Source organism: Triticum aestivum, chromosome 4A (assembly GCF_018294505.1).
Source record: "Triticum aestivum cultivar Chinese Spring chromosome 4A, IWGSC CS RefSeq v2.1, whole genome shotgun sequence".
In the NCBI taxonomy this organism is placed as follows: Eukaryota; Viridiplantae; Streptophyta; class Magnoliopsida; order Poales; family Poaceae; genus Triticum; species Triticum aestivum.
In genome coordinates, this window is record NC_057803.1 from 135114020 (window position 1) to 135185773 (window position 71754).

The window sequence follows — 71754 nt, forward strand, 5'->3', positions numbered from 1 at the left end:
CTCTCCGGACTATTTATGTGTGTTGCTCGTGCTACAACAAGAGATCACAAAAGGTGGACCACAATATGGTCATCCAGGACACACCTTCACTTGAGAGATTACTTGTAGTTGATCAACAAGGTCCAACAAGAATCAATGTCATTTCTGCGCCGAAATTGAAAGTGGTAGGCTACTCATCTGTCAAATACTACAACTTTCAGGTACAACAGTCACCTTATATACCTCTCCTTCTTGATATCAACGTTATTTCTAGTTTTGAAGATGTATGTTCGTCTGTCATCCAGCGAAGCTTCACCCAGACTCTGGGCACAGTGAAGGTCTTGGCACTAGAATCTGTCATCCCCGACCTGGGCCAAGTTTTCAGTTGCCTGAGATGCTTTCTGTGCCTGAAGAAGTTGTATATCAAGGTGTTGTTCCTTTCCTGTTAAATGTTAACCATAAGGTTACAATCATCCATAAGCATTTCTCCTTTGGATTCATCTGTACTAGTTTTCTTAGGGAATTTTTCATCCAATCCAACCTCTTGTGAAGAAGGCTACATGTTTCTAGATTGTAATCAAATGCCCATGTAAATCATGCCAGATCGAAGATGGCATGTTGGTGCATTTTACAAATCCTGCAAACCAAATGGGTGTGTAGCAGTGTTCAAAACTGCATGTAGGAACTAACACGTTCTCTTCTTTTACAGTGCATATTAGGCCCCGTGGAAGATGTTTATAACAACAATCACATCGAATGCCTGGATCTGCATCTCTCAAATATTACTTTGAACTCCTACCAAGGGACCCCACCGGAGATTACACTCGCCAGGTTCATTCTTGCCAGAGCAAAGGTGCTGAGGGTACTGAGGTTGAACACGCATTTAATTAAGAAGGGTCAATGGTATGATTATCAAAGCCAGCAGATACTGCGGAATGGAAGTGCCTCCAAAAATGCCAAACTTCGTATTGGAAGAGCATATGGCAAAGAAATTGGAAGTTATTGTGTCAAACCCATACATGACTTGTCAGCGGCTGATCCCTTTTCAGAAATGACGCAGCTTGCAATGTTTCAATTTGGGCGATGTAATCTTTGAATTTGAACCTTCCAATATTTATGGTATTTGTTATATTGAACCATTTCTGTTCTCTTGTCTCAACGCAAACACTTCATCCGGGTGAACCGCATGTCGTACATCGCACACACCTTGATCTGGCTGACCGTTTCTTTTGTGTTGCCTAATCACAAACAGTTCATCCGAGTGAACTGTATGTTGTACATCGCACACACCTTGATCTGGCTGACCGTTTCTTTTGTGTTTCCTAATCACAAACAGTTCATTCGAGTGAAGCTTATGCTGTACATCGCACACATCTTCATCTGGCTGCCCATTTCTTTTGTTCCTCCTCATCGAAAATGGTTAATTAAACTGAATCGTATGCCCTGAATCGCACATGCAACTAAAATTTGAACTGTGTTTGATGCATCCATCATCGCAAACGTTTTGCACCTTTTTGACGGTTTTTTACACCACCGTTTGCGATTATTGCATCACACACAGTTTCGTCGAAGGGTCTCCGATCGTAGTGTCGCGTTAGCAGCATCCTTGATGAGTGGTCTATTTTTACTAAATCTTGATAGTAGTGATACACATGTTCATAGTATTGAAGCCAAAAGATATAAGTTTAATAATGATAGTGCAACTTATTTGTGGCACTACCGTTTAGGTCATATTGGTGTAAAGCGCATGAAGAAACTCCATGCTGATGGACTTTTAGAATCACTTGATTATGAATCACTTGATGCTGGCGAATCATGCCTCATGGGCAAGATGACTAAGACTCCGTTCTCCGGAACAATGGAACGAGCAACAGACTTATTGGAAATAATACATACTGATCTATGCGGTCCTATGAGTGTTGATGCTCGTGGCGGGTATCGTTATTTTCTTACCTTCATAGATGATTTGAGCAGAAATGGGTATATCTACTTGATGAAACATAAGTATGAAACATTAGAAAAGTTCAAAGAATTTCAGAGTGAAGTGGAAAATCATCGTAACAAGAAAACTAAATTTCTACGATCTGATCGTGGAGGTGAATATTTGAGTTATGAGTTTGGTCCTCACTTGAAACAATGCGGAATAGTTTCGCAACTCACGCCACCTGGAACACCACAGCGTAATGGTGTGTCCGAACATCGTAACTGCACTTTATTAGATATGGTACGATCTATGATGTCTCTTACTGATTTACCGCTATCATTTTGGGGTTATGCTTTAGAGACGGCTGCATTCACGTTAAATAGAGCACCATCGAAATCCGTTGAGACGACACCTTATGAACTATGGTTTGGCAAGAAACCCAAGTTGTCGTTTCTTGAAGTTTGGGGGTGTGATGCTTATGTGAAAAAGCTTCAACCTGATAAGCTCGAACCCAAATCGGAGAAATGTGTCTTCATAGGATACCCAAAGGAGACTGTTGGGTACACCTTCTATCACAGATCCGAAGGCAATATATTCGTTGCTAAGAATTGATCCTTTCTAGAGAAGGAGTTTCTCTCGAAATAAGTGAGTGGGAGGAAAGTATAAATTGATGATGTAACTGTACCTGCTCCCTTATTGGAAAGTAGTTCATCACATAAATCAGTTTAAGTGATTCCTACACCAGTAAGTGAGGAAGCTAATGATGATGATCATGAAACTTCCGATCAAGTTACTACCGAACCTCGTAGGTCAACCAGAGTAAGATCCGCACCAGAGTGGTATGGTAATCCTGTTCTGGAGGTCATGTTACTTGATCATGATGAACCTACGAACTATGAGGAAGCGATGATGAGCCCAGATTCCGTAAAATGGCTTGAGGCCATGAAATCTGAGATGGGATCCATGTATGAGAACAAAGTGTGGACTTTGGTTGACTTGCCCGATGATCCGCAAGCCATAGAGAATAAATGGATCTTCAAGAAGAAAACTGACATTAACGGTAATGTTACTGTCTACAAATCTCGACTTGTTGCAAACGGTTTTTGACAAGTTCAAGGAGTTGACTACGATGAGACCTTCTCGCCCGTAGCGATGCTTAAGTCCATCCGAATCATGTTAGCAATTGCCGCATTTTATGATTATGAAATTTGGCAAATGGATATCAAAACTGCATTCCTTAATGGATATCTTAAAGAAGATTTGTATATGATGCAACCAGAAGGTTTTGTCGATCCAAAAGGTGCTAACAAAGTGTGCAAGCTCCAGCGATCCATTTATGGACTGGTGCAAGCCTCTCAGAGTTGGAATTTACGCTTTGATAGTGTGATCAAAGCATATAGTTTTATACAAACTTTTGGAGAAGCCTGTATTTACAAGAAAGTGAGTGAGAGCTCTGTAGCATTTTTGATATTATATGTGGATGACTTATTGCTGATCGGAAATGATATTGAATTTCTGTAGCATAAAAGGATACTTGAATAAGAATTTTTCAATGAAAGACCTCGGTGAATCTGCTTATATATTGGGCATCAAGATCTATAGAGATAGATCAAGACGCTTAATTGGACTTTCATAAAGCACATACCTTGATAAAGTTTCAAAATGGATCAAGCAAAGAAAGGGTTCTTGCATGTGTTACAAGGTGTAAAGTTGAGTCAGACTCAATGCCCGACCACTGCAGAAGATAGAAAGAAAATGAAAGTCATTCCCTATGCTTCAGCCATAGGTTCTATCATGTATGCAATGTTGTGTACCATACCTGATGTGTGCCTTGCTATTAGTTTAGCAGGGAGGTACCAAGTAATCTAGGAGTGGATCACTAGACAGCGGTCAAGAACATCCTGAAATACCTGAAAAGGACTAAGGATATGTTTCTCGTTTATGGAGGTGACAAAGAGCTCATCGTAAACGGTTACGTCGATGCAAGCTTTGACACTGATTTGAATGACTCTAAGTCACAAACCAGATATGTATTTTTATTGAATGGTGGAGCTGTCAGTTGGTGCAGTTCCAAGAAAAGCGTCATGGCGGGATCTACGTGCGAAACGGAATACATAGCTGCTTCGGAAGCAGCAAATGAAGGAGTTCATATCCAATCTAGGTGTCATACCTAGTGCATCTGGTCCAATGAAAATCTTTTGTGACAATACTGGTGCAATTGCCTTGGCAAAGGAATCCAAATTTCACAAGAGAACCAAGCACATCAAGATATGATTCAATTCCATCCGCGATCAAGTCAAGGAGGGAGACGTAGAGATTTGCAAGATACATACCGATCTGAATGTTGCAGACCCGTTGATTAAGCCTCTCTCACGAGCAAAACATGATCAGCAGTAAGACTCCATGGGTGTTAGAATCATTACAATGTAATCTAGATTATTGACTCTAGTGCAAGTGGGAGACTGAAGGAAATATGCCCTAGAGGCAATAATAAAGTTGTTATTTATATTTCCTTATATCATGATAAATGTTTATTATTCATGCTAGAATTGTATTAATCGGAAACTTAGTACATGTGTGAATACATAGACAAACCAGAGTGTCACTAGTATGCCTCTACTTGACTAGCTCGTTAATCAAAGATGGTTAAGTTTCCTAGCCATGGACAAAGAGTTGTCATTTGATGAACGGGATCACATCATTAGAGAATGATGTGATTGACTTGATCCATCCGTTAGCTTGGCACTTTGAACGTTTAGTTTACTACTATTGCTTTCTCCATAACTTATACATGTTCCTATGATTATGAGATTATGCTACTCCTGAATACCGGAGGAACACTTAGTGTGCTATCAAATGTCACAACGTAACTGGGTGACTATAAAGATGATCTACATGTGTCTCCAATGGTGTTTGTTGAGTTGGCATAGATCGAGATTAGGATTTGTCACTCCGTGTATCGAAGAGGTATCTCTGGGCCCTCTCGGTAATGCACATCACTATAAGCCTTGCAAGCAATGTGACTAATGAGTTAGTTACGGGATGTTGCATTACGGAACAAGTAAAGAGACTTTCCGGTAACGAGATTGAACTAGGTATTGAGATGCCGACGATCGAATCTCGGGCAAGTAACATACCGTTGACAAAGGGAACAACGTATGTTGTTATGCGGTTTGACCGATAAAGATCTTCATAGAATATGTAGGAACCAATATGAGCATCCAGGTTCCGCTATTGGTTATTGACCGGAGATGAGTCTCGGTCATGTTTACATAGTTCTCGAACCCGTAGGGTCCGCACGCTTAATGTTCGGTGACGATCGGTATTATGAGTTTATGGTTTTTGATGTACCGATGGTAGTTTGGAGTCCCAGATATGAACACGGACTTGACGAGGAGTCTCAGAATGGTCAAGACATGAAGATCGATATATTGGAAGGCTATGTTTGGACACCGAAATGGTTCTGGGTGAGTTCGGGCATTTACCGGAGTACCGGAGGGTTACCGGAACCCCCCGGTGAGTATATGGGCCTTAATGGGCCTTAGTGGGAGAGAAGAGAAGGCAGCCTAGGAGGGTGTGCCCCCCCCCAAGCCCAATCCGAATTGGGTGAGGGTGCCGGCCCCCCTTTACTTTCTCCTTCTCCCTCTTCCTTCTATTCCTAGTGGGACTAGGAAAGGGGGGAGTCCTACTCCTACTAGGAGGAGGACTCCTCCCCCCTTGGCGCGCCTAGAGAGGGCCGGCCGGCCTTCCCCTCCCTCCTTTATATACGTGGGAAGGGGGCACCCTAGAACACACAAGTTGATTGTTTAGCCATGTGTGGTGCCCCCCTCCACAAATTTCCACCTCGGTCATATCGTTGTAGTGCTTAGGCGAAGCCCTGTGTCGGTAACTTCATCATCACCATCATCACGCCATCGTGCTGATGAAGCTCTCCCTCGACACTCAGCTGGATCTAGAGTTTGTGGGATGTCACCGAGCTGAACGTGTGCAGATCACAGAGGTGTCGTACTTTCGGTGCTAGGATCGGTCGGATCGTGAAGACGTACGACTACAACAACCGCGTTGTCATAACGCTTCCGCTTACGGTCTATGAGGGTACGTGGACAACACTCTCCCTCTCGTTGCTATGCATCACCTAGATAGATCTTGTGTGTGCATAGGAATTTTTTGAAATTACTGTGTTCCCCAACACAGCACCCCAAGTCTCGCGCAAGAGGTGGGGTCGTGGTCGCGGTCGACCTCGACCTCATCAAGGGGATCGGGCATCTCCCCTAGAGGCGTTGGGTGCAGTTGGCAGTGCTCAGGGGGGGATCGAGATGAAGGAGCGGGGGTTAGGTATAGCGAGCGAGAGAGATGGGGGGTCGAGCGAGGGGCTCCCTGGCAGCGCTAGGAGGGATAAAGGGGAGAGAGGGGATCGGGCAGAGGGTTCACTAGGGTTAACAAGGCAGCGGCTCGGCCTTAGGTGTAGATGGGCCGGCCTAAGTTCTTGGCTGGACTCTCTCTCTCTCTTGCTCATATTCTTTAGTATAAAAGAATTAGAGAGAGGAAAAGAAAGAGAGGGTTAGGGAAAGAATTTGCGCATGCGGATAATTTTCCCGGACTCATAAAAATAAGCTTGATCCAAGAAAATAGAAAGTGAGTGTGGGTGTGGAGTTGAATGCCACCTCATTTGAATTAATTCAAATGGATTTGAACTAGGACTAGGATTTAGAAGTGCCCAAAAATGTTGAGAATTTAGAAAGAGCCACGATGGATGGGAAAGAATTATAGGCAAGGTTGGAGAGTCAAAACTTGAAGAAGGAAAGGCCAAGGGATTTAACATGCACGTGTGTTGTGGTAAATTCCAAATTAATGGAATATAATTTTATAGCTCCCTAATAATATTGGGAGGATATATGTTATAAAGAGAAATCACCATGTACATTTCCCTCGATTTAAATGGATCGGAGATCCATACATTTTATTTATGGGAAAACATTTAAGTTGGTAATGATGACATGATGCAATGCAAAAGATGCCATGATGAATGCAACAAACAAACAAAAACACATGGCAACAATGAAATAACTGGAAGGCTTCTGGAGCGTCGGTCTTGGGTCGTTACAAACGTGCTCCAGGCTAGGGATGTGTCCATGAATCCAGGGAGTCAACCAGACAATGTCCAGCCACATCTCAGGGACGTCTCAGACCAGGCAAATTTCTTCCAGTATTGCAACCAAACATGCTCTTATATTTAGAAACAGGGGTATAAATTAGGAAAATGTGTAGAATCTGGATATGATGTTATTTTACATGGTAACCATTTAAAAAAAATCTATTTAGGATGCAACCTTAATCATTATCACATGATCCATCTTTCTTTCATGACGGTGCCAATCCGGATTGGAAATGAATACCTCAGCAAAACCAGGATTGGAGATGAAAAAAATCATCTATAACCACATATGCACGCCTCGCCAAAATCTTATAGGAAAAAAGTAGTTTTCTCATCTTGTGCCAAGAGAGCGACATCTTAGGATTGACAACATTCAAACATGTTGTGTGATTGTGTCAGTATTATGGCCACCGTCAGCGAGGATGAGAAGGAAGATAAGTACTCCCTCCGTCTAGGTGAATAAGTCATCTTAGGTTGTGCACCGCAACCAAGGTGGAGAGGAAAACGAGAGAACTTAATGTTTATTTGCTAATTAATACCATTGCATGCAACGAACTGACCACTGCATGTCATGTTTGGTAGTCTCAAGTCATTAAAAACATACACACCCCACATCTCTTATTGGTTGATTCCTTTATTTATGTCAAAAAACAAGAAACAACGTGAGAGTTAATGCACCACGCCTATGTTTTTGGGGACTATTTGATTTTCGTAAGGTGACTTACACACCTAGACGGAGGGAGTAGCAACATAGATGAGATGTCATGTATTGAAAGAAAGGACGTAGACCTATTTGGTTCTTGACTCATGGTTATTAGGTTAGGGATGTATTTTTTTCTCCCCTTGCAACAAACTCTTTTACAACATATCGTCGTGGGTGGGCTGGGTACTGAGGACTATAGAGCATGGATTTTACCAAACATGGCAGGTTTACAGTGAGGTCGGCATACCATCTGGGAGTGGAAATCAAGTCCGCGAAAAGGGCTACAACCTCTAGTTCACACCCGGTTGCTGATCATAAAACTTGGCTCGAGGATACAGAAGTGCCAAACAAGGTGAAAATTCATGCATGGAGGGTCATTAGGAATGGATTAGCTGTTGGAACGGAGCTGCACAAGCGTAGAATTAAACCGGGGGTATTATGTGTTGCATGTGGAAGGGAAGAAAATATTATACACAATTTTTGGAAGTGCCCACATGCAGCCGAACTATGGTGCTCGCTCTCTGAAAAAGTGGATGCTCCCTTGCCGGTATTGCCAGTATACGTGGATGGTGTAGAGGCACTTCGTGCCTGGATTCTGAAGTGGCTAGCCAAGGCAAGTGGAGAAGAGAAGGTAATTGTGCTCAAATCCTGGTATGAGATGTGGATGGCTCGTAATGGAGCCAGGGAAAGTAACCGCATTGAGTGTCCAACAAATATTTGCGACCGGGTTATTAGACTTATGGAAGAATGGAAATCTATACACGAAGTAAAGTGCGATCACCCGGGCCCCGTTCAGAGTGAGAAGTGGAGGAGACCAGAGGAAGGATGGGTCAAGGCGAACGACGATGGTGCACTAGCTAAGAAACTACGGGCGGGAGGGGGAGGAGCTGTTCTTAGGACAACAATGGCAAATTCATCGCTGGGTCGTGTCATTTTTTCCCTTCAACTCACGACGCGGATGTAGCTGAGCTAAAGGCGTGCCGGAGGGCTCTAGCCCTTGCAAAAGAAATGCAGGTACAGAAGGTCATCCTCGAGACGGGCTCTCAAGTGTCAGTGCAGAAGATTATGGACACACAAAAGGATCTCTCTAATGGGCAACTAGTGGAGGAGATCAATGACTTACTTAACTCCTTTACGGAGTTCATGATTGCTTGGGTGCGACGCTCGACAAATAAGGTCGCACACATTTTAGCTAGGGAAGGTTGTATTAAACCTCTTTGTAAAACTTGACTTCATGTGTCTCTGGAGTGTGTGAGCTCGGAGATTGCTGTGGAAGAAGCTCTGAACATTGAATAAAGTGGCAGTGTTTTCCCCTAAAGAAATAAAAGCACTCTCTCTGTAAACTAATATAAGATGAGAGTGTTTTTTTCAAGAATGACGGGGGGGCATTTTGCCCCACCGGTTGTTATATTACCTGAAAGGATGAGGCCGTCATACAATGTTTTCCATCGAGGAGATAAAAAACAACAAGATAGAGAGAAAAGTGAAAAACAGGGAGACTAGGAAGCCGTGATGAGGACAGAGCGGAACAGGAGGAGTTGGTCGTGCACAACATCATCGAAACGTCGTGCCCAAAGCAGCGTGTCGTCGGCCGCACGCCGGAGAACATCCTTGGGCTCATAGATGATGTAGTTGAACACCACATCGTTTTGAGCCTTCCACGCATGCCATAGGAGGATGTAGAGGCCAGCCCGCCAAGCAGCAGCATCTAGCGGTACCCGGGGTTGCTCGGAAACAATATCCTCCACAGAGAGGAAGGGGCCCATGTCGCATCGCGACCAGACACGAGCCGCCTGCGAGCAAGAGGCAAAGAGGTGGTCCGCTATTTCGTCGTCATGGTATGAGGCACATTCAGGCGACGGAGCACAATTCTTGGCAAACAGATTAGCGCGCGTGCTAAGCCAGTTGCCGAGAAGAAGCCGAGCAAAGATCTTGATCTTGTTGGGGAGCCGGGAGTCCCAGAGGTCGATGGAGCCCTGATTGCGGATGTCATGCAGCGACAGGACGCGGAACGCCGCCCGAGAGCTAAACGAGAGGTCTCGCCCCTAGGCCATGACATGGCAGTCGTGCGCGTCCACCAGACTCACAGAGCGAAGGAGCTCCCGTACGGAGCCGAGTTGGGCGGCCGCCACCGCGGACAACCTCGGCTGGAGAGCAAGGCCAGACTCGACGACCCCAGCAACTGCTTCGTTGGGCCGCGTCGAGTGGGAGAAGAGCGCCTCAAAGACGAAGAAGAGTGCACCACCGGGAAGCCACCTGTCCTGCCAGAAAGAAGTGGTGCGCCCATCCCTAGATGCACCCGAGTAATGCTCCTGTAGGTAGGCAGAGCAACCTGGATAATTGCCTGAAGGAACGATGGTGTCGAGAATGTGTCGCCAATGTCATCGCGGAGGTTGCTAAGGAACCACCTCTTCCATGGCGGGCAGTCGGGGCGGTGAAGAACGTCCACAAAATGAAGAAGGAGGCACATGTTTTGTCGTCAAAGATCACGGATGCCGAAGCCACCTTCCTGCACATCAACACACACTTTGTCCCAAGCAATTAAACAGCGAGCCCCGGAGCAAGTATCCTTGCCGGTCCAAAAGAAGGAACGACGCCTACGATCAATCTGCTCAATCACTCCAGTGGGCAGCAAATAAGAACACATGAAGTATGTTGGAAGATTATTAAGGATAGCGTTGCAAAGAACAAGTCTACCACCTGACGAGAGCAGGAGAGCTCGCCAAACCGACAGATAGCGGTCGAAAGATTTGAGAAGGGAGTCGTAGGCAGAGGTGGGAAGCTTGAGTGGGGACAAGGGTAACCCTAGGTAAGGTTGGGGGAAAGAAGAGATGGGGCACCCTAAGATGGAGGCCAACTCTGCCGACAACTCGGGGGTGCAATGCATGGGAACAAACCCGGACTTGTGGAAATTTATCACTAGCCTGGTCGCACGGGCAAAAGCGTCAAGGATGCTTTTGAGGTGCGTAACAGAGGGGACGTCCGCACGACAAAGGATAAGGGTGTCGTCAGCGTACTGAAGGACGGGGCAAGGGAGGGTGGGATTGATGGGGTGTGACAGATGGCCAGCGGTACTAGCCGCTCGGGCCATGCACTACAAAACATCGGCCACTATGATAAAAAGATAGGGAGAAAGGGTGTCGCCCTGGCGAAGGCCATTTCGGCAGAGGATCCAGTCCCTCGGAGTGTTGTTGAGAAGGACAAACGTCTGGCTAGTGGACAAGATGGCCCGGATCCAACCACACCAGCGGTCTCTAAACTCCCGCGCGGACAAGATCAGGAGGAGGCTCGACCAGTTGACAGAGCCGAAAGCTCTACGGAAGTCAATTTTGAAAACCACAGTGGGGACCTTGCGCAAGTGGCAGGCCTGGAGAAGGTCGGCAGCGTAGACGATGTTCTTAGAAATGCGCCTACCGGGATGGAAGCCTGTCTGGTCCGGGTCCACCAGGGAGTGGATGTGCCGCTAAAGGCGAGTTGAGAGAGCCATGGTGATGGCCTTCATGATATAGTTTTGCAGAGAGATCGGGTGAAAATCAGAAGGGGACCGGGCCGCCTCAGACATAGGCAGGAGAACCAAAAAGGCTCTATTTATCCTGGTGAGATCGATATTGCTAGTGTAAAAGTCATGGAAAACTACCTAGACGTCGACAGAGAGAATGTCCCAAAAGGTGACACAGAAAGAAGGACCGAAGCCGTCTGGCCCAGGGCTAGTGTTGGGGATATTACTACTGGGCGTAAACCGGCCTATCTGGGCCGGGTTAACTTCATCAGTAGTTAAGTATGTTAAAGACCAAGAAGGCAGATGAGGGCTCAAGGCCCATGGTCGGTTCAAGGCCTGTAGCCGTAAACCGGTGTTAGTAGTAACTTGTATTGTAAGTTAGGAATAAGTAGAGACCAAACCGGACACATCTATGAGCCGGTATTGGGACTCTGTAAACCGACGGGAGTCACCCGTGTATATAAGGGGACGACCCGGCGGCGGTTCAGGGACAACAGACAACAACTCGAGACATAGGCGAAGCTTGTTTGCTCCCTAGTCATCGAAACCCCATCAATTCCATCACAACTAGACGTAGGCTTTTACCTTCATTGAAGGGGCCAAACTAGTATAAACTCTCTTGTGTCCCTGTGTCCGCTTTAACCCCTTCAAGCTAACCCGTCGCGATGGCTCCACGACTAAGTCCTTTCTCTAGGACATCTGCCGTGACAAAACCACGACAGTTGGCGCCCACCGTGGGGCTATCGCACGATGGTTTCCGGTTCTTGGAGGGCCGCTTTGAAGGACTCGAGGGCTACGCTGTAGGCCGGATGACTAAGAGTCGTCGCGGCAAGTTCTACATCGACGACGCAGGCTGGGGCCCCGAGGCCGGCTCAATTGAGTACGGATACCGGGTCCCCTTTGGTGGCATTCGCGTTTTCATTGGCAAGATCGGTGAACCGGGCCCTGAGCCGGACATCTGCACCGACCTCGTCGAGACGGCTCAGCGTGCGCAATCCGCCCGGGTTAAACCGGCCATGAAGCGTGCCTTCGTGGGAGTCATCCATGGAGGAAGTTATGAGGATGGATTGGAATCTCGCGGTGATACCGTCGTTTGTTCCGATGACGAGTCATCGACCGAAGAAACCAAATCTCTTTATCAGCTACAAGATGGCCGGATTGGGGACTGTTCTGATGGCGACAGTATTCCGGACCCCTCTAATCTGCCCAACTGGGTTGGAATATTCATGACTGGCACACAAGCAGCGCTTCATTCTTCGACTGCTGCGGCAACAACCTCCGGTTCAGCAGCGGCGACGGCTGCCGGGGCAGGAGGCCCTGTGCGCCCGCCGGCTCAAGTTCTATCAGAGCTATTTGATGCATTGGTTGTGCTTATGGCGGAGGCTAATCCGGCGGATCAGGGCGTTCACAACGCCGAGATTGCAAAAGTGAAGGAACAGATCACCCAGGCCAAGGCAGATCTGGCAGCTGAGGACACCAGGATGGCCACGAAGCGGGCCGCTTTAGACGCACAAGCCTACAGGCTCATGTTGGACCAGAGTGCGTCACAGGAAGTCATGATCAGGAAGTATCGATCCCGTTTGCCTCCGGTTTTGAGGCCAGAGACCTTTTCAACACTCCAGGAGTAGGAACCGGCAATCCGCTGGAGGGAAACCGGGCGGACGCTCCCGGGACCGGTGCACCGGTTCAGCCTCGTCAGGTGGACCTGCCTCGTCAAAACACTGTTATACCTCAGGCTGTTTTAACACCTCCGGGTCACTACTCCAACCCAATGCACAATCTCGTTGCCGCTGCTGCACGGCTGGAGGCCATTCCAATTGAAGGTGATTCGCCGCAGGCAGTAGAGACGCGACGGGTCAAGGGGCTTCTAAGGACAGCTTTGGTCCAACAGGAAGCATACTCGTACAGCCGCGACCGGATCCACTCGACCCCCCGTCCAAGCCGGAGCTATAGCAGACATATGGATGAACCGACAGTGTCGAGTAACGAACGACGTGGAGCACCCCGTGGCAACAACCCGACGGGTGGTGCTGATAATGCTCAGGAAGTGGTGAACCGGGCCCGAGCATGCAAGGAGGCCGAGTTAGCCACACAGCATCAGGCTCGGCAGCTCACGCCGGTTCGTCCAACCATCTCGATCAAACCTGGTGTTACTTCTAGTTCTTTGGGGGTGCCTTGCCTTATCCCCGCTTTACGCAATGTGCGCCTGCCCAAGGATTTCAAGGGCCCGCGCAAGGTACCAAATTACACGGTGGATCAGCCTCCAGAGACATGGGTGGAGAGCTATGAGATGGCCATGGAGATTCTTGATGTGGATGACGCAGCGTGTGCGAAATACTTCACCATGATGCTTGAAGGAACGGCCCGTACTTGGTTAAAAAGCTTGCCGGCTAATTCTATCAGTTCATGGGCCCAATTACGAGCCCGGTTTATCAGCAATTTCAAGGATACATGTAATCAGCCTATGTCGATAGTGGACTTAGCTGCATGCGTCCAGGAGGAAGGAGAATCAACGACTCATTGGGTGCGCCGGGTTTCACAAGTATTGCACTCATCAGACCGCATCAACGCTGACACCGCAGTATTAACCCTAGAAGGCAACTGTCGGTTTGGGCCCCTGAAGCTGAAGTTGGGACAGATGAAGCGTCATTGCACTAACATGGGGACCCTCATGGCCGCTTTGGTAAAATATGCTGATTCTGATAGTACCAAGGATCCCGAATCTGATGATGACAGGACAGGAAAGGGAAAGAGGAACATCAACTCCAAAGGTCAACAGCATCACTGGGCAGGCAATGGTGGTGGAGGCAAGTGTAAAGCGGATGGTAACATGGACTTTGTGGCTAATACCAACGCACAGGACAATGGCCAGCGACGCAAGGGTAAACCGAAAAATCGTAATGGGGCACCCAACCCTAACCCAGACCGCCTAAACTATCTGCTAAGCCAGCCTTGTCCAAGACATGGGACGAAGGAGGCGCCAGCAAACCACCTTTGGAAGGATTGCTTTATTATGCAGGAGTTCAAGAATTCTAATAATTTCCGGTATGATCATGAATCTGGCGGTAGCTCAGGATCCGGGCCGGGTTACGGTGGAGGAAGTTCCGGTTCAGGATTTAATGGTAATCCGGGCGGACATAATGGTCAAAATAGTCAGAACAACCAGGGTGGTTACAACCAACAGCAGCAACAGTTAGGTTACCAAAGCAACCCAAAGCAGTTGAGTAGTGGGCAGTACCATGTCTTCACCATAGCTTGGACAAGCGAGACCGGAAGGTTCAGAGGCGGGCGGTCAACTCTATTGAACCGGCCATACCCAGTTATCTACGTTGGTCTGAACAGCCAATCATATGGAGCAGAGAGGATCACCCTCCCCAGGTCAATAATCCAGGTCAGTTGGCTCTGATGGTGGCGCATCAGGTGGGAGGTTACAAGTTCACCAAGGTGCTCATGGATGGAGGTAGCAGCATTAATATTTTGTACTATGAGACCTTCCGTCGTATGGGTCTGACAGACAAAAATCTTAAACCATCTAATAGGGTGTTCCACGGTGTAGTACCTGGCAGATCAGCATATCCTGTTGGTAAGATAGCTCTGGAAGTGGCCTTCGGGGATGATCATGATTCCAGGTCGGAGACATTGATGTTTGAAGTGGTGAAAATCCAAAGTCCATATCATGCCCTATTTGGGCGACCGGCCTACGCCAAGTTTATGGCACGTCCCTATTATGTGTATTTGCAGCTTAAGATGCCGGGTCACAAGGGGACAATAACGGTTCACGGAAGCCGCAAAATCGCTTTGGAGTGCGAGGAAGGTGATGCGGCCTATGCAGAGTCGGTTTGTGCCACCAAGGAGCAGAAGTATTATAAGGACAATGTTGATCCGGCGGACATGACTCCATTAAAGAAGCCAACTACGGAGTATGATCCGGCCCTGAAGTTCAAATCGGCAGCAGAAACTAAGCTTGTTGACTTTGTACCTGGCGATTCGTCCAAGCAGTTCAGCATCAGTGCTAATTTGGATCCGAAATAGGAAAGCGCGCTCATCGAGTTCATCCGTGAGAATCGGGACATTTTTGCATGGAAGCCCTCTGACATGCCAGGTGTACCAAGGCAACTCGCTGAGCACACCCTTAATGTGGATCCTAAATACAAACCGGTGAAACAGTTCCTCCGCCGGTTTAACAAAGAAAGACGCAAGGCAATTGGAGAAGAGGTAGCCAGGCTCTTAGCAGCTGGTTTTATTGTTGAAGTTTTTCACCCTGAGTGGCTTGCTAATCCGGTGCTAGTCCTTAAGAAAAACGGCACCTGGCATATGTGTGTGGATTACACAGATCTTAATAAAGCTTGTCCAGCAGATCCTTTTGCCCTCCCCCGTATTGATCAAATTATTGATGCTACATCGGGTTGTGAGCGTTTAAGTTTTTTGGATGCATATTCTGGCTATCATCAGATCAAAATGGCAGTTAAGGACCAGGAGAAAACGGCATTCATAACTCCCTTTGGAGCCTTCTGCTATGTGTCTATGCCCTTTGGGCTCAAGAGTGCCCAGGCAACTTATCAACGTTGTGTGCAAAAATGTCTACACAAACAGATTGGCCGTAATGTACACGCCTACGTGGATGATATCGTGGTTAAATCCAGGGAGAAGGAGACTCTGATTGATGATTTAAAGGAAACTTTTGATAACCTGAGGACATACAAGATGATGCTTAATCCGGACAAATGCATCTTTGGTGTACTGGCGGGCAAGTTATTAGGCTTCCTGGTGTCCAATAGGGGAATTGAGGCTAATCCGGAGAAGATCACCGCCATCACCTCCCTCACTAAACCGAAGTGTATCAATGATGTTCAACGCCTGGCAGGCCGGATTGCCGCGTTAAGCCAGTTTATCAGTCGTCTTGGTGAGAAGGCAATCCCTTTGTATCAGATGTTGAAGAAGACGGATCAGTTTGTCTGGAGTTCTGCTGCTGATGAAGCATTTGAGGACTTAAAGCGGCAATTGGCCAATCCGCCTGTGCTCACCACTCCCATTGACAAGGAGCCGTTACTGCTATATGTTGCTGCTAATGCTCGGGCAGTCAGCGTGGCTATTGTGGTGGAGCGAAAGGAGGCAGGTAAGGAGCATCCGGTTCAACGTCCGGTCTATTATATCAGTGAGGTGCTCATTGAGTCCAAGCAAAGGTATCCGCATTGGCAGAAGCTAGTGTATGGAGTTTTTATGGCAAGCCGGAAGCTTAAACAATACTTCCAAGGGCATCCAATTACGATGGTCAGTTCTGCTCCTTTGGGGGATATCATCAAGAACCGGGAAGCAACTGGCCGGATTGCCAAGTGGGCTATAGAGCTTGGGCCGCACGATTTGAAGTATGTGCCTCGAACGGCGATGAAGTCTCAAGCACTGGTTGATTTTATCAATGATTGGACGGAAATGCAAGCACCTGAAGAAAAGTCGGATCACACATATTGGACCATCCATTTTGACGGATCCAGGCAACTGGAAGGCTCGGGGGCTGGGGTTGTATTAACTTCCCCACGAGGTGATAAGTTTTGTTATGTTCTCCGCTTAATGTTCCCTTGTACTAACAATGCAGCTGAGTATGAAGCCTTGCTCCATGGTCTCCGGATGGCTAAGGAGATGAATCTAAGTCGAGTTAAGTGCTTCGGTGACTCGGACCTCGTGGCTCAGCAAGTGTCTGGCACATGGGACTCCAAGGACCCACTCATGGTGGCATATCGTCGTGAGGTGGATATTGTTGCAGGTCATTTCAAAGGCTATCAGGTGGACCACGTGGACCGGCGGAAAAATGGAGCGGCGGACGCCTTAAGCCGGCTGGGCTCTCAGCGCAAACCGGTTCCGCCCAATGTTTTTCTGGATGTGCTGCACAACCCGTCAGTCAAGATCCCTGGTGAAGCGGATTTGGCTATTCCTGATCCGGAGGCTCAATTGGTGGCAGCTCTTCATGTTATTCCAGATTGGATGCTTCCTTACCTGGCGTACAAGAACCGGGGCGAGTTACCAGAGGATGAGACTCTGGCCCGATAGATAATCTGGTGATCCAAGTCCATGACTATTATCAACGGCAAGTTGCATCATTGCAGTGTGACAGGAGCATTTCAACGCTGTGTGTCTCCTGAAGAAGGTCGTGAAATTTTGCGTGAGATCCACGAAGGAGATTGTGGTCACCACGCCGGTTCAAAATCTCTGGTGGCTAAAGCGTTTCGCCATGGCTTCTATTGGTTAACTGCTCATGCTGATGCGGAGGATCTGGTCAGACGATGTGATGGTTGCCAAAAGTTCTCAAGACATGCTCATGTACCGGCTCAAGAATTGAGAATAATTCCAATTACTTGGCCATTTGCGACTTGGGGGCTGGATATGGTTGGGCCTTTCAAAAGGTCCAAAGATAAGAAGACCCACCTTCTGGTGGCGGTTGACAAGTTTACAAAGTGGGTGGAGGCAGAACCTGTTAGCAAGTGTGATGCGGCCACAGCGGTTCAGTTCATTAAAAAAGTGATTTTCCGGTTTGGCTTTCCACACAGTATCATCACAGATAATGGTACCAATTTGTCCAAAGGTGCCATGAAGGAGTTCTGCGAACGGGAGCACATCCGGCTCGACGTTTCATCAGTGGCACACCCACAGTCCAATGGTCAAGCAGAAAGAGCTAATCAAGAGATCTTGAGAGGCATCAAGCCCCGGCTCATGGTTCCTTTGCAGAAAACGCCGGGTTGTTGGGTAGAAGAATTACCATCTGTGTTATGGAGCATCAATACAACACCCAACAGGTCAACAGGATACACACCGTTCTTCATGGTTTATGGAGCGGAGGCGGTTCTCCCCAGTGATATCCGTCATGATTCACCTCGTGTGACGGCTTATATCGAAGCGGACAACAAGACAACACGGCAAGATGCTTTGGACCGGTTGGATGAAGAGCGTGACATAGCAGCCGCCCGATTGGCGATTTATCAACAAGATCTTCGTCGTTATCACAGTCACCGAGTCAGAACCAGAACCTTCCAGGAAGGAGATTTGGTGCTTCGGATCATCCAAGATCAGACTGATATGCATAAGTTATCCCCACCTTGGGAGGGGCCTTTCATGATCAGCAAGAATCTGCATAACGGGTCGTACTATCTGATCGATATTCGAGAGCATAAGGACTCATGTACATCAGAGGAGGAGACCAACAGGCCGTGGAACATAGCTCATCTTTGGCCTTATTATACCTGAGCCATTGGTTCTACTTATGTACATATTACAACGATGTATATATTATGATTAAATATAATAAACCGGAACCTCAGCTAAAGTGGGGTATCTGTTCTTTTACATCATGTGTGGTTACACGGAGTTGTTCTAAAGCGGCCTCCGGTTTACCCCTTGAGTTCGCTTTTTAAAAGCATCATGTTATATCACTTGGAGGTTTGGTCGTGTCCGAACCAATACCATACCTCTTGATAGGCGAGAGCCACCAGATCACTTGGGGACTTGGTCATGTCTGAACCAGTCATGCCTCTTGATCGGCCTAAGGCCACAGAATCGCTTGGGGGCTTGGCCGAACCCGAACCATCGCCATGCCACTTGGTCGGCATAAGTGCCACGGTTTCATTTGGGGACCTGGCTGACTAGATCCATAGTTACACCTAACGGGAGCTTGGTCGTGTTCGGCCATGGTAACGCCATTTGATCAGCTCAAATAAACCTTTTTTTGCAAACGGTTTTGTCATTGCTTTTGCTTTGCACTTTTCTTTGCAAATTACTTATTTCTTTTTTATTGCGTTTTTTAAACCGACAAAGTTTTCAACCAATCAATTGAATGAACACAGCTCACGTCAATCCGAAGACTATTGGCCCGGTTTGATCCTTGTTGTTAACATCCTTTATTGGAGCAACATGGTGTTTATTATAACCCGGCACGGTTTACATGGTAAACCAGCGTCATATATATACAGGAGCTGTTATCTCCTCCAACAGTGTGGGTTTGCAAAACTCCGCTTCAAGATTGGCCAAGCCAACTTCACGCTCAACGATGGCAGGTATTATGTATCTCAAAAATTTGGTCATATACTTAAATTTTTTTGGATGTTTTGACTTCATATATGCAGACATCATATTCCGCCTGACGGTACAACCGCGGTGGCACTTGAAGAGTTTCTTATTGCAGAAAGTGCTTTGAAAAGTTCATCACCACAGGAAGAACAAATTATGCACGAAGGCATATCAACATCAAAAGTATCAGCTAGCCTATTACAAGGCAACACGGTGCCCATAATAATATCATTGTTTTTCGCAAAGGAGAGGCAGTTTTAAAACCGGCTTCCGATTCAAGCTTGGTCACCAACCTGGCCTGATGGTTGTGGGTCATCCTGCGCCGCTTCAGCCTCCGTTTCTCTACCCAGTGGCTGGAAATCAATAGTTGTCCAGTCGATTCCCATTAATGCTTGAAAAATAGCTTCATCATGGATCAGCAATGACGGGTCAATATCGGGAGCATAAGTATGCTTACGGATTGGAGGGATCAGATTTTCTGATTCATGGATTGGTGTTGCTATTCGCTTGTTCTGATTGTCATATTGGGCTTGATAATGAGACAAGTCTGCTTCTTTAGCCAATTGACAAGCTAGCGGACGTACCTCCCGGTTTATTGCTCGCAGATCCGCTTCACCAAACTCTGACCCGTCTTCCTTCAAGCTGGGATAGCCCTGAGCCGCTTCAATAAGATCAAAATCCGGCACCCAGGCTTTTGCCCGGATTAAGGCATTGATCGCACCAGTTCGAGAAGCAGATTTCTTCAGCTCTTCAACCCGGGCAGGAAGCACCGACAGTTTCATCAGAGTGTCTTGAATCAAAGTGGGCGCCAGTTTGTTATGGGATGCGGTACAGATGATCCGCTGGGCACCAGTATACAATTGTTCAACCAATGTATAGGCGGCTTTCAGTTTCTTCCGCACATCTGACCCCAAGTGACCAATGCGTGTCCCTGAAATACCATAAAGGGTTAATAAACCAGCAATTCTGTAAGAAGGCAGAGCCAATTCAGAAGTCAAACTGACTTACCAAAGATAGCAGTAGTCATGGCATGCACATGCCGCTTTATGCTGGTCAGTTCATCCACCACTGGTTTTAGTGCAGCCTCGGCTTCCTTTGCTCGTTTGATTAAAGCGGACTTTTCAGTGCCCCAATCCGCCCGCTTCTTCTTGAAGCTCTCCTTAAGCTGTTCCATGGCGCTTAAAGCGGTGGCTAATTCCTCTTTTGCTTTGGAGGTTTCAGCTTGTTGGGTTTTCAGGTTTTCTTGGAGATCGGCGACTTGGCTTCTTTCGTCTTCAGCTCCGCCTGCATGCAGACAGTTATATGCTTCAACAAAATAGTACAAGGATTGAAGTACCAACCACATAACAAGTTATGCACTTAGCACTTGGGGGATAATGCATATTCGATCTTCATCTTTCAATTGCTTACAAAGTCCCAAGATCAATACAAGTATTCAACTTGGCACTTGGGGGCTAATGGCTATTTGCTCGTATATATATTCTGATGCGGCAATCTCAATTACTTAAAGTACCGGTTTAACTACGCTAAGTTGAACCGGCCCTTGGGGGCTACATCGGCGAATTTCAAAATATTAAGATTTATATTAGTAAGTCCCGGTTTGAAAGAAGATTACAAACCGGCCCTTGGGGGCTAGGAGAGTCAGCAAGTATTTGAAGCATACAAGCAGGAAAGAGCATATGGAAGTTACCTCGTATTTATCCTTCATCATATTAACCAGACTGGCTTCATAGTCACGACTGGTATACAGCCGATTCAGGTAGCCGGAATGGATATCTTGGGTGTTCAGAGCAGCGTAAGTTGCCAGATCAGCATTCCACTTGCCTTTACCAAAGGCAGCAAATTCTTCCTTGGCAGAATGTTTGGACAAAGCAACATGATTGCTTGGCTCAGTATGGCCAGTGCCAGTAATGACAACCTCATCCTCCTGAGTATCGCCGGTTTGCACCGGGGCTGTTGGCTTGTCAGTAGGTTTTGCTGGACCGGTGGATCTCTTAATCCGGATGGAGCCTGTGGGCTGATTGATAGGACCTGAGGCATCAGTAGGTCTCTCTTCAGCAATAAGATCGTCGTCTTGCTGCGGTGGATCGTTGGGTATATCCTCAGGAATAGCCGCTTCAAGATCGGGTGTCTTGCCTGGCTCAAGAACGACATCTTCTTCGGCCACTTTGTCCAGGCGGGCCTTCTTGCTTGGCCTAGGTTTGGCCCTGAAAAGAATAACAAAATCAAATACAGCATATGTTCTAAGGCGATGTGCTGCAAATATCATAATAAGTATAGCTTACCCAAGCACCATTTTGAGCGGTGGCAGCTGAGTAGCCGATGACTCGCCAGAAGATGAGTGGGAAGTAACCTGGTAATCGGAGTCAGATGGATTAAGAGGTTGACGAAAGCAGCCCGCTTTAGGACAATCACTGACAAGCAAATTAGAGACCTCTGAACAGTGTTTCCGAACCGGACTGTTCGGTAAACCGGCGGAGGTAACTACCTGGCCGCTGTGCCGGGTTGTGCGACGAGCTTCGTGCTGTTGGGTCTTCATAAGAAATTTGGGATCCAAATAAGCAAGAGGATGAGAAAATTTAACTTTCCGGTTTGCCTGACGAATTTTTAGTGAAGGCAAATGTTCTGAATCGGAAGAGAGAATAATTACCTCTGCAGCATCAGCGTGGCTGGCCTCGGCATCATCCTGACAAATATCATCATCAATAAGACGCATGAAAAATAAGCCAAGTGAGTCAAGCTCTACCTCAAGGTCCGGATTATCCACATCATCATCAGGGGCCGGATTAGAAGATGCAATAGTTCTTTTCCTGTGGGCAGTCTTCTTTACAACTTTAGTCTTTTGCCGGGTTGCTCGTTCCGGTTTGTCTGGTTTCTCTGGTTTCTCCTACGGCAATTTCTTGCTCCAAAATGGATCATTGCCCTGATTACAGACACTGATATTAAACAATGACCAGATATGTCAATAACAGATTCAGCAAAAGGAAAAATCAAGGTCTTACAGCTGGCGGTTTGTTGGTGGCACAGAAGGGAAGCAGGCCGTTTTTAGCACAGATATGTTCCGGTTCATTCAGCATCTTATTCACAGCCTCTGTGATTTCTTCATCGGTGAGCTGGATTTTGGAATGTCGCAGTGGGTCATCGACACTGCCGGTATACTCGCACATCAAACCAGAGCGCTGACTAAGGGGCAGTATGCTCCATGATATCCAACAGCGAGCGAGATCAACCCCTGTTAAACCGTTGGCCATAAAGGCTCTGAGCTTCGATAGTTGAGGAGCATATTTGCTTCTCTCCTGGGCAGTCAATCTTTGCGGAAAAGGGTGTGTATTGCTGAGCCGCTCCAGACGAAAGCCAGGCAAGGGATTCTCACCAGCAGGGGAGGTGTCTTTGTAATAGAACCATGTCTGGTTCCACTCTTTGGGGTGGCTGTGCAGTTTGGCATGAGGGTATGTGACCTCTTTCCTTTTCTGGATCGCCACGCCACCCAACTCCGTATTGGAGCCATCAGTAAACTCAGTACGGCGGTTTAGATGGAAAAGGTCTTTGAACAATTCCACTGTGGGCTCCTCTTGAAAGAACGCCTCACAGAGCACTTGGAAGTGACACATATTTGTAACAGAATTGGGGCCAGTGTCTTGTGGATGGAGTTGGAAATCGGCCAAAACATCCCGGTAAAATTTAGAACTGGGCGGCTTAAAGCCCCGAGCTAAGTGGTCTACGAAAACAACAACCTCTCCTTCTTGAGGAGTGGGAGGGCATTCTTTGCCAGGAGCCCTCCAATGGATGGTATCTTTGCTGCCTAAAGCGCCGATCAGGACTAGATCGTCCAGCTGAGCCTCTGTGACATGAGAAGGAACCCAATTGCACTCATATACTTGTTTGGCCATGATGGAATCTACAAGGTAGAAGATCCCAGTTCAAAAATGCATTTGATCAAGGTACATTGGTATGTGCAATGTTAAACCGGAGACAGAACTATCTGAACCGGAGTTTTATGAAGCAACAATGTCTGGCGGTTCAACAAGGGGACTAATGGTATATACCGGTTTGGCAATTTTTTTCTACAAGGTTAAACCGCCTGGTTTAAACATTGAAGCAGATGAGTAAGTTTATAGAAACAGATTTTGTAAGATTTCTCTACAGCGATGGATCTAAAGCAAGTTCAGAAAAAAGATAAATATTCAGAGGTCCAAAAGGAGCAGTACCGAATCAGTGAGCAAGACGTACATACAGATCTATGGTTTTGAGATGTGTAAGTGAAGGCGAAGGGTAACAGCTACCATGTCACAGAATAAAGATTTGCGGAGCCATCTAAAGATCTATCGTATGAGCCAGAGGCAGACCATGAACACTGAAGAACTGTGAAACCCTAGGTCAGATCTGCGGGGGAAAGGATGGAAGATTTACCGGAGCTGAGGAAGATGCGGAAGGTTGCCGCGATGCTCTAGTGTGCTCAGGTTGATGCAGCGGCCAAGGTTGAGGCAGAGGTCGACGGCGGCGGCGGAGCTCCGAGGCTGGTGACGCGAGGAAGACGAAGAAGGCACGAAGGGGAGAAAAGAAATGACCCTTCGGTCCTATTTATAAGGCGAAAGAACATGTGTCAGGCGCGACAATCAAGGGGCCATGAAACGGAGCTGTCGCCTCGATTTCCGCAGATCTATTAAACAAAGAAGCATAATGGATAGCTTCGTTATGACAGGTGACGTCACTCCGGTTTACAGCAATCAGAGAAGATGACATCATGGCGGTTTACCAATTTATGAGAAGATGTTGAAGATGAAGCTTTTGTTAAAGGATTGACATGAACCCGTTCAAATCAATCTGGGGCCTAATGTTGGGGATATTACTACTGGGCGCAAACCGGCCTATCTGGGCCGGGTTAACTTCATCAGTAGTTAAGTATGTTAAAGACCAAGAAGGCAGATGAGGGCTCAAGGCCCATGGTCGGTTCAAGGCCTGTAGCCGTAAACCGGTGTTAGTAGTAACTTGTATTGTAAGTTAGGAATAAGTAGAGACCAAACCGGACACATCTATGAGCCTCAAGATGGGATCTCATGGATACAGAAATTTACGGCGGTGGAATTAGGGTTTTGGCTCCGTATCTGATCGTTTGGGGGTACGTAGGTATATATAGGAGGAAGAGGTACGTCGGTGGAGCAACAGGGGGCCCACGAGGGTGGAGGGCGCGCCTGGGGGGGGTAGGCGCGCCCCCTACCTCGTGGCCTCCCTGTTGGTTGCTTGACGTAGGGTCCAAGTCTCCTGGGTCTTGTTCATTCCGTTTGGACTCCGTTTGGTATTCCTTTTCTTCGAAACCCTAAAATAGGCAAAAAACAACAATTCTGGGCTGGGCCTCCGGTTAATAGGTTAGTCCCAAAAATAATATAAAAGTGGATAATAAAGCCCAATAATGTCCAAAACAGAAGATAATATAGCATGGAGCAATAAAAAATTATAGATACATTGGAGACGCATCAAGCATTCCCAAGCTTAATTCCTGCTCGTCCTCGAGTAGGTAAATGATAAAAACAGAATTTTTGATGTGGAATGCTACTTGGCATATTTTCAATGTAATTCTTCTTAATTGTGGTATGAATATTCAGATCTGAAAGATTCAAGACAAAAGTTCAATATTGACATAAAAATAATAATACTTCAAGCATACTAACTAAGCAATTATGTCTTTTCAAAATAACATGGCCAAAGAAAGTTATCCCTACAAAATCATATAGTCTGGCTATGCTCTATCTTCACCACACAAAGTATTTAAATCATGCACAACCCCGATGACAAGCCAAGCAATTATTTCATACTTTTGGTGTTCTCAAACTTTTTCAATCTTCACGCAATACATGAGTGTGAGCCATGGACATAGCACTTAGGTGGAATAGAATGGTGGTTGTGGAGAAGACAAAAAGGGAGAAGATAGTCTCACATCAACTAGGCGTATCGAAAGGCTATGGGGATGCCCATCAATAGATATCAATGTGAGTGAGTAGGGATTGCCATGCAACGGATGCACTAGAGCTATAAGTATATGAAAGCTCAAAAAGAAGCTAAGTGGGTGTGCATCCAACTTGCTTGCTCACGAAGACCTAGGGCATTTTGAGGAAGCCCATCATTGGAATATCCAAGCCAAGTTCTATAATGAAAAATTCCCACTAGTATATGAAAGTGATAACAAAGGAGACTCTTTATCATGAAGATCATGGTGCTACTTTGAAGCACAAGTGTGGTAAAAGGATAGTAGCATTGTCCCTTCTCTCTTTTTCTCTCATTTTTTTGTTTGGGCCTTCTACTTTTTTATGGTCTCTTTTTTTATTTTTTTTATTTTTCCTCCGGAGTCTTATCCCGACTTGTGGGGGAATCATAGTCTCCATCATCATTTCCTCACTGGGACAATGCTCTAATAATGATGATCATCACACTTTTATTTTCTTACAACTCAAGAATTACAACTCGATACTTAGAACAAGATATGACTCTATATGAATGCCTCCGATGGTGTACTGGGATATGTAATGACTCATGAGTGACATGTATGAAAGAATTATGAACGGTGGTTTTCCACAAATACAATGTCAACTACATGATCATGCAAAGCAATATGACAATGATGGAGCGTGTCATAGTAAACGGAACGGTGGAAAGTTGCATGGCAATATATCTCGGAATGGCTATGGAAATGCCATGATAGGTAGGTATGGTGGCTGTTTTGAGGAAGGTATATGGTGGGTGTATGATACTGGCGAAATGTGCGCGGTATTAGAGAGGCTAGCAATGGTGGAAGGGTGAGAGTGCGTATGATCCATGGACTCAACATTAGTCATAAAGAACTCATATACTTATTGCAAAAATCTACAAGTTATCAAAGCAAAGTATTACGCGCATGCTCCTAGGGGGATAGATTGGTAGGAAAAGACCATCGCTCGTCCCCGACCGCCACTCATAAGGAAGACAATCAATAAATAAATCATGCTCCGACTTTATCACATAACGGTTCACCATACGTGCATGCTACGGGAATCACAAACTTTAACACAAGTATTTCTCAAATTCACAACTACTCAACTAGCATGACTCTAACATCACCATCTCCATGTCTCAAAACAATTATCAAGCATCAAACTTCTCATAGTATTCAACACACTCATAGGAGAATTTTATTATTAATCTTGTATACCTAGCATATTAGGATTATTTAAGAAATTTACCATGCTATTTAAGACTCTCAAAATAATCTGAGTGAAGCATGAGAGATCAATAGTTTCTATAAAACAAATCCACCACCGTGCTCTAAAAGATATAAGTGAAGTACTAGAGCAAAACTGTATAACTCAAAAGATATAAGTGAAGCACATAGAGTATTCTAATAATTTCCGAATCATGTATGTCTCTCTCAAAAGGTGTGTACAACAAAGATGATTGTGGTAAACTAAAAAATAAAGACTCAAACCATACAAGACGCTCCAAGCAAAACACATATCATGTGGTGAATAAAAATATAGCTCCAAGTAAAGTTACCGATAGAAGTAGACGGAAGAGGGGATGCCTTCCGGGGCATCCCCAAGCTTTGGCTTTTAAGTGTCCTTAGATTATCTTGGGGGATGCCATGGGCATCCCCAATCTTAGGCTCTTGCCACTCCTTGTTCCATAATCCATCAAATCCTTACCCAAAACTTGAAAACTTCACAACACAAAACTTAAAGTAGAAAATCTCGTGAGCTCCGTTAGCGAAAGAAAACAAAAGACCACTTCAAGGTACTGTAATGAACTCATTATTTATTTATATTTGTGTTAAACCTACTGTATTCCAACTTCTCTATGGTTTATAAACTATTTTACTAGCCATAGATTCATCAAAATAAGCAAACAACACACGAAAAACAGAATCTGTCAAAAACAGAATCTGTCAACACACGAGGTAGGCGCGCCCCCTACCTCGTGGCCTCCCTGTTGGTTACTTGACATAGGGTCCAAATCTCCTGGGTCTTGTTCGTTCCAAAAATCACGTTCCCGAAGGTTTCATTCCGTTTGGTATTCCTTTTCTTCGAAACCCTAAAATAGGCAAAAAAAACAGCAATTCTGGGCTGGGCCTCCGGTTAATAGGTTAGTCCCAAAAATAATATACAAGTGGATAATAAAGCCCAATAATGTCCAAAACAGAAGATAATATAGCATGGAGCAATCAAAAATTATAGATACGTTGGAGACGTATCACTGCCCTAACCTCGTCAGTGGTGAAGGGGACCGAAAGGGAAGCGGGAAGGGGACCCGTGTCGGGATACAGGGCGGAGAGAGAGAAAGTCCAATTGCAGGCGGCAGTGGTGCCGAGGAGAGCCTTGTAGTAGTCTCGGAGAGCAGACGCTTTGTCGGAGTGAGAGGGGGTCTCATGACCATCCACGCAGAGGACAGAGATGCAATTTCGACGGAAACAGGCAGAAGCAGAGGCATGAAAAAAACCCGTGTTCTCGTCGCCTTCCAAGGCATAGCGAAACTTAGCCCGGAGCTTCCAATAGGCGACACGTTATTTGACAGAGGCATGCAGAGCGTCGACCATAAGAGTGCGAAGGAGGATTTCCAACAGGGAGAGATGGCGGAGCTCCTCAATCTGATCAAGGATGTCAATAAGCACGTGGCAGTCCTGCTCTCGCTGAGCCGCCGGAGCGACCCGTCGAGTCCAACGTTTGCAGCTAAGGCGGCACTGCCGTAGACGGGCCACGAGTTGAGCAGTGGCATCAGGGCAAAACGTCGAGGTCCAAGCGGTGCACATGGTGGCACGAAAAGACGGATGAAGGGTCCAACATTTCTCAAACTAAAAAATACGAGTTCTGGGTGCCGTGGAGGAGATGGTGGCGACAGGGGGGCATGATCAGAGGTGGAACGGGTGAAAGAATCAAGCATGGAGGTGGGGAACCGAGAGTCCCAAGCAACCTTGACAAGGACTCGGTCGAGGCGCGCAAGGATGGGGGAGTTTTGGCGGTTAGACTAGGTAAATTGGCGGTCATGAAGGGGGAGGTCGATGAGTGCAAGGTCACTAATGAAGTCATTAAACCACATGGCCTCGGTCCGAGAAAAACTATCGTTACTATGATCCTCCGGAGATCGGATGAGGTTGAAATCCCCCACAATGGCCCAAGGGATAGAGCTGGGATGGGCATGCCCGGCAAGCTCAAGGAGGAATGCCTCCTTAGCGGCGCAGTCACATGGCGCATAGACATTGGTGATCCTCACCATCGAGTTGTCGTGGCAAGCCGAGAGGTCGACCGAGAGGGCATGCGAAGTGGCGAGATGGTGGATAAGAGAGAAAAGGTTGGCATTACAGGCAGAACAAATTCCTCCGGAAGTACCTGTGGAATCGATGGCGAGGAACGTACGAAGAGAGGAGGGCAAGAATGAGTCAGTTTTGGAGGGAGGCGGGTGCTCTAGTTTCGTTTCTTGGATCGCGAGGAAGGTAGGCTGCATGGCCTCGATGTTAGCGCGGACGTTGATACATTTGCGTGACTCACCCAACCCACGGACGTTCCAAGTACACACAGAGAAAAGAGCGCTCATGATGGGGCTGAAAAGCACCAAAGGAAGGGGAAAAGCAGGAAGTAATAAGCAACAGGGTTGTTTAGAGGCACTAGCGGGCCTAAGGCCATTACACACCCCACGGGAGGAAAGGAAAAAGAGAAAAAGGATAAGACGCTCCAACAACCATGCAAGGCCCACGGACAGGAGCATCGATACAACCCTGGCAAACTAACATAAGGAAGAGGGAGGGGGAACAAACAGCAGCCCCAACTAGCAACGAGACCGGCATGAGCCAGCACACACGGGGCCCCACAGGATGCATGCAACTCATTCGGAGTCATATGCCACCTCAGCGCGTGCCCCAACGGCCAGCGCATCCAAGTCGACGCCGCACGGCTCACCCAGAGCCATGAGCTGGCACAGAGAGAGGGGAGCCGGCGCACCATCGTCGATCCCAATGCCAGCAGCTCGCACCGCAGCACGGAGGTGGGGCGAACCCTTGGAGGTGTCGAAGCGCGCCGCCTTGATAGCCTTGGCCCTGTCGATCATCTTGACGTAGTTCGCCGGTTCCTTTCCGGCGAGGCGGGAGCTCCGGCGGCCGGTGTGGTCCGTGTACACCACCCTCTTGCACCTGCCACGGCGCTTGAGGGCGGCGCGCTCGTGGTCATCATCGGCAAGCTCGGAGGGTACGTAGCATCACCGGGGAGGGCAGAAGCATGGGAACGTCGTCGTCCGAGGAAGGGTTGGTGGTGGAGGAGTCCCCCTCCTCCTGAAGTAGGGGAGTCGCCGGCGAAAAGATGGCGCACCAGCGAGGGGGGAAAGGCTCGGAGAGCAGCCTGGACATGCGTAGAGCAAGGTCACGGCAAAAGGCGGCCATGGCCGCGCTCTGTCATGCACCGGGGAGGTCGTCAAGGGGAGGAGGTGCGTCTTGGCGTGGCCCGATGGAGAGGGAGTCGAAGCCACACAGGCTGAGTGTGTCGGTGTCGTCCATGCCGGTGGAGCGAGGCCCCGACGGCGAACGGGGAGGGGAGGCGCCCCCGTTCCCCTCAAAGTGGAAGGAGGAGACGGAGGAACCATCCTCCTCGATGGACCCAAAGCGGATGCGGCGGATGGTCACCTTCGTGGGGAGGTCGTCGTCGAAGTTGCGGACGAGGAAGGCATAGGAGACGTCGTCCTCATGCTCCAGGCGGATGACGAGCCGCACGGCGGAGAAGTCGATCTCGTTGAGGCAGAGGCGGTCGATGCAACAGACATTGTCGACAGAGTGTTAGGCGTTGCGGATCCCCCCTCATGCCAATGCATGAGAGTGTTTAGATAAGTGAAGCAGTGAACGCTCTTATATTAATTTATGGAGGGAGTATATCTTAAAAAAGTGTAAGATGCTCCCCATCCTACGTGGCACTTGGTTCGATCTAACATTGGGGTCGCCACGCAGACGGGATCGAAAGCTGTCACCCCATTGGTCGAATTCGCTGGAGGACGCCTCCGCGCGCCACGTGCACTCGGTCGCGAAACATCGCGAGTTCTCGACCCCCACTTCTCCATAATCGGCGGCACTCCCCGATGGCTACAACTCTCTTTCCTCCCCCGCTTCCCTCCAAATCGAACCAAAATTCAACCCGAGGAATCCCTAAAGAAGCGAGCCTGACCGATAATCCTAGCCCAGAAAGCTCAGCGCCGAGAAGCGAAACCCGAATCGAAGCAGTGCGCGATGGGGATCCCAATCCGATCTCTCCTCGTCGCCTCTCTCGTCCTCAGTTCGATCGCCCTGCATGTCGCGGCCAAAACCTTGGATCCCTACAAGGTGAGTGATTGCGTAAAATTTTCGCGTGATTTGGGGCTGTATGGCTAATGTGATTCCGGGCTGTTGATAAATTCAGTGTGAACTAAACGCACCATGAGCTGTAGCGATGTGTATGAGTGCTTTTCTAGAGCAATTCAGAGGCTAAAACCCGATAGTGTGCCATGTCGAACCTTAATTTGTTAATCAGTTGCCGTTACCAAAGGTAGAGGGACTGAAAGTGATAAAAGTGTGCTTCCATTTGAGAAGTTTTGCACTTAATAGGCGTCCAGATGCTTGTGAACTCTGACATCCCCTCTGAACATCAAGGTGTTAAGAAGGCGTTGTTAACACACTATTGGTATATCTTAACATCATCCCTTGTTTTTCTGGTTGCAGGTTCTTGGGGTTGACAAGAATGCCAGTCAAAGGGATATTAAGAAAGCTTTTCACAAGTATGTTTTCAGTTTTTCGATTTTAGGAAAACATATTGTGATTTTGTTTTAACCGTCATAGCTTAGCATCCAATTTTTATTTCTATTTTCTGTTGTCCACAGGCTTTCACTAAAATATCATCCTGACAAGAATAAAGAGAAGGGTGCACAGCAGAAATTTGAAGAGATAAATAATGGTAAGACGCCCAACTATGTCTGTAACAAAAAGTACTGGTATTAAATATTAATGCCTCGGTTCATTTGGCATTTTGGACATACTGACTGTTTATTTGAAGAGATAGTTCATTGACACCAATCAAGCTTCCACCAAATATACAATTTCGATTCTTCCTTTTCCATATTTTCATGTTGGTTAAAGACCCTGCGTTGATTTTTCTTGGGTTTGAAATGTGTTAGGTCTTACCTGTGGCAGCCTTATTTCAGTTATCTCCAGGCACACTTTGAGTGATGCATGTTTTTTTTTTTTTTTGATAAAGAGAGCTCCCTCTCCTATTTCTATTAAGAGAAACCACATTCTCTTAGTTACAGCTACTAGTAGAGCTAAACAGGAATAGAAAACGATGCCGCATGACCTAAAGGAGCAAGATGAGATACACCTATCAACCCCAAAAGATCATAAGGGGCTATATCGGCAAAACTACCGATAACCCACAAAGCCAACAGACTCCAACTCCATCATCCTGGGAGTCTACAAGCCAGATCTCCAGGAGATGGTGTAGACAGCGATGCATGTTGCCTCTTGAGCTTTTCAGGGTGTACGAAATTTTGTACCTACTCATGTTCTTGTCTGTATTTATTTTACCTTTGTTTCTCTTTGCAATTGATTTATCAGTCCACCAAGGATTCTGTAACTCCTGTTAGTGAGTTGTTTTTCTTTCCGTGGTTAAGAAGATGCGATAATCGAACTATGAGCGCGTCCTTTACTGTAACTCTGATTTTTCTAATGTGCATTGGTGTCACGTTTGCAGCACATGAGATTTTGTCAGATGAAGAGAAGAGGAAAAACTATGATCTCTACGGTGATGAGAAGGGTAACCCAGGTATGGGTGCTGGAAATTTTGGGAGCCATGACTTCACTGGTGGTGGCCCCAGGACTACCTATTTCTCATCGGGTGATGGATGGCAGACAATGGGTGGTCAGGGAAATTCAAAAACATTCTCCTTCTCGTTTGGTGGCAACCCTGGGGCTGGCGGGGGAAATCCGTTTGGCTTTGATCTTGGTGATGTTTTCTCAAACATGTTTTCTGGTGGATCAATGGGTGGTAACCAGCATGGTGGGTTTGCTGGTTCTGGTAAACCCAGTGCCAGAACTTCCAGTCAGCATAAAAACCCTGTCACTATTCAGGAGGTTACGATGCAAACATTCAACAAAGAAATAGCTGACCAAGGAATAACTTGGCTTCTGCTATTCTATACACAACAAGCAAAAGGTCAATTTGTGCTTGAAAGTGTTCTGGAGGATGTGGCTCGTTCATTGGATGGTGCAGTGAGGGTAAGCTGATTAAATTTATGTAATGCTGGTCCTTCACAGTTAACATAGAGCAAGAAAAGTTTATACAGTGATTCTGTTGATGCAGGCTGGCAAGGTAAATTGTGATATTGAAAAGGCCCTTTGCAAGAAAAACGGGGTTTCAGTAGGTAAATCGGCTCGTCTCTTCATTTATTCGTACAGCACTGCAGAGAAAGGGTCTTTGCATGAGTACTCTGGAGATAGTGATGCTAAGAGCCTGAAGACATTCTGTCAAGAACACCTGCCGAGATTCTCCAGACGGGTCGACATTAACCAATTCAATTTCCCTTCCAATGCCTTCCCAAACCTTCCTGAAGTGCTTTTGCTGTCAACAAAGAAGGACACACCAACGATGTGGCGAGCAGTCAGTGGGATGTTCCACAGTCGTTTGACATTCTATGATGCAGAGGTAAGAATTGTACCTTGTCATCACTGCTTTGTTTGAGAAAATTAGGTCAGCACTGGCGCTGGTCATCCGCTTTTCGTGTGTAGGCTTGGTACATACTGTACTGGCATCGTGCGTTATAGATAGTCTTTTTTTTTAAGCAATGGTTATAGGGATTAATTTACTTCTACATTGACGCATCACAGATATTTCTTGCACCTAAAGAGGCTAGTGATAGCTGTGTTGTATCTTTGATCTTACAGTAACATTTTCTAGATTAGCCATGTCAGCTAACAATTACTTAAATATTAAGGACCAGGAGCATTAATATATTATAAACCTTTTGTTTTCCTTGTTAAGGTTAAGGATGTTTCCCTTCCACTGCTCAAACGCCTTGGCGTGAAGAACGTTCCAGCGCTCGTTGGTCGAACAGTTAACGGTGAGGTGCAACTTCTGAAGGATGGTATTTCAGTGAAAGATCTCCGATCTGGCATCAAAGAATTGAAGACCCTGCTAGAAAGTTTTGAGAAGAAGAACAAGAAGCTAGCATCGGAACAAGCTAAGAAACATGCCAAGGCAAGTGAACCGAAGGAAAACAAAATCCCTCTCCTCAGCGCCTCCAATTTCGAGGAAACCTGTGGAGAGAAGGCTCCAGTATGCATCATTGGTGTTTTCAAGTCCAACAAAGCCAAGGAAAAGCTGGAGAGCATCCTGTCTGAGGTTTGTTTCCCCCTTAAAGCCAATTTGTCGACATGTGGAAGCATCAAACTGTTTGTTCTTCCTGCCTAGCCACATTATCTAGCTTCTAAGGCATGTCTTGTCGCCTCGTGTTTTCTGCATCCAGATATCTCAGAAGACTCTGATCAGGGGGCAGAGCTACAGCTCTGGAAACGCAATCACCTACGCCTTGTTGGACGGCAACAAACAATCTGCGTTCCTGTCCTCGTTCGACAAGTCCGGATACAAGTCGTCCGATAAGCTCCTGCTCGCGTACAAGCCTCGACGGGGGAGGTTCGCTGTGTATAAGGGTGAGGTGTCAATGGAAGAAGCTGAAAGGTTTGTGGTTTCCGTCCTGAATGGAGACGTGCAGTTGTCAGCAACCGGACAGAAGCCAGTTCTTAGGTAGAAGAAGGCTAGGGTTGCAACTCGCAAGCATTGTTTTCTCGAAATGGTTGCAAGTAATTTAGTCTTTAGGGGATGTAGTGTGTGTGATCTGGGAGGGCCTGTACATAGTTGAATCAATCAAGAGAGTAAAATGTAAAACTGTCGACTCAGATTTGTGGACTGGGATACGGGAATACATACTGACATGTTACCTTGCATACATGTACATATTTCTCTGGCTTTTCTTGTTGAGGGAAATTTCTCTGTTTTTTTTTTGAAATTCTCTGGCTTTGTTTAGTAGAACATCCTGTGGCCATAAGTACGGACCGCGTGTTCACTACAATACTAGTACTAGAAAGAGGAAAGTATTGTTTTCCCCCCGAAATCCTATCTGATGGATCAATTTCCCCCCAAAGTCTAAAACCGGATCAATCAGCCCCTAAACTCTTCAAAACCGGATCAATTCTCTCCCATGGTGGTTTTGCACCAGATTTAGGTGGTTTTGACTAGTCTCCTTGCTGACTGGACATTGCTGACTTGGCAGATGCAACTTTCCCCAATTTATAATTGCAAGCCGCTCCCTCGCCGCGAAGCACTCTGTCGCCCCCTCGCCGTCCCATCGCCGTCCCCTCGCCGCCCCATCGTCGTCCCCTCGCCGCCCCATCGCCGTCCCCTCGCCGTCCCCTCGCCGCCCCCTCGCCGTCCCCTCGCCGCCCCCTCGCCGCCCCATCGCCGTCCCCTCGTCGTCCCCTCACTCGCCACAGTCCATGGCGTCTGCTAGCTCGTCAAGCAGTCATCGGTCGCCGCGGTCCATGGCCTTCTCAGGGCAGTCGCCGGTGCCATATCGGGAGCCACCGATGGCGTACTCGCCTGAGAAGGTGTGCCACTGCAAAGTCAAGGCTCCGAGGTGGATTTCGTGGAGCATTGCCAACCCCGGTCGTCGATACTACAACTGCAGCCAATCTCTGGTAAGCAAAACTGCAGCCACTGCAAAGTCAAGGATCTGTGCCCGCCGTTTCTGTTTGTTGTTTCGTTGAGCAGCAAGTCTTTGCGTGATTCTTTTGACAAAATTGCACAATTTTTTGAATAGGGATATGACTGTGGGTACTTCAAGTGGCATGATGATCCCCTGGATAAGTTTGTCAGTACGCTACTAGGTGACCTGCGAGATGTTGTGAATCGGCTAAAGACAGAGGTTAGGAAGCTCAAGACCGAGAAATCACAGCTGGAGCATGCTCTCATGGATGCCAAGTGCAGCATTGGTGATGCTGATGTTTATGTGCTGGATTTGAAAGCGCAGCATGCTCAACAAATGGATGTTCTTGCCAAGGAATTTCAGAGAAGCAAAAAGATGTACAAATTTGCCATCTTTTTCTGCATTGTGTCTGCTGTTATCATGGCTTTGAAGATGTGATGTAGTATCTTAGTGAACCACCTATGTAAGCTCGAGTGAACAAATGTACTTGAGTTTAAAATTTCAAAAGTCTGAACTTGTGTCTGAAGTTAACTGAACTTTTGGTTGTCTGAATTTTTCTGAAGCGTTGTCTGAAGTTAACTGAACCCACCGCTTTGACAGCCACCCATTTAAGGCCACGCTCGCCCAGACAACACTAGCCCACCCACTCTCATCCACTCGCCGTTCCCCATTCTCATCCACTCCCTTCGCCTCTCGCCCACCCACTCCCATCGCTTCTCGACGCCGGCGATGGCGCCCAAGAAGAAGACTGCAAGAGATGTTCGCCGTGCTCAAGATCGGTGGGAGGAAACTGTGAGCAGGTTCTGCAAGGGGGATTCAGAGAAAAGGGCCGACGTGGAGGAGATCTGCAACAGATTTCCGAGCTTGCAGATGTGCGTGGACCACGCTAGGGGCCTCATCGTTGTGGCAACTGATGATGAGAAGAAGACAATGTTCCCCGACGGCCGTCCCATTCCAGCTATCTCTGTTTTCCTTTGGGCTATGAATGAGGTGGAGAAGTCACCAGATCCGCGTCAGCGTGCCAGGTGGTACGAGTACCGCTCCCGCCGTCGCCCCCCTCCACCTCTAGTTGAAGGTCTCGTCGGCGTCGTGGTCGCTGTACCAGCTGCAGTGAAGCAGGTTATTGTGCACTCTGACAGCGACGGAGAGTGCAGTGAAGATGTGTTGGAGGACAGCGAGCAGGAGCAGGATGTGGAGGACAGCGAGAAGGAGCAGGTGGTGGTGGATGTGGAGGATGACAGCGAGGGGGAGGTGGCGCCTGCCGACGATGACATGTACGTGGTGGCGCCGGTGATCCCGCAGCTCGGCGACAGGAGCATGCCAATCGAGGCGGAGACTTACATCCACGTCGGCATTCGCCACTCCGACCGCATCAAGAAGATGAAGGACATGCAGAAGTGAAGATAGAGAAGTTAAGTTTCTAGTTCAGTGTCTAGTTCATTATGCACTGAGAAATGCAGTTAAGTTTCTATGTTAAGTTTGTATGTTAGGTACTGGACAAATGCAGTTATGTATGCACTGTCAGAGTTTCTAGTTAAGTACTGAACAAATGCAGTGATCAAATGTACTGAAGATGTTCAAGCATAAATGTTTTCAACTCTGTTGTCCTCTTTGTTTTAATCCAAAAAATTATAGTAGCAGAAATTGTGCCTCAAATTGACAGAAGCAGAAATTTAGGACAAGTGTGGCACAAATTTAGCACAGTATCACAAAATTTGTAATCAAATGGATGGCCCTTTCTTAGCATTTAGTGCCTCCTTGTATGCAGCAAGGTTGAACACACAATGTTGTGGAACTCTAGGTTGAGAGCTTGGTTGTGAGCTCTGTTGAGAGCTTGGCTGTGAGCTTTGTTGAGATGTAGGTTCATTGATCCTTAGGGTTCCTGGTTTTCTTCTAACTTCCAACTTCTTTGGCCTAGGTTGCACAGCCATTGCCTTGCCTTTTATATCAGCAGCCTGCAAACAAGTTTTTTATTAGTATAAGCAAAAAAGCAACCAAGTTTTCATTAGTAGAAACAAAAAGCAACCATTTTTTCATTAGTACTAACAAGTGTCATCTTAACCTGCTTTTCAAGCACAACTTTCTGTGTCTGAAGAGCATCAAAAGCCTCTTTGTCTTGCTTCTTTTGTTTTGCAGCTTCTCTGACCAAATGAGCATTTCCATGATGTTTAGCTCCATCATTGTTCTTACAGCTTGATCTATTATGTCCTTGCCTTCTGCAAGAACTACAAGTGATCTTGCCACCTACTTTGCTCATCTTAGTACCCTTAGGTTTTTCTCCTTCCTCTCTCCTTCTTTCTGTTTTAGGCCTTCCAGGCAAGCTAATGTGACCAGGTGGTTGTGGCTTTGGATTTGTTGAAATAGGCCAACTCTCCTCTCCCTCCAAAGGTTGTAAGCAATGATCATATATCTTGTTGTACACTTCTATGGAGTAGCAAGGAGTAATATAATCATCAATTTTCTGTCCTGTTTTATAGATAGCACTAATGGCATGGCAGCAGGGTAAACCTGACAGCTGCCAATATCTACACGAGCAAGTCCAGAGCTGCAAGTTAACAGTAAATTTGAATTTCTCATGCTCTTGCACTTCAAATCCATCTTTCCCATTCCACAGCACATGGCAGAAACCTGATCTCCTTATGTTTTGCTTCAGTTTTTTGAAAATGTTGGGACATATAGTTCCTTTCCAGTTAACTGACTTCCCTCTATTTTCTTGTACCCTCACCATAATTTTGCACCTGATCCACTCAAGCATTGAGACAATAGCAAGGTACCTAGCTAACAGGATGTATTCACACATGTTGTTATCAACTGAATCACAATTAGACCCCAGCTTCATGTAGGCCCTACTCCAATGTACTGGATCAGTGTTCATCATATCTTTTGCACCCTCAACAGTAAATTGTGCTAGCCTGGCCCTGTTGTAGTTGAAAATCACTTTGTTTGGTGATTTTGCACATCTCCAAAACCTTTTCTGAAGATCATGGTCTGGGTGTTTTTTCTTCCAATTAGCATATATGTGTCTTGCACACATTCTATGCTCAGCTTTAGGAAAAATGTCCTCCATTGCCCCTATAAGTCCCTTTTGTTGATCTGACATAAATACATATCCATCTCCTTGATTGCTTATTTTCAAGTCCTGGTTTATCTTGGCAAGAAACCAGAACCATGACTCATAATTTTCTTTCTCCACAACAGCCCAAGCAATAGGATACATCTGGTTATTTGCATCTCTTCCTATAGCACACAACATCTGTCCATAGCAAGCACCTTTGAAAAAACAACCATCAAGGCCAATAACTTTTCTACAACCTGCCAAGAAACCTTTCTTCAAGGCATCAAAACACATGTAAAACCTTTGAAATACATATGACCCATCCTTTTCATTATGGTCCAACTTCACTGCAACTGTGCAACTGTCACATCAGCAAATAAGTCCTCAAGTACAGTTTTCCTCAAATCTTCTAACTTCCAATTTGGATTTGCTCTTATAAGCCTGCCATATTTTGTAGCAATAACAGTTGATGTGACCAGTTTGTTATCTCTTCTTGGAATGCAATGGTGCTCATCTACAAAGGTAGACACCTGTAGCCACTTATTTCTAGTAGTTTTAGAAGCATAGATCATCCAGTTGCAGTCAGGCCAAGTACACTTTGCACCTACTTTATGATTTTCATCCTTTGTGAAAGCAAATTGCACATGTTTCTTAATGCCATATTTTATTAGAGCTTTCTTCATCTGATGTCTTCCTCTAAAAACCATTCCTATCTCAAATGTAGGAATTTCTGATTTGCTGTCATATTTTCTCCATTCACTTTTCCTTCTCACTAGCTGTGTGGCCCCCTCACCATCACTTTCCTCATCAAAAGAGCAGTCATCATCTGATGACACAACATCATCTTCTATGCCATCCAGCTTCTCATCACCAGACAATCCTTCAATCACATTATTATCTTTGATGACAGGCCCCACAGCATCCTCTAATTTCTTTGCTCTCTTCTGCCTCCTAATTTCCCTTGCTATTTTCCTTAATTTCTCTGCCTCTGATTCTTTAGCAGAACTGTGCTCTGACAAAGGCTGGTAGTCAATGTCACTTTCATCATCACCTTCTTCTCCTTCTTTTACATTTTCATGTAATACTTCATTAGCACTTGTTCCATTTTCAACATGATCTGTAGATGTATACTCAAATTCAGAAGTAGCTGCTGGGTTCTGTCCTTGAGTAAATTGTGGCATTGTTCCTCTCTGTGGTGTACCTGCTACTGCTTTGGTCTTTGCAGATTTTGCTTTATTTCCTACTGGAGCTGAAGAAGATGCACCTGGACATGAATAAGATGCACCTTGGGCTGCACCTGGAGTTGGAGGAGGAGCACATGCACCTTGAGCTGCACCTGAAGATGTAGTTGCTGAAACTGGAGCTGCAAGAGGTACTTTTCTTCTTTTAACTGCAACTCTACTTGCTCTACTTTTCTTAATCTTCACTGGACTCTCAAATGTAGTAAGAAAGTCATTAGCCTCACTTATTATCCTCAAATTTTCTTCCTCAGCAGCTGTCCTTTTCACACCTACAACAACTTCTGGCTCTGCTCTGTGTTCTGCTGAAGCTGCTACATTTGATAAAAACATCTCATCGACCATGTTTGTCTCCACAGCATCCACATTTACCAATGCAAATCTGCTACCTTTATGCTTGGAATATGTTTCTGAAACTACCACAGGCACATCATCTACCACAGGCACATCATCTACTCTGTTTTGCAACTGCTTTACTGCTTCTTCACACAACTGCACTTCCTCCACATAGATCTCTGCACATGACCCAATAGGTGTTGCATTCCCAATCTTCTCCACACTTGAATCATCAAAAAAAAATTGCAAACCCTCACTCAGTTTTTTCCCTGGAACAAGCCAGTGCATCTTATAACTATAATCCCCCCTACAATGTCCTCTTTCTACATGATACATGTCCTCAGCATAAGACAACAAAAGCTCAAACTTTAGGCTTTTCCTATTGAACGGAAAAGTAATCATCAGACCTCCGTTGTATACAAGCAATCCATCCACTGTCTCAAATTTGCCAAAATAATGTAGTGACACATAACTTATTTCTTCTTCATCTGCTGCCTCATCGACAAGACCTGCCCAAAAAAACAATCTTTACCTCATTACATAGCTCAGGACCTACCCATAAAAACAATCTTCCTATGATCTACCCTACACCTCCACCATCTGCCTGCCATGGCAGCAAAATTGGGTGCAGTAGATGACTTCTAAGCGCAGCTCTGATTTCTCCTAAACTAAGATCATGCAGTAGATGACTTCGACGGGAAAGAAAGGGGGGCGGTTGACTCACCATCGGGCGGCGTGGAGGCCGGCTGCAGGGCGGACGCCATGGCGGCGTCGGCGGACGCCGCCGGCGTGCTTGACGCCGTCGCGGCAAGGTTGGGCGTGCTTGACACCGTTGCGGCACAGGGAGGTTGGACCGAAATCACCTGAATTGGGGGCTGATTGGTCGACCGGCTCCCCCAATCGATGAAAACACCTGAAATCTGCCAAGTCAGCAATGTCCAGTCAGCAAGGAGACTAGTCAAAACCACCTAAATCTGGTGCAAAACCACCATGAGGGAGAATTGATCCGGTTTTGAAGAGTTTAGGGGCTGATTGATCCGGTTTTAGACTTTGGGGGAAAATCGGTCCATCAGACATGATTTGAGGGGGAAAACGATACTTTCCTCTACTAGAAAACAGCGTACCGTTAGCACCAACAAATCGGCCCGGTCCAACAAGCTGTCTGATGTAAGCAGTCGTCCCCCTACGGGATGGCCTCACAAATTCTATCTCTTCTGGCCTATAGCACAAAATGCAGTGGCCGAGCGGGTGAGAAGAAGATGGCTGCCACCAGCCTCAGTTCCTCTCCCTCCAAGGTTGCCACTGCCAAAGTAAGCTCTCCCACCCCTCTTCATCTTCTTCCTTCCCCTCCTCGAGTTGCTAGGAATCGTGTCGTCGTTTGAATTATAACGGAAGATATGCCGGCCATGCCTTTTGTTGTAACGAGTTTAGTGCACGAGGAGATTGAAATTCTGCTGCTCAGTTCAGTTCATATCTTGAATGCTAACGCTATCATCCAATTTAGGCATGAGTTATCTTGACAAGTTCCCAGCTAGTTGTTGGACTATCTAGTTATCTAGAATCACAGCAAAATTTGTTGGCGAAATGAGATAATTTGCTAACTGAATCTTCGGTTCTTGGCGCAACCGGATGTGTATGCACAACAGCTAGGAGGCATCTCCAGATCTTCCCCGTCCTACACCCAGCTCGCCTTCTGCTCCAGGCATGCTTTCCACAAGATAGGAACCGCTGCAGCTCCGCAGAGGCCTCAGAATGAGCTCAAGCACGCAAGACCCTGCGCGACCACGGACAACGATCGGGCGGCGCCGGCGGAGGCACAGGAGGAAAATGCGACCATCAGCGCCGGCGTGAACCCGGTGGCGTCCGGCAACGGCCAGCAGCCGCAGCCGGGCGAGCCGCCGAAGCGGGTGCCGCTGACGGCGCGGGAGCGGCTGCGCGCGGCGCGCGTGCTGGGCAAGTACGCGGAGTCGGGGGCCGGGGCGTCGCCGGCGGACAAGAAGGGCTCGTCGTCGTCGTCGTCCAAGCCGGAGTTCGGGAGCCGGGTGCTGGACGCGCTGCGGGAGACGGACGGCGGCAAGAAGGGCGGGCGGAAGCGGTCGGGGCTGCCGGAGGCGCCGAGCAACCTGCTGGACGACACCAAGCGCGGCATGCCCAAGGACGGGTGGACGTTCGACTGGCTGGCGGCGCTGCCCGTGGGCACGGACGTGCTCATCGTCGCAGCGTCCTTCGGGATCATCACCACCGTCATGTTCGGGACCACGTACCTCGTCTGGAAGCTCGGCGCCATACATTTCAACGAGTACTAGCTTTCTCTACGTGGTTCTGTAACAATAATGCCGTCTATGGTATGATGATGAGGCAGATTTTGAGCACAGGAAAATACACCGTGATTGTACGAATTAAAACCAACGATTTTATTGGAGTATTATAGAAAAGTTCCATAGTGTTAAGTAACTCGTCTGTGTCATGTTGAACACCAAAGTGGCTGTAGTTTAGTGGTGAGAATTCCACGTTGTGGCCGTGGAGACCTGGGCTCGAATCCCAGCAGCCACATCTCACTGTTTTTGTTTTTCTATTTTTTTTTTCACATAACGATTAACGGCTCTGATTAGCTCTTATGGAGGCACTGACAGCCAGACCCCACACCGTTTGCACGTCGCCCCCCTTCCATCCCCTCTGCCCTCACGCCCTCACCCCACTTCCGCCATAGCCGATTAGCCGCCGGCGAGAGGCCCAGGTTCCTCTCCTCTGGAGTGTCTGCGCGAATGGATCCCGGCGAAGGCGGTTCCCCTGCCGCTCCATCGACTTCCGGAGCAGCCCCAGGTGATTATTGACCTATTTTCCTCGTCTAATCGGTCGAACCAGTGCCACCCATCGACGCTAAAACCCTAGCGCGCCGCTGTCTCTAACCATTGCAGGCGCGGCCGCGGAGATTAAGGAGGACGCTGGAAAGCAGGTGGTGGTGATTCTCATCGGCCCTCCGGGCAGCGGCAAGTCCACGTTCGCCGAGGCCGTCATGGCCGGTGCGGCCGCCGCCGGCCGCCCATGGGCCCGCGTCTGCCAGGTGCGCCCCACGCGCTCCATTCTCTCTACGTGCTAATTTGCTGTGCTGCTGCCATTGCTTTCCGTCTCCGCCCTGAATTTGATGTCTCGAGACAAGCATTCTGTAACGCCTAATGCGGGCTCATCTGATTCGGCTTTAAAAATGCTTATATTTTGAATAATTTGTTACTGGATCACATGTGTGAAAACTGTAGTTTCAGTCTCATGGTATTAATAATTTTACTTGCCTTGCAAAAATGGCACCGGATAACGTCTCAAAGTTAAAACACCGAAATCTTATTCCATGAATAAGTTGGGGTGATTCGGGCAGTGCAATTTTTACTTGGCTTGAATGTTAATAACCATGTCGTCAACCAAACTCAAGCAATTGTGACAGGATTCTGTGTGGGTCTTTATTGTGTTCTAGGATACAATTGGAAAGGGCAAAGCTGGAACCAAAATACAGTGTTTGAAGGCCGCAGCGGACGCTTTGAAGGAGGGAAAGAGCGTTCTCATTGACCGATGCAACTTGGAACGAGAGCAGCGCTCTGATTTTGTGAAGCTTGGCTGCATCGTACAAGCGGATGTGCATGCTGTTTTCTTGGATCTTCCTGCGAAGGTTTGCATCTCACGCTCGGTTAGCCGGACTAGCCACGAAGGAAATGTGCAGGGCGGAATGGCTGCCATGGTTGTGAACCGCATGCTAAAGAACAAACAGGCACCCTTGCTGACTGAAGGTTTCAGTCGGATCACGTTCTGTACGGATGACGATGACATTAAGAAGGCAGTTGACATGTATAGTGCTTTAGGGCCTTCACATAGTCTTGCTTCAGGAGTATTTGGTCAGAAGAGCAAAGGGCCTGTACAAACTGGTATAATGAAATTTCTCAAGAAGGCAGATACTTCTAGCATCAACAAGTCCAGTGGAACTATGGTTACATCAAGTGAAAGAAAGACAGGGCAACAAAATACAACGTTGAAACAGGAGAACCTTGAAGCTGGTGGCGCCTGTTCAATGCAAGTAGAAAAGAAGTTGGATAACCTGAAGGAAAAAGAAGAACGAAGTAAGGAAAAGGTTTCTTCTGACACCAGTTTGTGCACTCTGGCATTTCCATCGATTTCTACTGCTGACTTCCAGTTTGATCTTGAGAAAGCATCTGAGGTTATAGTAGATGCAGCTACTGATTTCGTGCAGAAGCATGATAATGTAAGACTAGTTCTTGTTGACTTGAGCCAAAAATCAAGAATATTGTCATTAGTCAAGGACAAGGCTGCTAAGAAGAGCTTTGACTCCAGCAGATTTTTCACATTTGTGGGAGACATCACTCAGTTGCACTCCAAAGGAGGTCTTCAATGCAACGTCATTGCTAATGCTGCCAACTGGTAATTATTTTTGTCACTTAAATTCCTATGATGTGCAGGTTCTATCAAATGCAGATATACCTTCAGGTTATTTTTTATAGAGTGAAGTGCACGGGTAGGTCCTTGAACTGTTTCAAGGGTGTCACGTAGGTCCTCAAAGTATGAAAATCGCCATCCAGGTCCTCAAAGTATAGTAAGTGTGTCATGCTAGGCAAAATATAGGTCCTCGGACTACTTTAGTGTTGAACTGATTTTGGACCTGGATGACACACTTATTACACTTTAAGGACCTAGACGATGATTTTCATAGTTTGAGGACCTACGTGACACCTGTGAAGTAGTTCAGGGACCTAGAATGCACTTCACTCTGATTTATAAGTATATGTTGGACCTAGAATGCACTTCAGTCTGATCCTTGTTGGGAGTCAAACTGGACCTTTTGTTTTTGTCTATCGCAAGCAAAAATAGTTAGGACCCTCTATCATGGCCCTCGAGATAATATCTGTAATTGTTTCATGCAGGAGGTTAAAACCTGGAGGTGGAGGGGTTAATGCAGCTATATTTAATGCTGCTGGAGAAGCTTTACAGCATGCAACCAAGGAATGTGCTGACACGTTGAGACCTGGTAACTCTATTGCTGTTCCACTTCCATCAACTTCCCCTCTGCATCAACAGGAAGGGGTGACCCATGTCATACATGTGCTCGGACCAAATATGAACCCAATGCGTCCAGATTGTCTGAAGAGTGACTATACCAAAGGGTGTAAGGTTCTTCGTGAGGCATATAATTCACTTTTTGAGAACTTTGCATCCATTGCCCGGAGCTACCCAGGGAAGCAGAATGATGAAACTTCATCAAGGAAGTCAGCATCTGGAGTGATTTCACCTAATGATTCAAAAACGAAGCGAGAGGGCAGCGATGATTCTCGAAGGACCAAAAAGTGTAAGTTGCTTCCATCTATTTTGACTTCAAGTCAACACCATGAGCGCAAAGGGACCAACACACTAAGTTATCATGATAACTCCATGGGTTCATCTGATGCTCCGAACCAAGCAAGAGAGGAAGACAACAAGAAGAATGGTGCCGTCACCAACAAGACTTGGGGATCCTGGGCACAGTCCCTTTATGAGGTTGCCATGCACCCAGAAAAATATAAGAACGCGGATTCTATCCTTGAGATATCTGATGAATTTGTTGTTCTGAAGGACCTCTATCCCAAGGTATTCTGAACTTAAATATATTGCCTCCCCCCTTCATTCCTAGTGCTCTTCTTGACATCTCAGCTAAGCTGTTTATATATGCAGGCCAAAAGGCATGTGTTGGTGATATCTAGGACAGATGGTCTTGATTCTCTAGCAGATGTCAAGAAAGTGCACTTACCACTGCTTAGGAGTTTGCATTCAGCTGGGCTGAAGTGGGCACATAAGTTCCTAGAGGAAGACGCATCTCTGACGTTCAGGCTTGGATATCATTCGGTACTGCTATAACCCAGTGTTTAACTGTTTATTCTCAACTGGTCTCTAAACTTTGTGATGGATGGCATGAGCAAGAGCGATCTTATCTGTCTTGGTTTCTGCAGGTTCCGTCCATGCGGCAGTTGCACCTCCATGTCATAAGCCAGGATTTCAACTCACCCAGCTTGAAAAACAAGAAGCACTGGAACTCCTTCACCAGTGCATTTTTCCTTGATTCTGTCGATGTCATGGACGAGGTTGACCAGCATGGATCCGTGACTATCAGCCCTGACGAGAAGCTTCTCGCAATGGAGCTAAGGTGCCACAGATGCAGGAGCGCCCACCCGAATATTCCGAAGCTCAAAACCCACATCGCGGCCTGCAAGTCCCCCTTCCCCTCCCATTTTCTGAAGAAAGACAAGCTGTTGTCAGCTTCCACGGTGCGTACGGGCTGCAGTTAGAGCGTAGAAGTTAGCAGCACTATCCTTGTAAGCACATTTTACATTTCGTGCTTTTAGAAGGATGGGCCACGTCGAGGTTTATTTTGTATGGCAATGTTACTTGCGCAAACTTATTCCACAGTCAGCTGAGCTTTTTGTAAATGTTCATGTCCTATTTCGCACTCGATATGGTTTGCTATATAGCCATGTCTTCAGACCTTTGGGTTGACCAAACTCACTACCATTGTTAGGGATAGCCAGCAAGGGAAAGAAATATGGAATGGCATAGTGGCGCGTCGGAGCCGTTTACACAAATAGATTCGATTTGTGTACCAGGAAGCGTGTATATAAATGTTGTGCTAATTCAAAAGAAAACAAGGTGAAATCTGCAAGCCACGAAGAACGTAGGAAGATATGTTCATGTAGGTTCAATTCAAAAGAACCAGACAGTTCAGTCAGGACCAGTACGGTACGGAAGTGGTTTATAGTTCCATAATGAGTTAAAAGCATCCCAGGGACCCAATTTGCATGGAATGTGATGATTTAGTTTTAAACTTGTAAAATGCAACTCCACCATACCCCAACTTGCACTGGATGTGATGACTTAGTCCCCGGCCTATCACAGCACGACAAGTGACAGCCAGGTGGTTGGACCGGTTGTTGCCGGCACTTTTGCAAAAAAACACACACCCTGTTGTTTGTCTAATTAACCCGCGCTACAGGGGCACCTGAATTAAATCTGTCTCAAATCCCCTTCGCGTCTGTTCGAGAACACAGGTGCTGTCCTGTCGGGCGATAGGAGTTCACGGGCTGGCGATTGGTGATGGTGACACCAGCGTCGGGGGGTGTCATCGTCGGTGTGGAGGCGCCTGCATCCGCTCATCTCGTCCGCCCATTCGGCGTCTTCCCTCATGATTACTGTGAGTTGTTTTCCTCCCTCTCCTCTGCTTTGCTCTGTCGCTCGTCGCCCGCCGTTTCCGCCATTCACAGCAGCTCTAATCGGTGCGATTCGAGCTCGATTCAAGGCCGTCTAGTGGTGTTTCTTGCGTAGGGGCATGTATGGCGCAATAGAGCTAGGGTTTTGGCCGACGATTTTAGGCTTGGGTTTGGCATGAGAGCTAGGGTTTATGGCCTTTTAAGTTGGCGTTAAGTTCTGTTGTAAGTTGTCCTGTAGTCATGGATCTGTTTGTGTGGTTAAATGAAACTCATTTTTTGGTCTTGAAGATGTTTTTGACAGAGTCCAAATTGTGCTAAATTTATGAACCGTTTAGTTTAGTTTTGCTAATGCTATCTGCAGTGCAATTTCAGTTAATTGAATGGTCGTGCTAATGTTGTATTTCATTTATGGTCATGTTTATGCAGAAGAAAATTGCTGCACTTAGTCTGCTCTATTTATCTTTAGTAAACTGAATATTTCCAGTTTAATGTAGTTAACTGAATATTTTTAGTTTACAGTAGTTAACTGAATATTTGATGCAGTGAAAATTTCCTACAGTGGAGTCTTTACAAATTAGTTGAATTTAATATGAAGTGTTCAGTAAACCCACTAGGTAACTGAAATTGTGCATTTAACTCCATTTTCTTTAGTTGACTAAATATTTCAATTAACTGAACTTTCAGTTATTGTAGTTTACTGAATTTGATGCAACGGTAAGTTGGTACAATGGAGTCTTTTGAAATTGGTTGAGTTCAAGATGAAGTGTTCATTAATGCCACTAGTTAACTGAAATTGTGCATTTAACTCAATGTTCTTTTGTCAATTGAATTACTTTCATTTAACGAATATTCAGTTAACTAAATTTTCAGTTAGTGAACTTTATTGAATTTTGTGGACCTTTGAAGTTCATTTATGCAGTGCTTAGCCATTACAACGTTCATTTTTTGGATGCAATGTGTGACGCAGCAAATGAAGAAAGGGTAGATACTCTTTTTTTTACACTGGAACTTGAGCATGGTGGAATTTTCTGTGGCCCAATTAGTAAGCTGGAGTAACGGAACCCTTCTATTGAGGTGCTAGATTATGTTGACTCTGGCACTTTCTCCTATGCATTTCTTGAACAACACTTGCTTTGGTTGGGATATCCAGTGATTGAGCACATCATTTACTGGCGCAAACCTAATAAACCAATCTCAGACGATTTGATCGGAATTAGAGGTGATGAGGATTTACAACATATGATCAGAGCTAGTGCTGAGGATAAAATGCTTGTACTCATGGTTGACCATGCAAATTTTATCAGCAACTTCAGGTATGATTTGGTGTGCACATTGCCCCTGTCTTTGATAACATCAGCAGCAAGTGCATCATCTTCCCATAGCATAATTTCAGTCTTTGGGGAAGATCCCCATGTCAGAGATTCCTACAAATGGAACAGAACCACAGAGTTTGCTGATTGAGGGTGCAGAGCACAACATGCTAAGTGAAGATGGACAAACAGTTATTGAAGAATAGTGGTTTCAGATTCAGATTTTAGTAATAGTGACAGTGACTATGACATAAATGATGGTGATGATGACCTTTATGATGACACCATGACTTTGATGTTGATGAAGAAGCTGAGCAAGATGAGGAAGATGTGGAGCCTGACTATTTGCTTGAGGATGAAGATCTAGACCTATCAATTGAGCAAGTAGAGGAACTTAGGTACAAGTTTAAAGCTTCCAATGCAAAGGTGGACATGATTTCCCCTACATTTAAAGTAGGGATGGTATTTGCTGATGTGGTGGAGGTAATACATGCTCCGACTACATATTCAGTTAGAAACGGAGTGTAGATTAAGAAGATAAAGAATGACAAGAGAAGGATTGAGGCGATTTGTGAAAGTGGTTGCCCATGGTACCTTTTTGCTGGCAATGACATCGGGACAGGAGGATTTGTCATCAAGACTTACTATGGAGAACATAGATGCCAGAAGAAATGGAAGTTAAAGTCACTGAAAGCAAAATTCCTCTACAAGTATTTCATAGATGAGTTCAGAGATGACCAGAAGATGTCACTTGGTACATTTTCAAGAAACATCACCAAGGAATTTAATGTTACCCCTAACAGATGGAAGCTAGCTAGGGCAAGAACATCGGCACTTAAGGAGATCCATGGTCATGAAGAATAGCAATTCAGTAGGCTTTGGGATTTATGGTCATGAATTAAAGAGTACCAACCCTGGGTCTACATTTCTTCTGTCAACTAAGCTTGTTAAAGACAAATATTTTCCACCGGACAGGAAATGTGTGAAAACTCTATATTGGTCTTATGATGCATGTAAAAGATGGTGGCTCAAGGGGTGCATGCCTATTATTTTCATTGATGGTTGTCACATGAAAACAAGGTTTAAAGGAGTATTGCTGAGTGTTGTGGGTATTGATCCCAATGATTGCATTTTTTCCATTGCAATGGGTTGGGTAGAAGTAGAGTGCACAAGTTCTTGGAGTGGTTTCTCACTACTTTGAGAGATGATCCGAACATCACAAATACTGCTCCTTTCACAATTATGAGTGACAAGCAAAAAGGGTTTGATCAATGCTATGCAAAAAGTCTGGCCAGATGCTGAGCATAGGTTTTGTGTTAGGCATATTTATCAGAATTTCAATGAGAAGCACAAAGGAGACTTGCTGAAGCAAAATGATGACCCACAAGTATAGGGGATCAATCGTAGTCCTTTCGATAAGTAAGAGTGTCGAACCCAACGAGGAGCAGAAGGAAATGACAAGCAGTTTTCAGCAAGGTATTATCTGTAGGCACTGAAATTGTCGGTAACAGATAGTTTGATAGCAAGGCAATTTGTAACGGGCAAATAATAGTAATGGTAAAAAAGGTGCAGCAAGGTAGCCCAATCCTTTTTGTAGCAAAGGACAAGCTGAAATGGTCTCTTATTGTAAGCAAATGTTCTTGAGGACACACAGGAATTTCATCTAGTCACTTTCATCATGTTTGTTTGATTCACGTTTGTTACTTTGATAATTTGATATGTGGGTGGACCGGTGCTTGGGTGTTGTACTTACTTGAAAAAGCCTCCCACTTATGATTACCCCTCTCGCAAGCATTCGCAGCTACGAAAGAAGAATTAAGATAAATCTAACCATAGCATGAAACATATGGATCCAAATCAGCCTCTTACGGAACAGCACATAAACTAGGGTTTGAGATTCTGTCACTCTAGCAACCCATCATCTAATAACTATTCCACAATGCTTTCCCTTAGGCCCAAAGATGGTGAGGTGTCATGTAGTCAATGTTCACATAACACCACTAAGGGAAACAACAACATACATATCATCAATATATCGAACGAATAGCACATGATTACTTATGACAAGATTTCTCCCATGTCCTCAAGAACAAACGTAACTACTCACAAAACATATTCATGCTCAAGATCAGAGGGGCATTGAATAGCATTAAGGTTCTAAACATATGATCTTCCACCAAATAAACCAACAAGTATCAACTACAAGATGTAATCAACACTACTAGCAACCCACATGTACCAATCTGAGGTTTTGAGATAAAGATTGAATACAATAGATGAACTAGAGTGTGAGATGAGATGGTGCTAGTGAATATGTTGATGAAGATTGGTCCTCCCGTGATGAGAGGATCGTTGGTGATGACGATGACTTCGATTTCCCCCTCCTGAAGGGAAGTTTCTTTGGTGGAATCTCTCTGCCAGAGAGAGAAAGTGCTCCTGCCCAGGTTCCGCCTCGAGACGACGACGCTTCATCCCGAAAACCCTACTTCTGATTTTTTTCTATGGCAAATGGCATTATATAGGAGAATATGGGCCCCGGAGGCCTGCCAGGGGCGCCACAAGCTCAGGGCGCGCGTCCTGGGGTTGGGGTGTGCCCCCCAGGCTTGTCGCCTCGTGGTGGTTCCCTTCTGATAATTCTTTTGCTAATTTTTTAAATATATTCCAAAATAATTCTTCGTCAATTTTCAGCCCATTTGAAGATGTTCAGAAAAGTGCCTCCAGTGTAGCCTTTTTCAGTCTAGAATTCCAGCTGCCAGTAATCTCCCTCTTTATGTGAAAGTTGCAAAATAAGAGAGAAAAGGCATAAGAATTGTATCATAAAGTGAAATAACAGTCCATAATGCAATAAATATCAACATAAAAACATGATGCAAAATGGACGTATCACAAGACCCGTGGGCCATTGCAGGAGCACCAAACAGGGTGAACTGGAGCCAGAACTGTGAGAAAATGGATGGACACAGCTCAGCTTCCTTCCACTGGACAGAAAGACTGGATCAAAAGACTTGGTGTAAAGCATTTTTAGTGTTTTTTCTAAGTGTGATATTGTGATAAACAGTAACTCTGAAGTATTTAACAAGTAAATCTTGTACAACATTCTAGTAGTATCTGATAAGTCTCCGTCGTATCTACTTTTTCAAACTCTTTTGCCCTTGATTTGAACTCTAATTTGCATGATTTGAATGGAACTAACCCGGGCTGACGCTGTTTTCAGCAGAATTGACATGGTGTTATTTTTGTGCAGAATAAAAAGTTCTCGGAATGACCTGAAACTTCACGGAGATAAGTTTTGGAATTAATAAAAAATATTGGCGAAAGAATCAAGTGAACTCTTTTTCCCTTGTTTTGAACTCTAATTTGCATGATATTGGCCACATGGGTGGGGGCACGCCCACCCCCCTGGGGCGCACCATTCGACCTTGTGGGCCCCCTGGACCTCCACCAACCTCAACTCCAACTCCATATATTCTCTTTCGGGGAGAAAAATCACAGAGAATGATTCATCGCGTTTTATGACACAGAGCCGCCGCCAAGCCCTGTTCTTCCTCGGGAGGGCAGATCTAGAGTCCGTTCGGGGCTCCAGAGAGGGGAATCCGTCGCCGTCGTCATCATCAACCATCCTCCATCACCAATTTCATGATGCTCACCGACGTGCGTGAGTAATTCCATCATAGGCTTGCTGGACCGTGATGGGTTGGATGAGATTTACCATGTAATCGAGTTAGTTTCGTTAGGGTTTGATCTCTAGTATCCACTATGTTCTAAGATTGATGTTGCTATGACTTTGCTATGCCTAAAGCTTGTCACTAGGGCCTGAGTGCCATGATTTCAGATCTGAACCTATTATGTTTTCATGAACATATTTGTGTTCTTGATCCGATATTGCAAGTTATAGTCACCTACTACGTGTTATGATCCGGCAACCCCAGAGTGACAATAGTCAGGACCACTCCCGGTGATGACCGTAGTTTGAGGAGTTCATGTATTCACTATAAGTGTTAATGCTTTGGTCCGGTAATCTATTAAAAGGAGGCCTTAATATCCCTTAGTTTCCAATAGGACCCCGCTACCACGGGAGGGTAGGACAAAAGATGTCATGCAAGTTCTTTTCCATAAGTACATATGACTATATTCGGAATACATGCCTACATTATATTGATGAATTGGAGCTAGTTCTGTGTTACCCTATGTTATAACCATTGCATGATGAATGAAATCCGACATAATTATCCATCATTGATCCATTGCCTAGAGATTTTCACATATTGATCTTTGCTCAGTTACTTTTCCGTTGCCACTGTTACGATTGCTACAAAACTGCTACTGTTACTTTTGCCACCATTACCGTTACTTCTATACTACTTTGCTATAGATATTAAGTCTTTCAGGTGTGGTTGAATTGACAACTCAACTGCTAATACTTGAGAATATTCTTTGGCTCCCCTTGTGCCAAATCAATAAATTTGGGTTGGATACTTTACCCTCGAAAACTGTTGCGACCCCCTATACTTGTGGGTTATCAAGACCTTTTTCTGGCGCCGTTTGTCAGGACCCCGACTCAATGTCACATCGATCTAGCCTGTAACACCTCATATCACTTTGCGGCCTCACGCACGGTATTCCCACGGGTGTCGCCTTACCTTTGCCCGGGACCGTTTGCGCCTTTTGGCTCACGTATATGATGATGTCGCTAGCATCCATATGATAAGGAGCCCGGGCTGACATGACTAGTCGTAAACCCAAAGTGGCACAGACTTACAGGGACAGGCATCCATGACCCAGCATCAAACGTGTCGGTCATCAGCAAGTGGGTCCGGGCTGTAGCACTGGGCTAGCAGGACTCCGGTAAACCGGGCTGTAGCGGGCTAACAGGGCTCCGGTACTCAATGCGTGACATTTCCCCGAAGGGACAAACACGGGAACGAAGAAGGACACATGCCGGCCAGCCTAAGTGTTCCGGAGCAGTAGCAAGCTACCATGGCTCAATGGAAACACTAGGAGACATTTCCCGGTAAGAGAGGCTACTAAAGATAAACAACTAGATAGTCAGATCCCACACATACCAAGCATTTCAATCATACACACAATATGCTCGATATGTGCAAATACAACAAGGCATCACAACATGACTCTACGACACAAGTACTTTATTTAAAGGCTCAGAGAGCCATACATAACATACATACAAGTACGGGTCACACGACCCACATTCAAGTCATACAGTCATACAAACCAGCAGCGGAAGTAACTTGTCTGAGTACAGACAACTAGTAAAATAAAAGAGGCTTGGAAAGCCTAGCTATACTACGTGGACCTTCACAAGCTCAGGATTACCACCTGGGCCTTAGTCTACTCGTCAATGTCAACGTCTACGAAGAACCCATCAGAAGGGGTTGCAGCGCCTTCTGTAAAAATGTAAATTATAGCAACATGAGTACAAAGGTACCCAGCAAGACTTACGTCAGATCCTACATACATGCACATTATCAAGAAGGGTTGGTGGAGTTATTGCAGCAAGCCAGCTTTGACTCTTGGCTAAACTATCCTACGAGACTCCAACTTGAAATGGTTTTGCGCACACGAGTCCACTACTCACCACTTCAATACACCACCGAGGATACACCTCCGTCATCCCACAGAAGAGCCATCCTCGGCACTCACGCTTATCTTGAGATTTTTAGTAGTATCCATTCACTTGTCTATGAACTGTATAAGCAACCAAGTAGTCATTTACCGCGGACGCGGCTATTCGAATAGATCATGTTAACCCTGCAGGGGTGTACTTCTTCATACATGTTTCCACCACTTAGCGTCTGCACACGACATGTGCTCGGCAGACTTCAAGCGAAAGCCGACGTGGGTGTAGACCACGACCTACCTAAACACCTAAGTCTCTAGTCCAGGTTTATCGCCTATCCAGGTTCCATCCGCAGGGAGTCCGGCCGAGGTTTCCTATACGGCCCCGAACGATGTGTACAGGGTTCCCGAGATACCTAATGGGTATTCGATACACCGTGCCACGTACCTACCGCATCACAGCCCATCCCGCGGGTCAGCGCTGTCCACGGCCTCCAGTAAGCTACAAACACCAGAAACTACTTGCAACTCCTGGACAGAGGACTAGGGTGGATAAGAAGTCGAGCGGGGTCATATTTCAGGGCCCAATGCATGGTAGTAGCTGAATCTTAAATCACGCATACAGATCTCAGTTCTTAAGGTCGGCTTCAATGAAACAACCCACCATGTACTCCTACATGGCCTCTCATCGATACCTTTACCAAATCGTGTTCACCACATCACTCTCATTACCGACATGATCATTTCACTCTAGCCCATCACCCAGATGAACCAGACCTGACACGACTCTAAGCATAGCAGGCATAGCAAGGTAGGAACAACACATACATATGGCTCAATCAAATCCTACACATGCTAGTGGGTTTCATCTAATTACTGTGGCAATGACAGGTCATGCAGAGGAAATGGGTTCAACTAACGTAGCACACAGCAGTTTGAAATGCGTTGTCTTAATGCATTAAAAGAGAGCAAGAGCGAGAACATGGGATTGTATCGATATGATCAACTGGTTGGTTGCTTGCCTGATGGATCGATGCACGGATATGGTTCTTCGCTAGGGTAATCACGGTACTCCTCGGAGGCAGAACCTGCCGCAAAGAACACCGATACACAACCACCACCAAACAATGTGCGACAATATGATGCATGCATGAAACATGGCAATATGAGTGTGTTGGGCTAATGCAACTAAAACCAGATGGGTTTGAATCAACTTGAACCAAAGATTCAAATTTCAAACTCATAAATGGCCCTTTAAAGTGTTTTATCTTGTTCTGCACTAAACCTCAAGTTAGCTTGTTTAAACATGCATGAAACTAGTACAGATGGATAGATTGGATTTTTCTGATCATTTTTCATATATAATTTGTTTGATTTGGAGCTACGGTTGAATTTATATGAATTTTTGAAGTTTGCAACAATTTCTGGAATTTATAAATCATTTTAGATTTATTTTAATTTCAGAAAAGGTTTACTGCGTCAGCATGAGGTCATGCTGACCTCAGCAAGTCAACAGACCCGGTCCAGGTCAAACCTGACACGTGGGTCCAGGGTGTGAGTGGATAATTAACTAATTTAATTTAGTTTAAACTAATCTGGATAATTAGCAGAAGGGGGTCCCACCTGTCATTGACTCAACAGAGTCAACCAGGGCCCACCCGTGGTCAAAGTCAAAACGGCTGCACCGGCGTTTAGCCGCCGGCGAGCCCGACGCGGCGGCGGAAGTGGTTTTTGCCATTCCGACCACCAAATGGGTCGCGGAGGGCATCGGGGTGGAGCTGAGGACGAGCCGCGGCTCTTGGTGGAGTCAGTTGGGGTCGGGGTGGCCGGAGTTGGCGCCGGCGACGACTTAGGCGGTCACCGAAGTTCGGGTGAAGGCGAACTCGGGGCTAGGGTGTGCGGTGAGGTGCGGGAAGTGCACGGTTGGACTCAACGCAACATGGTGAGTGCGTTGGACACCGTGAGTTGGCCGGAGGATGGCCGGGAGCACGTCGGCGACGAGATCCGCGGCGGTGCGTGCGGGTGATCTTCGTGCGGTGGCTACACGGCTCGGGGGCGAGAGAGGTAGGGTAGGAGGGGTAGCTAGGCTCATAGAGCACCCGTAGAGGCCACCGGCGGGGTCGGGGACGAGCTGATGCGGCGACGGCGTTGAAAGGGATCTCCGGCGACGGCGAACTCGGGCGAGGTCGGTGCGGTGGACTCGGGCCTCACGAGCACGCGGGGCTCGGTTAGCTCGACGAAGTGGACGACGGCGGAGCTCCTGGACACGACGAGACGACGCACGGGCGGCGGGGAGCGCGGCTACGGCGATGGAGCGGCGGCGGTGGCGTCGCCCATGGCTGGGGAGCACGAGGGGGAGGAGCTGGAGAGGAGAGGAGGTGTCTGGGGGGTTCGGGAGAGCGAGGGGGAGAGATCCACGTCGTTAGCCGGGCGAGTGGAGCGGCGAGACGGCGAGCAGGTGCGTGGCACCCATGCGGTGCTCGCCGTCAAGCACCTGCCTGCCTGCCTGGCCGGCAAGCAGCTCGCTGGCGCGGCGCTGGGCTGGGCCGGCAGGTGGGCCGGGTTGCAGGCGCCAGGTAAGTTTTTCCTTTCTGTTTTTTTCTTTTTCTATTTTTCTGCAACTTTGTTGAATTATTAAAAATACCTAGGCAACTCCTAAAATCACCAAACTGCTCCTGGTCCAAAGTTGGAATATTTCCATCATGAAACATTTCAGTTTAGGAATATTTGAGCATTTGAAATATTTTATATAATTTTAAATGCCCAAATTCAAATACTTATCATTTAATTCAAAGACCCTAAGATGACCTAGAATATTGTGCAACACTTTTGGCAGAGGTTCTGAACCAAGACAAAAATGATGGACATTTTAGAAGGGCATTTCAGGTTCATTGAAAAAGTTTTTAGTAAACCCTAGTTGGTTTCAGAGGGGGCTGGGGGTTCTGACATCCCCATTTCAAGTTTCTGATGAAAGGATAAACATGATGCAACACTCTAATGCATGAACTAGCTAGGGTGTACAAGTCTGCTAACTGACTAGCAGTTATACTCTCACGAACAGGTAAGAAATGGGCCACTTTGGAAAGACGGTCGATAACGACGAAGATAGCGTTATTCCCTCTCTTGGTCCTGGGAAAACCGGTAATGAAGTCCATACCAATTTTATCCCGTTTCCATTCAGGAATAGCTAGGGGTTGAAGGGTGCCAGCAGGCCGTTGATGCTCTGCTTTTACACGACGGCAGACGTCGCAATTAGCAATATACTGAGCAATTTCTCTTTTCATCCTAGTCCACCAGAACCTCTGGCGTAGGTCCTGATACATCTTGGTACTACCAGGATGAATGGTGAGAGGAGATTCATGAGCCTCCTTAAGGATCAACTGCCGTAGATGCTGGTTCTTGGGAACCACTAAACGGTTCTCAAAGTACACAACACCATGATCATTTGTGGAGAAACATCTAGCACCTCCGCTAGCAATGTTCTCCTTGATCTTAGATATTTCCTTATCTCGCTTTTGGGCAGCGATGATTTGATCCGTAAGAGTAGGTTTCGCCACCAAGGTGGAAAGAAATCCTTGAGGAACAATGTGAAGGTTAAGCTTCCGAAATTCCTCATGGAGAAGCGGTTGACTTTGTTGTAACATCAGGTTGTTACAATAAGATTTACGACTTAGCGCATCAGCCATGACATTGGCTTTCCCTGGGGTGTAAGTTATTCCTAAGTCGAAATCTGTGATCAACTCGATCCAACGTCTTTGCCTGAGATTTAAATCCGGTTGGGTGAATATATACTTCAGACTTTGGTGATCAGTGTAGATTTCGCAACGATTACCGAGAAGGTAATGTCGCCATGTTTTGAGTGCATGGACTACAGCTGCAAGCTCTAGATCATGAGTGGGGTAGTTTTCCTCATGTGGGTGTAATTGACATGAAGCATAAGCAATTACGTATCGATCTTGCATGAGAATACAGCCTAGTCCTTGTCGCGAGGCGTCGCAGTAGATAACAAAATCCTTGGAAAAATCCGGTGGTACCAGTACGGGAGCAGAGGTTAAACGTCTTTTCAGTTCCTGGAAACTGTGCTCACATTGTGGAGTCCACTCGAACTTTTTATCTTTCTTGAGGAGTTCAGTTAGAGGTTTGGCAACTTTGGAGAAATTCTCGACAAAGCGACGACAATAGCTCGCTAGGCCAAGGAAACTCCGAACTTGCTTGACCGATTCAGGTGGAGTCCAATTAAGGACGGCTTGAACTAGCTCAGGGTTAACAGCAATACCTTTACCAGAAATTACATGTCCAAGATAGGTCACTTCTGACAACCAGAAAATACATTTAGAAAATTTGGCATAAAGACGATGCTCTCGAAGTTTCTTCAACACTAGCCTTAGGTGTTCGGCATGTTCTTCCTCGTTCTTGGAGTAGATGAGTATATCATCAAGGTAAACCACGACGAATTTATCCAAATACTCCATGAAGATTGAGTTCATCAACCGAGAGAAGGTGGCTGGAGCGTTGGTTAAACCGAAGGACATGACGGTGTACTCGTATTGGCCATAACGAGTAACAAAGGCCGTTTTCGGAATGTCCCCGTTTCTGATTTTGATTTGATGGTAGCCCAACCTCAAATCCATTTTAGAGAAGATTGAGGATCCAGCGAGCTGATCATACAGGTCGTTGATCCTGGGGAGCGGATACTTGTTCTTAATTGTGATCAAGTTGACAGGTCGATAATCTACAACCATCCGGTCCGTACCATCCTTCTTCTTGACGAAGAGGACGGGGCAAGCCCAAGGAGATGAACTAGGTCGGATGAAACCCTTTTTCAAGGACTCATCGAGTTGTTTCTTAAGCTCGGCTAGTTCAAAAGGTGCCATCTTGTAGGGTCTTCTGGAAATCGGGACAGTTCCTGGAATGAGATCTATCACGAATTCGACATCTCTGTCAGGTGGAACACCTGGCAATTCCTCTGGGAAGACATCCGGAAAGTCACGGACTACCGGAACGTCCTCAAGGTCTGGCAAAGGGCTGGCGTTAAGAGAATATAACTGTCGCTTGGCTATTCGGGTCAAGACATTGACTATCTTCCTCAAAGGATGGGTGAGTTGAACAGTCCTAGAAAAGCAATCAATTTTTGGCATGATGGGCTGACATCCAGTCCATACCCAAGATGATATTAATATCCAAAGATTTGAGGGTTATCAAAGATGCGAGAAAAACAAGTTTGTCGACTTGAATTTCATTTCCATGGCTTACTCTAGAAGTTTGCCATTTGGATCCCGGAGTTTGAATTACCATAGAGGTGGGCATCTCACAGAATGTGGTGTTATGCAGACGAGCATAGCTCTCGGATATAAATGAATGAGATGCTCCTGTATCGAAAAGAACAGATGCCGGGTGGCAATTAACAAGGAGCATACCAAGAACGACGTTGGGATCTTCTTGAGCCTCTTCCGCAGAAACACAATTAACATGGCCACGAGCAGTGGTGGCCGGCTTGGCGTGGAACACTTTCCCTGTCGGCTTGCCGCGACCAACAGTTTTTGCTGTCTGGTTGGGGTTGGTTTGGGGACACTCGCGCATATAGTGGCATGATTCCCCACACTTGAAACAAGTCACGGAACTGGTACGTGGAGGAGCATTGTTGGTTGGACCACCATAGGGCTTGGCTGGTGCATATGGCTGAGCTGGGCGAGGCGCCTGGAAGGATGGCCTCGGTGTGAACCTGGGTGGCAGGGCAGTGTTAGGCACCCACACACGGCGCTTCTGAGGACCAGCACCGGATGAGGAACCCAAGTCACGGCCATGCTTGCATGTTGCTTCATAATCAGTCTGACCAGTCTCAGCACTGATGGCTTTGTTAACAAGCTTCTGAAAAGATGTGCACTCATGCAGACGGAGGTCGCGGCGAAGCTCAGGACTAAGCCCCTTACGGAACCTTGCCTGCTTCTTGGCATCAGTAGAAACTTCCTCCGTTGCATAACGGGCAAGGTTACCAAACTCCCTGCTGTAAGCGTCAACAGAGAGTCGACCTTGAGTGAAACTACAGAACTCCTCACGTTTACGGTCCATGAGACCCTCCAGAATGTGATGTTCACGGAAAGCCTCGCTGAATTCAGCCCAAGTAGTGACGTGGCCCGCTGGGCGCATAGCTTCATAATTCTCCCACCAGAGACTGGCGGGGCCTTCAAGATGATATGCAGCAAAGGTGACCTTGTCAACCTCAGCTACTAGCGCAGAATGCAGTTTGTGAGAAATACTGCGAAGCCAGTCATCAGCGTCGAGAGGCTCGACGGAGTGGTGGAACGTGGGTGGATGTAACTTGATGAAATCACTGAGTGACACCAAGTTAGTCCTCTGATGGTGTGCTGTGTTCTGTTCAATACGCTCCAACAAACGGTTGGTCTCCCGCTTGTTTCTCTCAGCCTCTAGCATAACTTCTGCCAGAGAGGGAGGGTGAGGCAGATTTGTATCCCCAACTCTGCTGCCTTCGGCCTGCTCTGGGGGAGCAGGGTTGTTGCGGGTGTTGACCATCCTAGGAAAAACAAGACAATGGTTTAGTCCAACATGACAAGATTCCGACATAGAATGTAGAATGTAATGGACAACTCAGAATGCAAGATGATCATCCGTATGACATGGTAGATACAGAAACTACTTCTTTTATTAAATCGTCATACACACCATATGAGGTTTAGTACAAGACCAACAAGTACTACTACGGTGAGAGGAGGATTACATATCATCGGAGGCATCCCAAGCTCCTATACATTATTTTTCCTACACCCCCGGAATTACTACACGCTAAGTCATATTCCACAAGTCACGCAGGACGGTGGAAATACAACTATTACAATACCTAGTGGATCTACTACTATCTCAGTCATCTCCGTAGTAGTTCTCATAGAAGTCTCCTCCATAGCCTGGAAGTTCAACGTGAGCATCCGGAAACAAACGGTCCTGAGGAGCCTGTGGACCAAAAGGGCTAGGGTGAGGTCTTGGACCAACAAACGGTGGCCTACGAGGACCACGAGGTGGGGTGATGCCTCCCACATCACGCCAATCCATCATGTCTGGCAGAGCAGACCTAACAGGATACAGATCTCTCATATCCATGCATCCAGCTTGCACAGCCGGTGCAAACCGAGTCAAGGTGGCCCAATGATCGGCGCGGGTGTTGAAAAGCTCCATTCTCAAGGCCCGATTCTCTCGGTCCTTATCCTCGAGCAACTCAGCAGTGGTGCGAGTTAGTGAGTCCTCCTGACTGGGGTCAGCATAGATAGCCCGGAGATAACCGTGCGCTCCAGGAAGTGAAGCCGGCATATACCGGAAGTCGGTGTTGCGAAGCAGGCCAGTCCTGACTCGCATGATGGTCATCATAGAATAAGCCGCATCTTGCACAGCCATCTCAATAGTAACACCGAGCCCATAGGAACAGTGAAGAGCCTCGGTAGAACCAGGATAAGAGGGAAATATCCGGACGGTGCAAAGATACTGGCTTTGGTTAAAATCTCGAAACTGCTCTTCGACCGTGTATTCGGGATACCAACGGTAACCCGTCTCGATCATCACTCGGACTAACATGGCCGTATGACCGGTCACACCAATGCATCGGGTCAGGCGAACCACTTGATTTTGGTCGCGAGTGGCCATCTGAAAGCACAACCATAATGCAAAGGCATTAGAATTTCTAGCAAAATTTCGACAGCATAACGGCTGTAAATGCTCAAGAAGGGTTTGAGACATTTATCAAAAAAATTGCATAGACACTCAACAATATCATATCAAGGTTCTGGGTTCAACTTATCAGCATAACAAGGTAGTAGAACTGAACTAGGCTTGTAGTCATCAAACCTATAAGGTACTACTGATTCGTAACACGTGAACCTGATAGAGAGAGAAGATCCTAATCCTTAATCCCCGGTAGAAGAATGGACTGACTCAGATCAGAATGCCATGAGGTAAAGAAGTAAAAAGAGCCTTACGTACCATCCCACAATCAATTCCCCTACATATAACTAAAGCATTTCTAGACTCAACATCGACCAGTTTGGCTTGGAGAACCTACAGGCAGTCCGGCTCTGATACCAACGCTGTCAGGACCCCGACTCAATGTCACATCGATCTAGCCTGTAACACCTCATATCACTTTGCGGCCTCACGCACGGTATTCCCACGGGTGTCGCCTTACCTTTGCCCGGGACCGTTTGCGCCTTTTGGCTCACGTATATGATGATGTCGCTAGCATCCATATGATAAGGAGCCCGGGCTGACATGACTAGTCGTAAACCCAAAGTGGCACAGACTTACAGGGACAGGCATCCATGACCCAGCATCGAACGTGTCGGTCATCAGCAAGTGGGTCCGGGCTGTAGCACTGGGCTAGCAGGACTCCGGTAAACCGGGCTGTAGCGGGCTAACAGGGCTCCGGTACTCAATGCGTGACATTTCCCCGAAGGGACAGACACAGGAACGAAGAAGGACACATGCCGGCCAGCCTAAGTGTTCCGGAGCAGTAGCAAGCTACCATGGCTCAATGGAAACACTAGGAGACATTTCCCGGTAAGAGAGGCTACTAAAGATAAACAACTAGATAGTCAGATCCCACACATACCAAGCATTTCAATCATACACACAATATGCTCGATATGTGCAAATACAACAAGGCATCACAACATGACTCTACGACACAAGTACTTTATTTAAAGGCTCAGAGAGCCATACATAACATACATACAAGTACGGGTCACACGACCCACATTCAAGTCATACAGTCATACAAACCAGCAGCGGAAGTAACTTGTCTGAGTACAGACAACTAGTAAAATAAAAGAGGCTTGGAAAGCCTAGCTATACTACGTGGACCTTCACAAGCTCAGGATTACCACCTGGGCCTTAGTCTACTCGTCGATGTCAACGTCTACGAAGAACCCATCAGAAGGGGTTGCAGCGCCTTCTGTAAAATGTAAATTATAGCAACATGAGTACAAAGGTACCCAGCAAGACTTACGTCAGATCCTACATACATGCACATTATCAAGAAGGGTTGGTGGAGTTATTGCAGCAAGCCAGCTTTGACTCTTGGCTAAACTATCCTACGAGACTCCAACTTGAAATGGTTTTGCGCACACGAGTCCACTACTCACCACTTCAATACACCACCGAGGATCCACCTCCGTCATCCTACGGAAGAGCCATCCTCGGCACTCACGTGTATCTTGAGATTTTTAGTAGTATCCATTCACTTGTCTATGAACTGTATAAGCAACCAAGTAGTCCTTTACCGCAGACGCGGCTATTCGAATAGATCATGTTAACCCTGCAGGGGTGTACTTCTTCATACATGTTTCCACCACTTAGCGTCTGCACACGACATGTGCTCGGCAGACTTCAAGCGAAAGCCGACGTGGGTGTAGACCACGACCTACCTAAACACCTAAGTCTCTAGTCCAGGTTTATCGCCTATCCAGGTTCCATCCGCAGGGAGTCCGGCCGAGGTTTCCCATACGGCCCCGAACGATGTGTACAGGGTTCCCGAGATACCTAACGGGTATTCGATACACCATGCCACGTACCTACCGCATCACAGCCCACCCCGCGGGTCAGCGCTGTCCACGGCCTCCAGTAAGCTACAAACACCAGAAACTACTTGCAACTCCTGGACAGAGGACTAGGGTGAATAAGAAGTCGAGCGGGGTCATATTTCAGGGCCCAATGCATGGTAGTAGCTGAATCTTAAATCACGCATACAGATCTCAGTTCTTAAGGTCGGCTTCAATGAAACAACCCACCATGTACTCCTACATGGCCTCTCATCGATACCTTTACCAAATCGTGTTCACCACATCACTCTCATTACCGACATGATCATTTCACTCTAGCCCATCACCCAGATGAACCAGACCTGACACGACTCTAAGCATAGCAGGCATAGCAAGGTAGGAACAACACATACATATGGCTCAATCAATTCCTACACATGCTAGTGGGTTTCATCTAATTACTGTGGCAATGACAGGTCATGCAGAGGAAATGGGTTCAACTACCGTAGCACACAGCAGTTTGAAACGCGTTGTCTTAATGCAGTAAAAGAGAGCAAGAGCGAGAACATGGGATTGTATCGATATGATCAAATGGTTGGTTGCTTGCCTGATGGATCGATGCACGGATACGGTTCTTCGCTAGGGTAATCACGGTACTCCTCGGAGGCAGAACCTGCCGCAAAGAACACCGATACACAACCATCACCAAACAATGTGCGACAATATGATGCATGCATGAAACATGGCAATATGAGTGTGTTGGGCTAATGCAACTAAAACCAGATGGGTTTGAATCAATTTGAACCAAAGATTCAAATTTCAAACTCATAAATGGCCCTTTAAAGTGTTTTATCTTGTTCTGCACTAAACCTCAAGTTAGCTTGTTTAAACATGCATGAAACTAGTACAGATGGATAGATTGGATTTTTCTGATCATTTTTCATATATAATTTGTTTGATTTGGAGCTACGGTTGAATTTATATGAATTTTTGAAGTTTGCAACAATTTCTGGAATTTATAAATCATTTTAGATTTATTTTAATTTCAGAAAAGGTTTACTGCGTCAGCATGAGGTCATGCTGACCTCAGCAAGTCAACAGACCCGGTCCAGGTCAAACCTGACGCGTGGGTCCAGGGTGTCAGTGGATAATTAACTAATTTAATTTAGTTTAAACTAATCTGGATAATTAGCAGAAGGGGGCCCCACCTGTCATTGACTCAACAGAGTCAACCAGGGCCCACCCGTGGTCAAAGTCAAAATGGCTGCACCGGCGTTTAGCCGCCGGCGAGCCCGACGCGGCGGCGGAAGTGGTTTTTGCCATTCCGGCCACCAAATGGGTCGCGGAGGGCATCGGGGTGGAGCTGAGGACGAGCCGCGGCTCTTGGTGGAGTCAGTTGGGGTCGGGGTGGCCGGAGTTGGCGCCGGCGACGACCTAGGCAGTCACCGGAGTTCGGGTGAAGGCGAACTTGGGGCTAGGGTGTGCGGTGAGGTGCGGGAAGTGCACGGTTGGACTCAACGCAACGTGGTGAGTGCGTTGGACACCGTGAGTTGGCCGGAGGATGCCCGGGAGCACGTCGGCGACGAGATCCGCGGCGGTGCGTGCGGGTGATCTTAGTGCGGTGGCTACACGGCTCGGGGGCGAGAGAGGTAGGGTAGGAGGGGTAGCTAGGCTCACAGAGCACCCGTAGAGGCCACCGGCGTGGTCGGGGACGAGCTGATGCGGCGACGGTGTTGAAAGGGATCTCCGGCGACGGCGAACTCGGGCGTGGTCGGTGCGGTGGACTCGGGCCTCACGAGCACGCGGGGCTCGGTTAGCTCGACGAAGTGGACGGCGGCGGAGCTCCTGGACACGATGAGACGACGCACGGGCGGTGGGGAGCGCGGCTACGGCGATGGAGCGGCGGCGGTGGCGTCGGCCATGGCTGGGGAGCACGAGGGGGAGGAGCTGGAGAGGAGAGGAGGTGTCTGGGGGGTTTGGGAGAGCGAGGGGGAGAGATCCACGTCGTTAGCCGGGCGAGTGGAGCGGCGAGACGGCGAGCAGGTGCGTGGCACCCATGCGGTGCTCGCCGTCGAGCACCTGCCTGCCTGCCTGGCCGGCAAGCAGCTCGCTGGCGCGGCGCTGGGCTGGGCCGGCAGGTGGGCCGGGTTGCAGGCGCCAGGTAAGTTTTTCCTTTCTGTTTTTTTCTTTTTCTATTTTTCTGCAACTTTGTTGAATTATTAAAAATACCTAGGCAACTCCTAAAATCACCAAACTGCTCCTGGTCCAAAGTTGGAATATTTCCATCATGAAACATTTCAGTTTAGGAATATTTGAGCATTTGAAATATTTTATATAATTTTAAATGCCCAAATTCAAATACTTATCATTTAATTCAAAGACCCTAAGATGACCTAGAAAATTGTGCAACACTTTTGGCAGAGGTTCTGAACCAAGACAAAAATGATGGACATTTTAGAAGGGCATTTCAGGTTCATTGAAAAAGTTTTTAGTAAACCCTAGTTGGTTTCAGAGGGGGCTGGGGGTTCTGACATCCCCATTTCAAGTTTCTGATGAAAGGATAAACATGATGCAACACTCTAATGCATGAACTAGCTAGGGTGTGACACCGTTGCTGGGGAGCATAGCTCTATTCTCTGAGTCACTTGGGATTTATATCTGTTGATCACTATGAGGAATCTGAAAGACAACAAAACCAAGATCTATCCCTCAACTACGAGGGGAGGTAAGGAACTGCCATCTAGCTCTACACTTGATTCTCCTTCTATTTTGAGTAAACTTACGACACCTACACCTGCTATTGATTCCGATATGTCGCATGTTATTGATGATGATGCTTATGATGAAACTACTTCTCTGCTTGATAATACTGTGCCACTAGGTGAATTTCTTGATGAACAACTTGCTAGGGTTAGAGAGAATGAAATTACTGAAACTAATGATGATGATTATGATTCTCCCCCTAGATATGAATTGCCAGTTGTACCCGAGGGTTATGTTATGGATGAAGAAACTGCTAGGGACTTCTTTGCTTGCAATGATAGAGAGGATCTTAAGAAACTGTTAGCTAAGTGAAAGAAAAATCCTTAAATGCTAGAATCAAATATGATCCTATTTTTGCTACTTCACCTAGTTTTGTTACTGATAAGGATTTTGAATTCTTCGTCGGTCCCGAGTTAATTACTTTGGTTGAATCTAATCCTTTCTATGGTTATGAATCTGAAATTGTTGTGGCACATCTTACTAAATTAAATGATATAGCCACCCTATTTGCTCGTGAGGAAAGAATTCGCTATTACTATATTCTTAAGTTGTTTCCTTTCTCATTAAAGGGTGATGCTAAGTTATGGTTTAATTCTATTGCTCCTGATTGTGTGCGTAGTTCCCAGGATATGATTTACTACTTCTCTGCTAAATATTTTCTCGCTCATAAGAAACAAGCTGCTTTAAGGGAAAATTTTAATTTTGTGTAAATTGAAGAAGAGAGTCTCCCACAAGCTTGGGAGAGGCTTCTCCGATTACTTAATGCTTTGCCTGATCATCCTCTCAAGAAAAATGAAATACTTGATATCTTTTATAATGGACTAATCGATGCTTCCAAAGACCACCTGTATAGTTGTGATGGTTGTGTGTTCAAGGAAAGAACTGTTGAGCAAGCTGAATTGCTATTGAATAATACATTGAGTAATGATAATGATTGGACACTTCCTGAACCAACTCCTAAGCCAACTCTGAAGAAAATGGGTATTCTATTTCTCAGTCCTGAAGATATGCAAGAGACAAAGAAATCTATGAAAGAAAAAGGTATTAAAGCTGAAGATGTTAAAAATTTACCGCCTATTGAAGAAATACATGGTCTTGATAACCCGACACAGGTAGTAGAGGTAAACTCTCTCCGTAGATTTGATGAAGGTGATATTCCTCATAATAAGTGTGCTAGTCAATGCTTGGATGACTTTGATAATTTTATTGTTAAACAAGAGAACTTCAATGCTTATGTTAGTAGACAATTGAAATGTAATGCTTACATGCTTGACCACTTGGGTGATTATATGAGTAGAACTGTTAATGATCTTAAGATTATTAGTAAACATGCTTCCATGGTTACAACTCAAGTAGAACAAGTACTTAAGGCACAAGATGATTTGCTTAATGAGTTGAATAATAAGAACAATGATAATGTTGTTAGGGTTATGACTAGAGGTGGTAAGATGACCCAGGAACCTTTGTATCCTAAGGGCCATCCTAAGATAATTGAGCAAGATTCTCAGAGAATTAATACTAATGCACCTAGTCCTTCTAATAAAAATAAAAAGAAAACTAATAGGACTTTGCATGCTAGTGAACCTACTATAGATACACCTGAGAATTCCAATGATATTTATATTTCTGATGTTGAAACACAATCTGGTAATGAACATGAACCTAGTGCTAATGTTAAGGGATAATTAGATTTATGCCCCTAGTTGTGTCCCACTTGTCTGTTTTACCCCTAATTCCCAAAAGTCACTGGTTCTGTCCAAATCACTTTGCTCCTCTTATGCTTTTGTCCTTTGACCGTTTGACCGTCAGTTTGAAAACTTCATAACTAATTCATACTAAATCAGAAAAATGCAAATAAGATACCAAAATATTCAGAAAAACATCACCTATATGTCAGTGTCATTTGCATTCATGAAAAAAGTGTTGGAAAGTGCACATCCGAGTTTTAGCTCTTTTGATACCACCATGAATAGTAAACTCTAAAAGAATTCAAAAAAATTCAAAAAAAATATGGTGGCAAAGAACGACAAGTGTTCTAAGTGCTTGCCAAGTTTCATTAGGGAACGACATTTGTGGAAGTCGTGGCAAAAAAATAATCTATTTTGGAGTGCTGATTGTTTTTTTTGCCGCGGCACCCATGAATGTGATTCCCTAATGAAACTTGGCAGTCACTTAAAACATTTGTGATTCTTTGCCACCATATTTTTTTTGAATTTACTATTCATGGTGGTATCAGAAGAGCTAAAACTCGGATGTTCACTTTCCAACACTTTTTTCATGAATGCAAATGACACTGACATATAGATGATGTTTTTCTGAACATTTTGGTATCTTATTTGCATTTTTTTGATTTTGTATGAATTGGTTATGAAGTTTTCAAACTGACGGTCAAACAGTCAAAGGGCAAAAGCATAAGAGGATCAAACTGACTTGGACAGAACCGGTGAATTTTGGGAATTAGGGGTAAAACAGACGAGTGGGACACAACTAGGGGCATAAATCTAATTATCCCTAATGTTAATGATGATGTTTATGTTGATGCTCAACCTAGTAATGATAATGATGTAGAGATTGAACCTGCTATTGATCTTGATAATCCACAATCAAAGAATCAACGTTATGATAAGAGAGACTTCATTGCTAGGAAACATGGTAAAGAAAGAGAACCATGGGTTCAGAAACCCATGCCCTTTCCTCCTAAGCCATCCAAGAGAAAGGATGATGGGGATTTTGATCGCTTTGCTGAAATGATTGACCTATCTTTTTGCGTATGCGTTTGACTGATATGCTTAGACAACCCTGACAGAAAACAGCTCGAAACAAAGACAGGGGATATTTGCATGATACGGGAGTCAAAACCTTCGGGAGATTATATAATGAATTTTTACCGACCAAAATATGTGTCGTGTATGAAAACAGAGTCCGGAGAGCACACGAGGTGCCCACGAGGTAGGGGCGTGCCCAGGGGGGTAGGGCGCGCCCTCCACCCTTGTGTCCTTCCCGGACTGCTTCTTATTTTTCTATTTTTCTAAATATTCCAAAACGGAGAAATATTGCCTTAAAAACTGTTTTGGAGCTGGTTTACTTACCGTACCACATACCTATTCCTTTTCGGAGTCTAAAACGTTCCGGAAAGTGTCCCTTATGTATTCCTCCGGGGTTACGGTTTCAATAACATTGGTTTCAACATTTATGGGATTACCTGAGATATGGTGTTTGATTCTTTGACCGTTCACCACCTTTGGATTTGTGCCTTCGAAGTTGTTGATTTTTATGGCACCAGAACGATAGACCTCCTCGATAACGTAAGGACATTCCCATTTAGAGAGAAGTTTTCCTGCAAAAAATCTTAAACGAGAGTTGTATAGCAATACATAATCACCTACATTAAACTCACACTTTTGTATCCTTTTCTCATGCCATCTTTTAACTTTTTCTTTAAACAACTTGGCATTTTCGTAGGCTTGGGTTCTCCATTCATCAAGTGAGCTAATATCAAATAACCTCTTCTCACCAGCAAGTTTAAAATCATAATTGAGTTCTTTAATAGCCCAATAAGCCTTGTGTTCTAGTTTAAGAGGTAAGTGACATGCTTTTCCATAGACCATTTTATACGGAGACATACCCATAGGATTTTTATATGCAGTTCTATAGGCCCATAATGCATCATCAAGTTTCTTGGACCAATTCTTTCTAGACCTATTGACAGTCTTTTGCAAAATTAATTTGAGTTCTCTATTACTCAATTCTACTTGACCATTAGACTGAGGGTGATAAGGGGATGCAATTCTATGATTAACATCATATTTTGCAAGCATTTTATGGAAAGCACCATGAATAAAATGTGAACCACCATCAATCATTAAATATCTAGGGACTCCAAATCTTGGAAAAATAACTTCTTTAAGCATTTTAATAGAAGTGTTATGATAAGCACTTCTAGTTGGAATAGTTTCTACCCACTTAGTAGCGTAATCAACAACAACTAAAATATGTGTATATCCATTAGAGGAAGGAAAGGGTCCCATATAGTCAAAGCCCCAAACATCAAATGGTTCAATAACAAGTGAATAATTCATAGGCATTTCTTGACATCTACTAATATTACCAATTCTTTGACATTCATCACAAGATAGGACAAACTTACGGGCATCCTTGAAGAGAGTAGGCCAATAAAAACCAGATTGCAGTACCTTATGTGCAGTTCTATCTCCAGCATGGCGTCCTCCATAAGCTTCGGAGTGACACTTGCGTAGGATCTGTTCCTGTTCATGCTCAGGTACACAATGTCTAATAACACCATCTACTCCTTCTTTATAAATATGTGGGCCATCCCAAAAGTAATGCCTCAAATCATAGAAGAACTTTTTCTTTTGCTGGTATGTGAAACTAGGTGGTATAAACTTAGCAACAATGTAATTAGCATAATCAGCATACCATGGAGCAGTATGAGAGGCATTTATGACATTTAATTGCTCATCAGGAAAGCTATCATCAATAGGTAGTGGGTCATCAAGCACATTTTCTAACCTAGACAAGTTGTCTGCAACGGGATTCTCAGCTCCCTTTCTATCACAATATGCAAATCAAACTCTTGTAGCAAAAGAACCCATCTAATAAGTCTAGGTTTAGCATCTTTCTTTTCCATAAGATATTTAATAGCAGCATGATCAGTGTGAATAGTTACTTTAGAATAAACAATATAAGGTCTGAACTTATCACAAGCAAATACAACCGCTAAGAATTCCTTTTCAGTAGTAGCATAATTTCTTTGAGCATTGTCTAGGGTTTTACTAGCATATTGAATAACATTTAATTTCTTATCAACTCTTTGTCCTAGAACATCACCTACAGCATAATCACTAGCAGCACACATAATTTCAAAGGGTAAATTCCAATCAGGTGGCTGAACAATGGGTGCAGAGATCAATGCTTTCTTAAGTATTTCAAATGCTTCTACACAATCATCATAAAAAACAAATGGTATATCTTTTTGTAATAAATTAGTTAGAGACCGAGAAATTTTTTAGAAGTCCTTAATAAACCTCCTATAAAATCTAGCTTGGCCAAGGAAACTTCTTATACCTTTGATGTCCTTGGGACATGGCATCTTCTCAATAGCATCAACTTTGGCTTTATCAACTTCAATACCTCTTTCAGAAACTTTATGCCCCAAGACAATACCTTCATTAACCATAAAGTGGCAGTTTTCCCAGTTCAAGACAAGATTAGTTTCTTCACATCTCTGCAAAACTCGATCAAGGTTGCTCAAGCAATCATCAAAAGAAGATCCATAGACGGAAAATTCGTCCATGAAAACCTCACAAATCTTTTCACAAAAGTCAGAGAATATAGCCATCATGCATCTTTGAAAGGTAGCAGGTGCATTACATAAACCAAAAGGCATACGTCTATAAGCAAAAGTACCAAAATGGCATGTAAAAGTAGTCTTTGATTGATCTTTGGCTGACATAGGTATTTGAGAGAAACCAGAATAACCATCTAGAAAGCAAAAATGTGTATGTTTGGATAATCTTTCTAGCATTTGATCGATAAAAGGTAAGGGGTAATGATCCTTTTTAGTAGCCTTATTTAATTTGCGTAGATCAATTACCATCCTATAACATGTAATAATTCTTTGAGGGATCAATTCATCTTTA

General features: G+C 45.9%; 3 protein-coding genes and 1 non-coding gene across 4 annotated transcripts; all 4 read left to right on the forward strand.

The window, feature by feature from the left end:
* The first annotated feature begins 30361 nt into the window (after positions 1–30361).
* Positions 30362–34285, forward strand: LOC123085581 (dnaJ protein ERDJ3A). Its single transcript, XM_044507247.1, has 7 exons — positions 30362–30635; positions 31011–31066; positions 31169–31242; positions 32035–32558; positions 32644–32985; positions 33322–33681; positions 33806–34285. Exons 1-7 carry the CDS (start codon positions 30543–30545, stop codon positions 34085–34087), a joined length of 1731 nt encoding a protein of 576 aa, XP_044363182.1. The 5' UTR covers positions 30362–30542; the 3' UTR covers positions 34088–34285.
* A 6527-nt stretch (positions 34286–40812) lies between these two features.
* On the forward strand, positions 40813–42124 carry LOC123085583 (uncharacterized). Its single transcript, XM_044507249.1, has 2 exons — positions 40813–40980; positions 41317–42124. The coding sequence occupies exons 1-2, from the start codon at positions 40861–40863 to the stop codon at positions 41974–41976; spliced, it is 780 nt and encodes a 259-aa protein (XP_044363184.1). The 5' UTR covers positions 40813–40860; the 3' UTR covers positions 41977–42124.
* Positions 42125–42151: 27 nt separating this feature from the next.
* Positions 42152–42223, forward strand: TRNAH-GUG (transfer RNA histidin (anticodon GUG)). The gene has a single exon. It is a non-coding gene; the product is annotated as a tRNA-His (tRNA).
* Positions 42194–46144, forward strand: LOC123085582 (transcription factor bHLH140). The gene is made up of 6 exons (XM_044507248.1): positions 42194–42493; positions 42589–42734; positions 43140–44095; positions 44596–45295; positions 45380–45550; positions 45655–46144. The coding sequence occupies exons 1-6, from the start codon at positions 42436–42438 to the stop codon at positions 45988–45990; spliced, it is 2367 nt and encodes a 788-aa protein (XP_044363183.1). The 5' UTR covers positions 42194–42435; the 3' UTR covers positions 45991–46144.
* The last annotated feature ends 25610 nt before the right edge of the window (positions 46145–71754 follow it).

Bases quoted from the DNA above. Each gene is read 5' to 3' on its own strand.
- LOC123085581 (XM_044507247.1), top strand. From the start codon at position 30,543: ATGGGGATCCCAATCCGATCTCTCCTCGTCGCCTCTCTCGTCCTCAGT. The intron at 31,243-32,034 runs GTAAGACGCCCA...TCACGTTTGCAG, and splicing joins ATTTGAAGAGATAAATAATG to CACATGAGATTTTGTCAGAT. The intron at 33,682-33,805 runs GTTTGTTTCCCC...TTCTGCATCCAG, and splicing joins TGGAGAGCATCCTGTCTGAG to ATATCTCAGAAGACTCTGAT.
- LOC123085583 (XM_044507249.1), top strand. From the start codon at position 40,861: ATGGCCTCACAAATTCTATCTCTTCTGGCCTATAGCACAAAATGCAGT. The intron at 40,981-41,316 runs GTAAGCTCTCCC...TATGCACAACAG, and splicing joins CCAAGGTTGCCACTGCCAAA to CTAGGAGGCATCTCCAGATC.
- LOC123085582 (XM_044507248.1), top strand. From the start codon at position 42,436: ATGGATCCCGGCGAAGGCGGTTCCCCTGCCGCTCCATCGACTTCCGGA. The intron at 42,494-42,588 runs GTGATTATTGAC...TAACCATTGCAG, and splicing joins GACTTCCGGAGCAGCCCCAG to GCGCGGCCGCGGAGATTAAG. The intron at 42,735-43,139 runs GTGCGCCCCACG...ATTGTGTTCTAG, and splicing joins CATGGGCCCGCGTCTGCCAG to GATACAATTGGAAAGGGCAA.